At 31.3% G+C, this 67,085-nt stretch overlaps 7 protein-coding genes and 1 pseudogene across 14 annotated transcripts; 2 read left to right on the forward strand and 6 right to left on the reverse strand.

Moving 5' to 3' along the window:
- The first annotated feature begins 2,961 nt into the window (after positions 1–2,961).
- Positions 2,962–8,591, forward strand: LOC8267976 (RING finger and transmembrane domain-containing protein 2). Of its 3 annotated transcripts, none has more exons than XM_015726997.3 (9): positions 2,962–3,357; positions 3,459–4,182; positions 5,786–5,871; positions 6,000–6,168; positions 6,524–6,612; positions 6,857–7,021; positions 7,229–7,306; positions 7,964–8,067; positions 8,186–8,591. In XM_015726997.3, the coding sequence occupies exons 2-9, from the start codon at positions 3,501–3,503 to the stop codon at positions 8,289–8,291; spliced, it is 1,479 nt and encodes a 492-aa protein (XP_015582483.1). In that variant the 5' UTR covers positions 2,962–3,357; positions 3,459–3,500; the 3' UTR covers positions 8,292–8,591. The 3 variants fall into 3 exon arrangements, with proteins under 3 accessions (XP_015582483.1, XP_002531811.2, XP_015582485.1); XM_002531765.4 differs by having other exon boundaries at positions 5,795–5,871; XM_015726999.3 differs by having other exon boundaries at positions 3,518–4,182.
- Positions 8,592–10,385: 1,794 nt separating this feature from the next.
- LOC8267977 lies at positions 10,386–14,062 on the reverse strand. Of its 2 annotated transcripts, XM_002531766.4 has the most exons (6): positions 13,372–14,048; positions 12,767–12,934; positions 12,448–12,573; positions 12,003–12,203; positions 11,362–11,526; positions 10,386–11,088 (listed from the first exon to the last, which is right to left on the reverse strand). In XM_002531766.4, the coding sequence occupies exons 1-6, from the start codon at positions 13,594–13,596 to the stop codon at positions 10,636–10,638; spliced, it is 1,338 nt and encodes a 445-aa protein (XP_002531812.1). In that variant the 5' UTR covers positions 13,597–14,048; the 3' UTR covers positions 10,386–10,635. The 2 variants fall into 2 exon arrangements, with proteins under 2 accessions (XP_002531812.1, XP_048235920.1); XM_048379963.1 differs by lacking the exon at positions 11,362–11,526 and having other exon boundaries at positions 13,372–14,062.
- A 796-nt stretch (positions 14,063–14,858) lies between these two features.
- On the reverse strand, positions 14,859–20,159 carry LOC8267978 (bromodomain-containing protein DDB_G0270170). Of its 2 annotated transcripts, XM_015726983.3 has the most exons (11): positions 19,435–20,159; positions 19,021–19,300; positions 18,240–18,306; positions 18,086–18,145; positions 17,925–18,003; positions 17,741–17,783; positions 17,547–17,645; positions 17,333–17,401; positions 16,904–17,222; positions 16,087–16,220; positions 14,859–15,984 (listed from the first exon to the last, which is right to left on the reverse strand). In XM_015726983.3, exons 2-11 carry the CDS (start codon positions 19,288–19,290, stop codon positions 14,959–14,961), a joined length of 2,166 nt encoding a protein of 721 aa, XP_015582469.2. In that variant the 5' UTR covers positions 19,291–19,300; positions 19,435–20,159; the 3' UTR covers positions 14,859–14,958. The 2 variants fall into 2 exon arrangements, with proteins under 2 accessions (XP_015582469.2, XP_015582470.2); XM_015726984.3 differs by lacking the exon at positions 19,435–20,159 and having other exon boundaries at positions 18,405–19,156.
- An 8,522-nt stretch (positions 20,160–28,681) lies between these two features.
- LOC8267979 (E3 ubiquitin-protein ligase Praja-2) lies at positions 28,682–32,255 on the forward strand. Its single transcript, XM_002531768.4, has 2 exons — positions 28,682–29,213; positions 30,083–32,255. Exon 2 carries the CDS (start codon positions 30,083–30,085, stop codon positions 31,802–31,804), a length of 1,722 nt encoding a protein of 573 aa, XP_002531814.1. The 5' UTR covers positions 28,682–29,213; the 3' UTR covers positions 31,805–32,255.
- Positions 32,256–32,657: 402 nt separating this feature from the next.
- Positions 32,658–39,409, reverse strand: LOC8282610 (protein PIN-LIKES 6). The gene is made up of 11 exons (XM_002531769.4): positions 38,951–39,409; positions 38,302–38,568; positions 38,100–38,179; positions 37,862–37,986; positions 37,516–37,637; positions 36,878–37,063; positions 35,971–36,045; positions 34,407–34,507; positions 33,750–33,802; positions 33,362–33,550; positions 32,658–32,999 (listed from the first exon to the last, which is right to left on the reverse strand). Exons 2-11 carry the CDS (start codon positions 38,497–38,499, stop codon positions 32,878–32,880), a joined length of 1,251 nt encoding a protein of 416 aa, XP_002531815.1. The 5' UTR covers positions 38,500–38,568; positions 38,951–39,409; the 3' UTR covers positions 32,658–32,877.
- A 10,903-nt stretch (positions 39,410–50,312) lies between these two features.
- Positions 50,313–53,546, reverse strand: LOC8282611 (cytochrome P450 714C2-like). 2 transcript variants are annotated; one of them, XM_048379906.1, is made up of 5 exons: positions 53,129–53,546; positions 52,271–52,497; positions 51,657–51,907; positions 51,054–51,438; positions 50,313–50,982 (listed from the first exon to the last, which is right to left on the reverse strand). In XM_048379906.1, the coding sequence occupies exons 1-5, from the start codon at positions 53,427–53,429 to the stop codon at positions 50,530–50,532; spliced, it is 1,617 nt and encodes a 538-aa protein (XP_048235863.1). In that variant the 5' UTR covers positions 53,430–53,546; the 3' UTR covers positions 50,313–50,529. The 2 variants fall into 2 exon arrangements, with proteins under 2 accessions (XP_048235863.1, XP_025015327.2); XM_025159559.2 differs by having other exon boundaries at positions 50,313–50,976; positions 53,129–53,541.
- Positions 53,547–59,926: 6,380 nt separating this feature from the next.
- On the reverse strand, positions 59,927–62,284 carry LOC8271559 (annotated as a pseudogene).
- Positions 62,285–64,356: 2,072 nt separating this feature from the next.
- On the reverse strand, positions 64,357–65,668 carry LOC8271689. Of its 3 annotated transcripts, none has more exons than XM_025159562.2 (2): positions 65,105–65,668; positions 64,357–64,940 (listed from the first exon to the last, which is right to left on the reverse strand). In XM_025159562.2, the coding sequence occupies exons 1-2, from the start codon at positions 65,647–65,649 to the stop codon at positions 64,460–64,462; spliced, it is 1,026 nt and encodes a 341-aa protein (XP_025015330.1). In that variant the 5' UTR covers positions 65,650–65,668; the 3' UTR covers positions 64,357–64,459. The 3 variants fall into 3 exon arrangements, with proteins under 3 accessions (XP_025015330.1, XP_025015329.1, XP_002531818.1); XM_025159561.2 differs by having other exon boundaries at positions 64,357–64,943; XM_002531772.4 differs by having other exon boundaries at positions 64,357–64,949.
- Between the last annotated feature and the right edge of the window lie 1,417 nt (positions 65,669–67,085).

Here is a 67,085-nt window from a genome sequence, read left to right on the forward strand (position 1 = left end):
CTCGCTGGATTTTGTTGTTTAATGGCGTTTGCTATTATGCGCCGATTGTTGTTGGCGAATTTTAGAAGGTTATGGTTTCCAAAGACAAACGTGGAGGACCACTGCCCTTTTAATTTTTATGTGCCCCCCCCACCGTGTAGTGACGCACCCGCCGTCTATTCGCTGGCAACCAAAACTGAATATCTAAGATTGCCTTCTGTACAGGTCTGGCTTAGAACAACAGGAAAAAAAAAAAATATCTTGTGTAGGTATTATCATCAAATCACCACCGCTGCTGTATGAATGTAGTTCTTGAAATCACAACTTATCATTGAAATTAAGGGATTTTTCGGTTAATAGATTTGATGCATCCGATAGTTATTTTTTACTTAACAACTATATTAAAAAATTATTTAATAGATTTAATGCATCTAACGGCTAATCTCAATTGTAAAATTTATTTTAAATTGATATCATATAAATAATTTTTTATATTTTATAATAAATAATTAATATTTTAAGATTATTTTTAATAGTTAAATAATTATAATATTTAAAATTATAGATCTTTATTAATAGAATTTAAATTTAAATTTTTATTTTTAAAATAATTTTTATAAATATTTTTAATAATAAATACAATTGAACTAAAGAAATTATTATTATAAATTATTTTAATAATTTATATCATTAATAATATAATAAAATAAATTATATTTAATGATAAATTATACCTTCAATAGTTATTTAACATACTAACAACAATCACTGATATACTTTTATCAGACAATTTAATTTATCAGTAATCAACTACTAATTACTAGTTGTATTGATCAGCTGAACTAAACATGTCATAAATCTAGCTATTAGCCGTTGTTTCTTAAGTTTTTATCAAATGTTTTAATATAGGTGTTCAGTAAGAAACAACTATCAACTGTACGAGACCTTTAAACCAAACACCTTCTAAATAATAATAATTTCAAAAAAGTCTTAAAATAATAAAAAAATTATGAATAAATAATAAATTACCCCAAATGACATACATATATTATGGGAGTATTTCAAGAAAACTTTTTAAAAATCCCTTAAAATTAATAAAAAAATTATTTTTATTATATAAATCTTATTTTTAAATAATATTTTTATTTCGTTTAAATTTACGGTCCGGTTGTCTTTTTGTTATTTCTCGATTGTTCTTTAATTTTTTTCGGTTGTATTATTTAAAAATAATTTTAAAATAAAATAAAAACTGTAATTTAAAAAATTAAAATCTATTTTTTATTATAAATTTAATAGAAAATATAATTTTTTAGTTTATTTTTCCTATATTCAATTGATAATATCTATGCATAATGGTCCAACGATGGAATGCATGCTTCAATAAAAGGTTTACAGTTGTTCCCTATGAAGTGATGGCTTCGAGTTGGGTTTGGGCAAATGGGCTAATTGTTTGATACCCATCTTGAATTTGGACTAATAGTAATATCCACCCTCTGCCTAGATTGAAGATAATTAATTTTTCTCTGCGTCCAATACGTAATTAAAATTATTATTAAATATATTATTAAATCGAATTATCTTTTGTTTTTATATATACAAATTAAGAGAATCAATTCTATAAAATTATAAAAATTATTAATTGTAATATATAATTCTTCTATTTATAGATAAAAGAAAAAATAAATCAAAATAAGTTGATTGCAACTTAATAGAAGTCACTCATTGATCAGGTATTTTATCTTTACCCCATAATTTATTTTGTATCCTTATTGGATCGCTTTTCTAGGCCAGACTGGCATAATAATAGTGTAAGTAATCTATAAAAATTACATGCTCTTCTTACATCAAAAAATGTTTAATCCTTAATTAATAACCACTATTATATAGATAGTATGGTACTAATTATTTTACAAAATCAATAAAATAAATTCTATCCTTAATTGATAACCACTTTTATATAGATAGTAAGGTATTAGTTATTTTATAAAATCAATAAAAGAAATTTTATATTATCTTTAATGCAGATTTCATAGAATATTAAATATTTAAAATTTTACTATTTAGTTGGATTATCATAATACAATTTTATAATCATTGTATTCACACATAACAGTTTTCAATTCTTAATTTTGCTTTTATAATATTTTATTGTATTTAGAAAGATTATTTATTTTTCTTCAAATTCAAAATGTCTCACTTTTTTGGAATGCCAATTAGACCAGTTTGGGATAATTTGATTATTTCGTCCAAGATAACTTCTAAAACTTTCATCATTTTTGTCTTGTCCACATAATTTCTCTCTTGGTAGGCAAGTGATTAAAATTTTCATTTAGGATTACCGCTGTTTTAATTTTGAGATTTTAATACAAACAAAAAGAAAAGAATCGAATACATTCCTAATTCTAACATAATTAATTAATGATTCATATTCAATTCTAATTCTATTATATGATGTCATACAATTCTAATTATATAAGGAATTAATGAACGATTACATACACCTACTATAAAGTTTAAATAATTCAATATAAATTTTTATAAATGAAAACAAAATTTAAAAAAAAAATATGATATTTTTATTTTTAATTTATTAATACATTATATTTTTATCATCATTATAATATTTCATTAATAAGATTATTGTTAGTGAATTATTTGAAATGATTAGCATTATCTTATATACTAAATTAGTTATACATCAAAGTGTCTATATATATATATATATATATGTAAATATTTAAATTTTAGTGTAATTATAAGCTGTATATAATATAAATAAATATTAAATTATTTTTTATCTATATAAATTAATTTAAAATTTAATTATTTATTAAATTTACAAATATATAATAACACATAGTTTTTAAAAAAATCAATAGATGCACAAAAAAATGCTAAAAATTAAATTGTGGCATTAGAGAAAAACCCATTAGACATTTTTGTATGATAATAGTATATTTTAGACCACATACTTTTCGTATTTCCTCATTATTATCTCTCTACCCTTTCTCTCTCGCGCTCTATGCCATCATCGTAGAGCGAGAAAAAGAAAAAACAACAGAAAGAGAGGAAGGGGAAAGATAAATAATAAAATTTAAAGCCTAATGACAGTCCCCAATTTCTGATCATCACCATTTCTTTTCCAGTTGTATCACTATTTCTTTTCCTTACAACATCCATCGCTGGTTTTTTAATTCAAAAGCTAATCAAAATTGGCCAGAGTCAAAATACGACGCTTTCCCCATTGACTTTTTCTTCGTTCATCTATTATCGAGAGGGTTAGGTTTAGGGTTTCTCCAAATTTGAATATTTTACTCCTCCTTCATCTTTTTTTTTTTTTTTTCTTCTCAAGTCCTCAACGGAGTTTCGCCTTCGAAGGTATTATTGGATTTTTGATTGATCACTTCTTTTATTTGTTTATTTTGTTAAATTTCTTTTCTTTAGGGTTTTATTTTGGTTTTCTTTATGATGATTGGTAGGTTGTTGTTGTTGTTGATGATGATGATGATGATGATGATTATATGATGGTTATGGTTAGGGTTAGAGGTTCATCTGCTGCACAAATGGAAGCGTCCGGAGACGCATATAGAGGTTCTTCGTCTTCATCTTCATCTTCGAGTAGCAGTAGCAGTAGTAGTAACAATAATAATAATTTGAGGCGTTATGGAATGTTATCTGCTTCAAGTATAATCCAAGCACCGATTTCTGCTTTATTAGAATATTCGGGTCTCTTGAGAACAACCTCTTCTACCTTGAGCTCTAGGTCAACTCATCATCAAGAGACAGACCCTTTGGTTAATGATTCTACTGCTGCGTCAGCACTAGTGAATAGTGGGGAGGTTTCAATTAGGATAATTGGTGCAGGGGAACATGAAAGTGATCATGACAGGGATGGTGGATTGGTGATTGGTCAAAATGAGGTGGTGTCTGTGCAGCAGCAGCCAATTGCTGGCCTGGCCTCGGATGGAGAAAGTAGAAATGATCACAGCAATGGTGGTAGGGGGACAGGTGAAGGTGGTGGTGCTACTCAGCAGGCTTCTAATGTCAGTGGAGATGGGGAAGCTGCTGCTGATGGTAGTGGGGGTAATGGAAGGGATTCGTCTTATCAAAGATATGATATTCAACAAGCTGCTAGATGGATTGAGCAAGTCCTTCCCTTTTCTTTGCTTCTACTGGTTGTTTTCATTCGCCAGCATTTGCAAGGTACTATTTGTTTATCTCTTGTTTTAAAAGTAAAAAAGTTCTTAAAATTATATGTTTGTTGTCTTTTCATTTCTTGCTTCATTCTTGATTAGTGATTGCATTATAACAAAGTTTCTAGTGGCACTAACCTGTGATATCTTAATCTTCATAGTAATTCCATATGCTCTGGATATTAACAACATATGTTTTGTCCTTCTCCAGTGCCTGCCTTTTTTTTTTTTGTGTAAGATTATGTGTTTGAATATTGGTACCAGATTTTGGTTAAATTCCATTCTCTTATTAAATTTCTTATAAATTCCTGGGAATGTAAGTTCACCAAAGTCCTTTGCATGTCAAATTGGTGCCTTTTGGGATCAGTAGAATTAGCATCAATCAAATGAGAACTCATACAAATTGAATATGAGCGGTGAAAACATCAAGAAAGAGAGAGAGACAGGAGACAACCCCTCAGTCTAGAGATCACCAGAAAGTGCCATAGTGGTGGTCACATATTGAAAGAGATAAGGAAAGGGAAAGGGATTGGTTAAAAGGGGCAGCTCAAAGAATTTATAGTCATAATGCCTTTTTATAAGATATTTGCATTCCTAGTTAAGCCAAAGAGCCCTCAACCTGTTACCTCCCGTTGCAGGATTAAAAACTAAGCCTAAATGCTCAAAGCATTTTTGGATTTAGTTTTGTGTGAAGTGTTCAGTAGAAGATAAAACTAACATTTCCACGCCTTAACAGCTATTATATGTTTGTTTGGTGTCCTGTCTCAGTTGTCATTGAGAGACTTAAATCTATTTAACTAAGTCTTGATTCCAAAGCATTTAGTTTAGACTATATGATAGGATATGTTTTTGCCATTCTACCCCTATTTTGGTCTCCATATTCGAAGAGATATAGAGTTGTTAAGTCCTTTTTATATACCTGACCAAAATTATCTCTCAGAAGTTTTTTTGGTTAAAGGCTAGCAAAAGTCAATTTGAGAAATGTTTGGCATGTTATGCTCTAGTCATCAAAGCTCTAAAACAGTTTGAAACAAGTTTCTAACTGCTTCTTTTTTGGCATGCGTGTGTTGAGGCATTTAAATGGGTGCTTTCCAGTAAGCAAATTTTTAATTAATGCCGAATGAAAGTTTAATACAATGAGATTATGGTGATTTTTTTTTTTTTTTTTTGCCTTTTCTACTAATGATTTCCCTTGAGCCACATCTTATCAATAGAGGGTTGATTTAGGAGGTGTTGGTGTATAGAGATTTTGTTTTTCATATTTGGTACATAAGAAAGTAATAGTATGGAGGTTATGTTTACTGTTTGCTTTACCTCAGTTTTGATTGTCAATTGAATATTTTCCAAAATGTTTGTTTGTGTTAAACGATCCTTCAGGAATTGAAGGTGCTGTGTGCATTTTTATGTCGCCTTTATTTCTTTTTTCTCTTTTTTTTTTTTTTTTTAATTATTATGTAATATTACATGTAAGGATTTACAGGAAGTCTGATTTGGGATGCCATTGTTGTTTGGGCATGCTTGAAACTACCTGCCTTCCTTTCCTTCTCTTCTCTTTTCTTCTCTTTCATTAAGCACTATCTTCTTTAAATGGTAAATTTTTGTCTTTCTGTAAGGAATTACAGGTTTCTTTGTTACAATTTGGATTGCTGTTGTTATGTTCAAGTCAAATGATATTCTGCGGAAGCAAACAGCTCTAAAGGTACATAGTTTGTATTTAACTGATCAAGAGAAGTGTTATAGGGGTTATTTAGAATAGAATTCAGATGCTTTTTCTTTTTAGAGTGACTACAATGCTATATCTGAGCATTTCGATTTGTGTGGCTTCAGGGAGAGAGGAAAATCTCCATCTTGATTGGCATCTCTCTTGCATTCACGCTTCATGTGGTTGGTGTCTACTGGTGGTATCAGAATGATGATCTTTTGAACCCTTTAATCATGCTTCCTCCAAAGTCTATACCACCCTTTTGGCAAGCTATTTTTATCATCATGGTTAATGGTATGATGTTCTTTGCAAATTATTAATGTTGCTCCAATTAAGCATGCACTTTATATCGCAATGTAGTTGATTTTCTTATTTTAATTTTGTGGTGATGGTATTTTATGTCCTTGATTTATTTGTTAAGTGGTGCAGAGGACACACAAAAGTGTTCCTCCAAATGGAGGCACAAACAGCACCCTTTTTTTTGTCCTTTTGTTTTCTTCTGCAAAATGAGAATATTCCCCCTGTATTACATATGAACACTTATATGTTTTTTTATTTTTCCTTCTATAACCTATTTTGGACTTTAAGCCATCTATTTATTCTTTTTCTGTGCACTTTTATATGGTTTCTTCATATTGGTTCCTTCCAGATACCTTGGTCCGACAGGCGGCAATGGTCTTAAAATGTATTCTCTTAATGTATTACAAGAACAGTAGAGGCAGGAACTACCGTAAGCAGGTGAGAAAAACGGAACTAGCATCTAGAGTTCTATTTGTAATATGCCTAGTGCTAACATGGTTAGAAGGTGGAAGGAGGTAGCTCTGATTAGTAACCTCCTCCCCTCTTTTTCAATCAAAAAAAGTAAAGAACAAGAGGGCTGTCTTAATCAATTATTTTTGGCCTCACTCTATTCCAGAGACTTTAAGCTACTTTTGCTGGTTTTGTGTTCTTGTTGTTTGATTGCACCTGTCTTATTTTCCAGGGTCAGATGCTAACTTTGGTTGAATATCTGATGCTGTTATATCGTGCCTTATTGCCTACACCAGTTTGGTATCGTTTCTTTTTGAATAAAGAATACGGGAGCCTCTTTTCATCACTAATGACAGGACTGTACTTGACTTTCAAGCTGACTTCGGTGGTCGAAAAGGTAAGTTGTTTAGTGATTTTGTAATCTGTTTATTTCCCTTTTTCTTTTGTGAGCCTATATGAACTTCCCATGTTGAAGCTCTTTGGTGCTAGCTCTGGATTAGCATATGGCTCCATCGGCCTCCCCCAACCCCAAGAAAAAGGGGAATATAAAAAACTCGCATGCTTCCTTGTGTATGATGCTATTATTTTGGTTGGTAAATTGCAGGTGCAATCCTTCTTTTCTGCCTTGAAGGCATTATCACGCAAAGAGGTACATTATGGGGCTTATGCAACAACTGAGCAGGTAATGTTGATTACTTTTTCATTTGGCCTTTGGTGATGTAGATGAGTTGAAATAGTAGTGTGCTTGATTTTTAGAGCCCTATGCACATGTCATTGGTTATTACATGAAAGATAAAAGAAGGCTAAGAATATTGTTGACCAGTTATGCCTGGTTCAGGAAGGGGAAAGCATGCAGGAGAATGCTTTATTCTTGGAAGACGAGTTCATTCTCATTTCCTGACAGCTCCTTGCTATTAATTGATCTGTCTTGATAGAATAATGAACCATAATCACTTTGTAGAGCATTTAATAAATTCACATGCCATTTACTGAATATTTATACACATTGTTCATGGGCTTTAGTCAGTTTGATAATTTGAGTATAGAATAACTTCAATTGAGACTGGGAAGCAAGTAGAAGACTGGAAGGATTTTTGTTTTTGTTTTTAAAAATTTCCATACTTCTGTTATAATCTCCCTCATTTCTTGGGACTATGCAATAGGATGCCATGCAGAAAGTTGCTTGATAAGCTTATTTAATTTTAACCTCTTTGAACTTTGTGATACTCTTATCAACATATGTTATTGGCTCACTTTCTCACGCCATTTTGTTTGTGATTTTGGTGATTGCACGGGGAATTTACTCATGCATTTAAGGTTCTTGATTATGTAAATGTAGGTCAATGCAGCGGGGGATCTTTGTGCAATTTGCCAGGAGAAGATGCATGCCCCCATTCTACTACGTTGTAAGCACATATTTTGTGAAGATTGTGTATCAGAATGGTATGTTCATGCTGAACAACAATAAGTTGCAATTGATGGCTTCTTGTTGCATTTTCTATTTAGTTGGTTGGTTTCACATTGACTAGAAACAGTTAGCTGACTGACATTGTGATTCCAGGTTTGAGAGGGAAAGGACATGTCCCTTGTGCAGGGCTTTGGTGAAACCTGCAGATCTCAGATCATTTGGTGATGGGTCAACTACTTTATTCTTTCAGATATTCTGAATTATTCTACTGTAAAGATGGGAGTTTTTCTGCGAGCTCCAACCACTTACCCAAAGCTTGCCTTTTCTTGGTCTACGCAGTATATTTGACTCTTTTCTGGCTCTGCTTTGTTCATAAATTATCCAAGGAAATTGAGCTGATTCAAGTAGATTGGAACTGGATTAGATATTTTCCTTTGTTGTATGGAGAAAGAAAGGTTGAGTATATGTTATGGCCCTTAAAAACGGCTCCTCCAAGGACTAACAATATATGTCACTGTTCATTTACCATAAATGAAAGGCTTTTTACCACCTGTTTAAATTGTTTATGTATTTTTCCTCAAGGCTGCAATAACTGTATGTAATTATTGATCTTATTTGGATGCTTTATGATTAAATGCATATTTTCCGTTGGGCCAATTAAAATATTACCCATACATATATCTTAGATTAATCTATATATTATAATAATAATAATAATTTTTCTTATTTGTTTTTTTTTCAATCAATAGAACAAAAGCAGATTTTTATGTGTACTTCAGTAAAACAGTGGTAGTAACATGAGAGATCACAGGAGGATTGTGATTAATAGTATGATTAATTAATTAGCGTAATATTTAGTAATAAAAAAGTATTATTCTAAAATATTCACTATGTCTGCAACTAAAGTACATTTTAAAATTGCATCAGTAGCTGAATAAAACATAAAAATCCAAGGAAACAGATAATTTAGCTGTGATTTGCCTTCTTGCATTAGAAGCTGTTAGGATGTTTATGTATTCAGCCATACATTCTTGCTCTATCCCTCTTTCTTGATTTTAATTCCCAATTTCTTTCTTTCCTTTTCTCACCGCTCTCTCTTCTATCTATCCAATCACTTGTTATCATCCATTAACAACACATCTGTGCTAAGACCAATTGTGTCGTTGCAAAACAGAATTCCCACACCGAAATTCATTCTGGGATTTCAACTGTACGTCGCGGTTCCTTAGTTAATACTCAGTTTTTTTTTTCTTAATCATTGCAAAACTTTTAACAGTGTCTAGCCAACGGTCTCAGCCAAAGCTACTGCATTGCCTACACAAACACAAAAAACAACTGATTGTCCAAGTTCATCTGAAAGATCTGCTCAATTGGGTTCGTGGAAATAATTGGGATTCTTCGTAGTATTCTGAATAACGTATTCGTTGCCTGTAATTTTTAAGCAGTAGAAAGTGCCTTGAATTACTTATTTGTTGTCCTGTGTTCAATCTAATCACATGATTTTTGATGAGATGGGCTTCCACATTTATTCTTCTTATCAGATTCAATTCAAGTCTATTTTATTTATTCACATGAACCATTTTAATTTTTATACCGTTATTTATTTCAATTTTTATTCTTGCAAGTCACTATCTGATTGGTTAGAATTTTAGCACAGGGTTTGATAAAAGACATCCCAATATGATTATCCTTACAACTTCACAATTGTTAAATGTATCTCCCCTTCTTCAGCTCTACCAGATAGACATGTTGCGTCTGGATGCAGGTCTGAGATTACACCCTTTTGTTAACTGATTTTATTTCTTCTACTGTGCCATAGAAGAAGATACTTTTATCTCAATTAAAACATGGAGTATCTTTCATAGGAAAATGAAGAAACATGGTTCTATGCGTGATTTTTCCTTGGAGGTTTTGGAGAAACTTAAAACACGACCCTATGCATAATAATGGTTCCTAGAAGTTTTCTGGAATGTTAAAAGGCTGAGCCTTCCATGTCAAAAAGGAAACCAATCATACAATAGATTGTACCGGCTGGTTACTTTGTGCCTCTAATTCTGGACAACATGTTTAGTTGAATTTGCGTTTCTTGTATATTGGAACTCTGTACGGCTAGTTGTATAGCATGCCTGCAGTTCTTTATCAAGAAGATGAGAAACTACACAGACAATTTTGACTGTTTCAGAATACAATTTGGTGTTAGCAAAAGTATGGTATTAGAATTTATACAAACAACCACTTCAGCATATGAGTTACCATTTACTAAATAGAACAAGGTCAAGGAAAAGAAATGATGAAACATATAATCTCATATTCATTTAAAATTTCCACAAAGTTTTGGAAATAAAGCAACAGCTGACAAAATTAAATTTGTTAACTGAACAAGAAATCAGACTTTATTTGGTGGCAAATAAGAGCTGCATACACAATTACATACAAAAGAAAAAAAGATGCTTACCAAAAGTTAGAGCTTAAAAAAAAAAAAAAGACAAGAGGAGCATACCCATTCACACCCTTCTTCCAAATATAAAACAAAAATTAAATAAATTTAGAAACGAATATTTTCACAAAATCTTTTCTTGTTAATGAATGATGGACAACCTGAATTATGCCGGTGATGTGGTTGTTTTTGCATTTTCCTCCAGTATCGTAGTCCCTTTTGTATCTTCTTCTTTGTCAACCGAGATGGTTATTGCCTTTTCTTCCTCCAGTATGGCTGTAGCTGCACTTGGTGGGACATCACTTGTTGAGTCCAAACCTTCTTCTGGTGATTCAGGAACAGGAAATATCTCCTTGGTCACAAATGGGCTTGGTGATGCAGTAACCTCAGAAGGCGAGGGTGGAGAAATGGGAGAGGGTGGAGAAATAGAGAGCATTCTTGTAATCGGGTAAACTTCAGTTACTTCTTCACTGCATTCATCTAAATAAACAACATCTTGCATGGTGAGCTGGTGGTATTCAACTATTTCTCTCAAAAACCTGTTCTCCCGTGCGAATACAGAATTCTCATGTGCCAAACGAGCCTTCTCAGCCAAAAGCGTCTCCAGTTGAAGACGAATCTGTAATAAAAAAAGAAATAGCGTATAAACAGAAAAGTGTATAAAAAGAAATTAATTATGGCCACAATTATATAGCGCCAGTTAAAAAACCACTGGAGATGCATATATGTTCAAGCATCCTACAGAATAAACATAGCAGCACCTAAAAATAAATATCAGTACAATCAACTTAAAGTTATTAACTATGGTGCAAGAATGGGAAATCATAACAGCAATCCATCTCATATAAACATTGGCAATTAGAAAACAAGCTAACATGAAAAGATACAGTACCAAGTCATCATCTGCTAGATTTCCTCCCTTTTCACGACTCTCGCGCAGCATTTTATTCTCATCCTCTAATTGAGAACATCTTTGTTTTGCAAAAGCCAGATCTGCTTTAACTGTTTTCAGTTCCCGAAGGAGAAGTTTTGCCTTCGCAGCAGTTGCCATTGCAACCTGTGAACCAAAACAAAGGCCGTTCATGCATTTCACCAGCCAGGACATAGAAACAACGCTCATCACTTTTTTCCTTCATACTTCTGTCTTTTTTCTTTTTCATTCTTCTGTTTCTCCTTTTCATCTTATGTTAATGCTTTATAATTTATATAAAAAATTTTAAGATTCACATCCCAAGTTTAGCAATCAAATCAAATGTTCTAAACCTACTGCAAAGTTGGTAAATCTATACTCCCACAATAAACTCTGAGTCAATTAAAATAGCCCAGAAATGAAACAAAACAGTGTTCCATCTTTTCTCTCTCCATACACAGCATTGTAATCAGATCTAAACTGCATTTATATGCTTATGTTTTAGCACTAACGGCGATCTTCATAAATGTGTGTTTGTGTGTGTATTTTCCTTTTCAATTTAATGCATCTAAAACAATTGCCTCATGAACCAGTGACACACAATTACATAGTTGCCACCTTACGTCGCGAGATGCCTTCAATTGAGTTTCGTGGTTCATTTGATTCTGTTGCTGATTAGGCTGCATCACAGGTTGCTGCCATGAACTATTTTCACCAGAAACTTGATTCTGAGCCACAGGACTGCTTCCTTTTCGCCTAATTTGCAACCTACGTGTTTCTTGGATGATATCTGCAGTCTTATTTTCCACAATATTGCGACCTTCCTGGGGAGAAAAAGCAGCGGTATTGAAGGGAAAAAAAATTATATTCAAGTGTGAAAGCAAACCTAAATGCACAGTTTGTCAGTGATTTACTCATTTCTTGCTTGCCTTGAACTAACATATCTATTTACTGTATATAAATAAGAAATCAAATGATGGAATAAAATATTGTGTTTGAACAAGAAAGTAGATAGAAAAGAAACTCTAGATGCTTATCCTACAGAAATAATCTACATTGCCTAATTACCTCAAAAGCCTTTTCAAAGGTGTCACCAATCTGATTTAGAGAAGATGTGAGTTTATCTAAACCCTTCCGTAATGTAGGATTGTCCACTTTCTTAAATCCCTCAGATGTTTGGTTAGATTGCTGAGACTGTCATTGGGAAGAAAAACAAGGATGAACTAAAAACTAATAAAGTATTACAATGATTAGTTCACTAAAAGATGAATTAAAACGAATAGAGTATTTACAAACGGTTAGTTCACTAAGTGTGCTTCAATCTTTTATATCAATCGGGGTTTCATTACCCTTCCTTAAGAGTCTGTAGACATTATCAGAAACTTACTCGGACACCTACAGAGGCATCTTGCATTTGAAACCTGGATGTTGCAGGAGTTTCGAATTGTTGTGACATATTATCATCGTCAAGAATTGCTTTGGCTTTTCTAGCAAGAACACCCCAAAACCCTTTAGAATCACTTGTTGTTGATGAATCCTCATATGCATCAAAGACCTACATATTTTAGGCATCATATCAAAACTCACAAGTAAAGAAAACAGAACCATAAAATTTCAGTCATGTATACACAAAATCATAATAATCGAGTGTGTTTTTGAAAGCATTGGAAATGCAATGACTCAATTGAAATGAATTGTATTCTATTTAATCAGGTTCTCATGCTTGGAAAGATCAGAGATGCTATATTTCATTTCTCTCAACTTGATCAAACCAAAAGTGACATGATTATGCAAGAATTCAGTTCAATTCAATTGAGCTCTTGCAAAAAGATTCACACAAAACAATAATAATACACGAAAGACCAATTCATTAGAATCAAAGAATGCGATAGAACATCATAAAATATAAAAGGAAATGTCCTATGGTTATTAAATTTCCAAACAAAAAAAAAAGAAAATGAGATCCAAAATAAAATAAAATAAAATAGAGACCTTAGATCTCTGAGGTAGGGAATCAGCGGTGTAAGCAGAGGAAAGAGAAGATTCACGATGAGCAGCGGAGGCTCTAATGGCCTGAGCAGCAAGAGAGGAAGTTGAATTAAACGTGTGTGAAGATTTTAACATATTATTATTATTATTATTATCTTCTGGTTTGTGATGTATCTCTTCTTTGAAGGTCGATGCTCTTGTCATTCCCTGTCTTCTCCTGTACGCCATTTTCTTCTTCTTCTTCTTCTTCTTCTTCTTTCTGTCCTTTCGGTTCAATCAAATCGCCACCGATCAGAGACAAGAAAGTAGGTATCGCCACGACGCGGACCGATACAACGACGGCCACCGGGCCCGATGAAGAAAAAACGAAACGTAGAATTAAGGAAAGAAAAATAAATAAGGAGGAGGTCTGTTTTTGGAATCGTCTAACGAACTTTTCCTTTGTTTTATTTTTTTAATTATACTTAGAAACTGTATTGTATGAAAGAGAATTTTATTACCAAATAAGTCAAGGCTAAGGTGACGGCTCTTGCATGCTTTTTTTTTTAATGCAATTTTCACCGTTTGATTTATTTTTATTTTTTAATCTTCACTTCTTATTACGATCAAATGCTTTCTAGCAGTCCTATTGATTGGTGACTTCACATTCTTTCTTCTTTCACTAATTACTTTTGTTTTGCCCAACCAAAAGTTTTAAAGGAAAGCCACGCAACATCCATTTTCTTATTTTTACTTCTTTACTTTTTTATAAAACTGTAATTTCTTTTTCAGTAAAACACTGATTAAATTGAGTTGGAACTCACAGTGATGAAATTCCAATCTGCAATTCAGCAATAACTTATTGATAATCATTCACAATATCAAAGTTTTAATTGTTTTCTAAGGCCAATAGTAAAAATACATTTTATTTAATTTTTTTATTAAAGTCATATGAGGAAAAGAAATAATAAAATTATTATTTCTTCTTATTAAATTTCAAGAAGACATAAAAGAGGGAGGATATGGGTTTTAATAAGTCTAATTTTAAGGTAAGTGAGAAAGACAGGCTAAGATTTGAGCTGTTAGCCTAATTGCAAAAATGTATGTATAATTGAGTAATAAAGTGTATATTTTGTATTACGCCATCAATATTTTAAGCTAAAAACATTACATTATTTTATTTGAAGAATTTCAAAGAAAATAACGTGGAAAGGGGTTGTGTTTACAACTCAAGAATTGTTGGAAGTGGCCCATCAATCTTATTTTCCAACACATATATCAGTTATCAGACATGAAAGCTTTCATCTCTTTATCTTATAATTTAGTAGTCATCACCACTCAATAGGTCTCACCATGCCTACTCCTTTTATAAATCTTTTCTCAAGTTTTTAATTGGCATGTTACCCTTTTGTCATCTTTCTAATTCAACACAAACCTCTGTTTAGAAAAAGAAAAAAAGAAAAGAAAAAAAAAAAACAATATGAAAATTCACCAAAACATTTCCTTGCATCTTTCAGAACCCATGAGAAGCCCTTTCCTAATGCAATAGAATGGCAATATATTAACAAATCTTTTTGAAGACGAGTTTATATATTTTGTCATGTTGATTTCTTACAGCTGAAGCGCATAGTTATTTAGCTGAGTGTCTAAACAGGAATATGGATGGTTCTCGTGGTAAGTCTCACTCAGAAAAGGTCCTTGGCCACCTGAGGTCTGTTGCAAAAATCTATCCTGTCCAAAATAATTCATCTCATCAAGTCTTGTCTTTAAGAAAGGTAGATCAAACATGAACTGGGGAACTAGTGTCAATGTTTGGCTTGATTTCAATGTCCATCCAGTCTCTTGACTCGCACCTTGACCTCGAGTCGCTACCGCTTGGTCATGACCCCTCACATATGGTGAAGTAAGGTTATTTATGGAGCCTATAGTTTGATCACAACCTGATTTGCCATTGGCCGTTGTCTCTAGGGTCCATGAAGGTGACGAGAAGCTGTAATTGTTACTTAACTTGTGTTCTAAGACATTTGGCTGAGACTCCTTGGAAGCTGAATCCAGTAATTGCAGTTTATCATCTCTCTTGCTTTTGTCCACTTTCAGTTGTGCCGACTTCTTTTCATTATTTAACCCAGCCGCTGAAAACTTGAGATTCCTCCCATTCGTGATAGATGAGGGTGAACCAATTTGAATCATACTGTTCTGATTCTGTTGAAAATTGTCACTCCTAGAAACATCTCCAGCTTTCGTATCGCTGCTGCTCCAAGCTTCTTGTCTAATGGCACCAAAGACACTCCTATCGTAACCATGTGATACTACTTCCATTGAACTGCCACGAATTCCCATTCTGTCACCTGAAAAAGCTTTCTCCCCTTTATCAGCATCAAGCATGTCAATTTTGTAACCATTGATTAAATTCTGAGACTTTGTTTCTAAAGTAGTGGGCATCCACTGGCTAAAGCTGAATGTCCCATGGTTCTTGCGGTTTGGAACCGTAGGCCAGTTTGAACCTGAATTAAGATAATTAGCAGCTTCAGGTGACCATCCATTTAGCTTGCGTTTGGCAATCATTTGGGCTGTTGGTCCTAAGTCTTTAACAAACAACATTAAGCTTTGACGATAACTATTATCTTGCTGATCCATCTACAGAAATAAGAAAACCTTGGTCAGCTCTCAGCAGTAACAATAATTCTCACACAAGCATGGATGGAAACAAGAGCGGTTCTAGTGAGAAATATCACTCACATGCATTAGTAATTTTGAGTTACTATAAATTGTAGAAACAATTGAACTTCCGTTGAGGACAGACAAAGAAGAAGATCTATATGTAGAACGTCTGTCTGCTTCAGAAGAACTAGATCCTCTGCCATCTCCACCACCTGTGGACAAAGAATTAATGAAGATGAATAACGCAATTTCGTACTTATGAAAAGCATGCAAGCTCCGTTTTCTTTTCTCTGCTTCCCAATATTGAACGGCTTTATCCATTTATTCACTCAACCCAACTTGGACCTTTGATGTTCCAAGAGAAGAAATGCATTTCATTGCTGGCTCCTTCTACCTTAAGAAAACAGATACATCCTAATATATTTAAGAGTTGAAAAAATTCAAAACCAAAGCACAGCATCTACACAATGCAGAATCCTAGGCACTTGATGTTAGAAACCCTATTATGGTCTCCTATAAAGTCAATGGCAGAATCTGAAATCAAGCATTTTTCTAACGAAGCAGATCCAAACATGAGTTGGTTTCGCAAGGATGAAACTTTTACACCCAAGGTTAGCAAATCCCTTGGATTTAACGAATGTAGGTAATGCATGGTCCTGTCCTTGTGTTTAATGTTCTCTAATAAAGGATTTATATTGAATATATCAGAAAACTAAACAACCAGACCACACAAGCAGAACTCCCTCAAGCCATGAAGCTTTATTTACAATATGTCAAAAGGCAGCTCCTGAAATCCCTAGGTTATCTACAACAAATTTAGGTCAATCTTATGTTTATCCTACTTTTCCCCAGTGTATTTCAGTTTCAGAAAGTCAGACCCTATTTAACATCTTACCAAAAGGCACTTCCTCATCTCTTAGCTCCGATTGAGTAGTAAGACCACTGCCAGAGCACCTGGGTATTAGTCGCATTGCTGTTCTTAAATTTGTTATACTGCTTGCTGAACTGAGCACAGTTGTTCGTGATACATTAAGCATCCCAGTATTTGAGTTAGTGATGAGCTTAGAAGATGAGCTACAAGCTGAACTCTTAGCTTCACATTTGGGCCTTCTACTAGTTCGTCGTCTAGTCCCCGAAAACTCAAATTCAAAATTCTCAGGATCAGTTTTAAGAACATGAAAAACCTTCTTAGCTAGTTCATCAATGGCACGAGCCTGTACAAAAACGATGTATTATTCCATTGACAGTAAGAATAATTAATTATCTTCACAGAGAATTGTAGGAACAGTGCTTTAGAATTTTGACAGGAAATTGAAGATCATACCTGTCTGAAATATATTGTACTGGATGAATTAAAATGCATTGCATTTCTGGATATCAGAAATACGTCATGCTGCATGATAGTTGGCAAACATTTAGTCCGAATTGAAAAAATAGGTGCCTGCTTTTATTAAATGGCAAAGTATGTGGCTCAAACATCAACACTGACATACAAATTTACCTCAGGAACTGAAAACAGATTTGAGAAAGAAGCAAACCTCGAACTGTTCAAGACTATTATACATTCCTTCATGAAGTTTAGCTCTCATGGTCCCAAAATCCATAGGCTCCTTGATGATTTCATAATAATCCTCTACCTTATTCAATGACAAAAAAAAACTTCCAACATAATTAATAAGAAAGGAACACAAAATTAATGATAATGAGAAGCAGACCATTAAACGTACACTACCTCCTGGTTAACTGGTTCTGCAAATATTTCATGAGTATCTCTCCTAAAATGTAAAAATGATTAAAAGGATCAGCACAGAAAATAATGTTTCATCAGGAACTATTAATGTAAATGTTTTTTCTTTTATGCTACAGAACTTCCAGATTATTTTAAGTTATATCAATGCTTTTGAAAGAATAGCCACCTCTGCAGTACGTCAAGTATAAGCTCTAGTATGCGTTTTTTCGGAATCCATGAAACACGTTGCCCAGCAGGTGGTTGATCTGATATACAAGTAGCTAGTCACAAATAAATAATAAACTAAAGATCCAAAAAACACAATTTTAACAAGGATACAGATGCAACCTGGATTGATAACTTGATCCTTGTATTTTTGGTGTTCTTTACTCTGCACAATTGGTTGATCTGATCCAGTAGGGAAACAAATTATCATGTCAGTTTAAGTGAAATTCTAAAGCAGTGATTTACAATGACATCTTGCATGTTGCAAAAGGTAGACCAGTAGTTATCTGAAGATCTTCAGGGCTCACTTGTCTGCCATCCTGCTCATCACTTGACTTGGGATCCTGAAACCAAACTCACAGAAACAATGAAAATCATCTGCATGAATCCTAGGAGCTGGAGGGAACATATAAAGCAAGTGAACTAAATCACGAAGAAGTACCAACTGATGATTAGCGCTGTCTAGGAACAAGTAACACATTCTGAAATTTTGTTCCTTGAATCATTAAAGCCTTCTTATCATCATAAGCATGCCAGGCTTTTTGAACTACAGTACACAGATCATACAAACTAACTACCTAGTAAATCTAGAAAAACTAGAATGAACAGAAACTTAAAAAGATGAAGGTAAAAAGGAACTGCTGAAAGAGCTATAATGCATTGAAATTCAAAACTAGGTATAAAAGAATGTAATAGAGTCAACGTCCAGGGTCCTGCTCGACTGATGTCTCCCAAGTAATACCACAACGACAAAATGCAACTGAACAATCACATTCTTTCTACTTTAAATGCCCTCTTTAAACCACTCAACAACCAAAGATCCCAAGATGAGAGTACACTAGGCATAGCCAACTCAATCATTACAATGAACAGGAAAAGAGCAAAAACTGTACACTACATATATCGACAATTACTTCCGCAAACAAACAACTGAAAATTTATTAAGCCAATCATGAAAAGTCAAAGTGAAGAAAAAAGAAAAGGTATGCATATAATTTAGTTAATTAAAAAAGCAAAAAAGCAAAAATAAAAATAAAAATAAAAATAAAAATAAAGACCTCTTGAGCATTGACAAACGCAGCCACATCTTGAAGAGGTCTAAGTTTTCTCTTCTTCTTGCCTCTGGTCCTAGAAGCTGGGCCCGCACCGGTACTCAAACAGGGGCGTTTCTTGAGGTGATCCTTGCCATGTAAAGTAGTATTAGTATTATTGCTGCACCTACTTTGAGCAACAGTAATAAACCTCGATGGCTGAGCTTTCTTAATATTTGCATCCAAAGCAGATATTCGAGGGCTCCTTCTGTGTCCTTCTCTCCATATGTTCCGCATTTGTACTTATCTAACAACAAACAAACAAAACAACAAAACCCACATTCTCATTCTCCATTATTGAAATAATTCCAAAGTCCAAACCTTGGTTTCACATACCCATAACCCCCTTCAAAAAAAAAAAAAAAACTAACAGAAACCCACCTGGACATTCACAAGATTTTCAGTTAAAAAAACATCAAACGCAAGTTTCTTATACACCAAATGAATATAAAAATCAGAAAATGGAAGGTGATTGTTGAGCTTGTAATAAAGAAGAAAGGAAATGGCAAATGTGGGTACAGTACAGCTAGCAATGGGTATAATTTTTCTTCCTTTTTTCTGTTTATGAGAGATTATGAGAGTTACAGGAAAAGGAAAATGCATTAAAAAAAAAAACACCAATTTGATTCCTCTGCTGTTTTGGCGAGTCCTCTGTTTTGATCAGAGGCTTGAAATACTGTTTTAAGAAGTGAAAATGGGGAAAAAAATGGAAAGTTGTAAAAAGCGTGAGGTATGATTAATAACGAACATAAATGGGATAATCTTTGGACAGTAAAGGCACAGATAATTAAGCAGAGAAACTAAAATTATTTAAAAGAAATAAAATTGGAGGATTGTAGTTTATAATTTAGGAAGGTTTCAATTCTGGACAGTGTGTGTAAGAGTAAGACAGATCACAAGCCGACAAGAAACGAATCCGCTATAGGGACCATTCTCTTCACACTTTTTTCTTTTCTTATTAAAAGTTTTAACTAATTAATCAATTTGTCTTTTTAGCTAATTTCCTTATATAATAATGTGTATATGTACTGAACCAATATTTAGGCCCAAACATTACCGTTTTGGTCCGTCGGATCATAATAACATTTTACTGCAGGCACTTTGGGCTTCTGCAAATCAGTAAAATATGCAATAGATTTAAGAATTGATAAAAAGATGTAACAGATTTAAGAAGAATTTTCACAGTGCATCATTGTGTTTTCAATTTTTTTTTTTTTTACAAAAGAATTTTACGGCTATTTTTTTAAAATAATTATTTTTAAAATTTTATCACAAAAAAAACTGAAAGTATATACCTGAATTTTTTAAAAAAATTTATGTTGTTGTAACTTTAGATTTATTTTATATCTTTTATAATTTTTTTTTGAATTTCATCAAAAAAATAATACTAAAAATATATTTAAAAGATATTGAAAATTTATTTATTTTAACTTGTATTATTATGAATTTATCTTTTAAAATTTCGTCTAAAATACTAAAAATATACGTATAGAATACCAATAGGATATGATTTTTAACTTATATTAATGTCAAATCAGTCAAATAAAATATATTTATCATTTTTATTTTATATTTTTATATTTGATATTTCATGAATTGAATGATATTACATATTTTTTTATAGCAACTAGTATATTTTGATGATATAAAAATTATGTTTCAAAAGATATATCATAATATATAAAAAAATATCAAAAATACAGTTTAAAATATGTGAAGGATATAATTAAAATAAATTTTAAAAATATGCTTAAAGGTAACAAAAATATACAAAAAAATTAATAAAATATTAAAAAATACTATAATATAGTTAAAAAAACCATATAAATAAATTAAAACAAATGTAAACAAATTGAAAAAAAAATCATAAAGAAAGGACCATAAAAACAAAAATTTCAACGCCTATAATCATGTAAAAGTCCCTAGATTCAATAATAGGAAAAAAATCTAAATGAGTTAAACTTATTCTTTTATAGATATTATTAAAACTTATTATTTTTATTCTGATATAAATATAGAATAGAAAAGTATAATATTATATTAAATATATAAAATAATAGATAATTAAAATTTTTTAATATAAAAAATATTTAGTTAATATAGAACAAAGGAGAATGTGAAGAAGAAAATTTCATTCATCTTTTTTTAAGAAAGCTAAAATATACTTCTCAATTTTTATAAAAAATGAGCTTTAAGTACCCATTAAATTAAATTATAAACAAAAACTTATTCTTTTCTATATACTATGAGATTTTAATTTTTGCTCTATTAATAATATTTCTAAATTAAATATCAAACATTATAATTGTTAATAACATTCTATTCGAGAGTTGTTTGAATTGTCAGATTTAAAATATAAGATTCTATAAAATCTATAGATTTAATTTAAGTTCATTATCTAGTAAGCAAAAAAATATATAAATCTTAAAAAATTTATCATTTTTTAGAATTTATAATTTTTAGCCTAGTAAGTTGTCACGACCCCACCCGTGGGCCCGTGACCAGCACTAGGGAATGGGTAGGCTTAAGGCCACCGAAACCCGTAGTAAGCCTGACACTCACTGATTTAAACAAATCTCATCTCAAATTAATATTATTAAAGCCACAATTTATCTTAAAGTACATTCTACATAAATACTTGATGCGCGGGAAAAACTAGGCGAGACCTGAAACTCAGAAAATTTACAACTGATACATCTACTATTACTACTGCGGAGAATCTAAGATTTACCAATTTACATACCAAATCAAATACATCACCCGATGATGAAGGAGTTCTTGAATAAGAGTCGCGAGAGGACTAACACGAATCTAAAAAACAGTAAAAAATGAGACTGTCAGTCTCGAGAGTGAGTTAAAATCAAATAATCTGGGGACTATTGCATTCTTCTCAGAAAACATAGATTATTCAAATCAATATATCAACCATGCACGTAAATACAATCCATATTATAATCATACCATAATAAATAAATAAATGAATAAATAAAAATATATTTTTACTTTTACGGGACGAGTGGTTCAGTAGAACCCTAACCCCAAATTCTAACAGCCATTTTGGCTCTCTTAATCCAATAAGACTGGCGCCCCGAGAGCAATGCTCGACCAGAGACCTTACCTCCAATCTGGTCACTTAAGTATCCAAATAAGAAATCTAGTAGCCATTCGGCTCTCTTAATCCAATAAGACTGGCGCCCCGAGAGCAATGCTCGACTAGGGACCTTACCTCCAGTCTGGTCACTTAAGTATCCAAATAAGCCGGCGCCCCGAGAGCAATGCTCGACCAGGGACCTTACTTCCGGCAATTTACACAAATCAGCCCAGAGAGCCATGCTCGACCAGGGCAAACCCATAAAAATCTGATTACATGTCCATGATCATTACCGGTGCACATGCGGTCCTGATGTAACCCATCAGGCGGCATGTTCTACAAGCCACATTTCCCAAATCGAACTCATCACATATAATAAATATCATTGTATAATGAAATCATTCAACCATATCAAAATAACAATTAACAATTAAGAGTAAGACATCAGGCAACTCATGTGGAGAACTGATTATATTTGGTATTATTATAACATTACTATAATAATACTTATATTATCTTCATTAATTAATAATCCAAAGAAATTATTTACATTCGCGATACTAATAACCAAATTAAGCATAAACTTCCAAAATAGCATATTAAAATCAAACTTAGCAATAGTGCAATGATTAAATGACTTTAACTCGCGAATTGGGGCGACCTCCTAGCTCGCTCCGGTGCCTCGGTTGGAGCGAAGTCGAACAGACAGATCATCTAATCACGGAAAATAATTTATCAAAACGCTGAAACAATCGATCATTAATCCTAGGTCTAGACTCTAGATCGCTCTAAGAATCTCGACTCGGAGAATTCTCAGAAATCCGTGAGAACCTCCCTACAATACGAACATTACCCCCCGTAAAAGCGGGTCCAGGACTGCCGGAAAAACACTCCAAATATCCAACAATTTAAACAACGGAGTCGGGTCCCCAATTTCACTATTTCCGACTCACACAACACAAAATCACGAGGGCAGACAATTATTTTTGACTCACAATAGCATCAAATACTCAATATAATCCAATAGACACAATTAAACCAAGAATTTCCAAAATTAACGGGCCAAAGATAATTACTGAGACGCTCGATCGCTCGGTCGACTCGCCTCCGGCCGCCGGAGCTCGATCGACGATCCGAACACACCATCGGACTCTGACGCTGATGGCGATCCCGCTTCGATTTTCCGATCTGACATCCGATCATCCGGAGAGATTTGCGGACGATCTCGGCCATCGATTTGCAAACGAAGCCCGATCGCCACAAAACCGGTGCCAATGCGAAGCTTGAGATGAGAAAAGTCGGGATACATCCTCCGATCATCCATCCTCCGCCGGAGCTCATTGGAAAAGTCGAAAATGCGGCCGCCCCCTACTTTCTCTCCACCGGATCTTCCGTCTCCCGGCCACCACAGCGCTTGTCGCCAAAGAGAGCCTTTGCCGAGAGGAGCCGATCGCCACTCGACTCGGCCAACACCGCCGGAACGGCGCCACGCGATTCCGGAACGGCCGCTCTTTCTTGCTTGCTGCTCTGCGCCGACCGGCCGACGCCATGACCCTCCTTCTTCACGACGCCCACTTTCTCTCTCTCTTTTCTTCTCTTCTTCCCCGATTTTCTTTCCTTCAATATCGACATTTGACCCCTGAACTTTTTCTTATTACAATTTGGTCCCTCAACTTTCTTAATTACTTACAATTTCATCCTACAGAATTCCAATTTAACCCCCAAACTTTCCTTTAGCCTTTCAATTAAGCCCTTAACTAATTAATTTGGGCCAAATCCGAATTATTGAAAATACATAATTACAAAAATACCCCGGACCGACATATTTATTTACAAAAATACCAAGCTCACAAATTTCCATTAAAACTCCATAAAAATAACATTATACTTTCAATCCTTATTCCAAAATAAATTTCCAATTTAGTCCTGACACACAATTAAATTAAATAATCAATTTCCAACTTAAAATTTAATACTACTAATCAATTATAATACCAATTTTCTCAAAATTCTTTTATAAAAACATCCTTTATAATTTCTTCCAAAATTTTTCAATATATAATTTTACTTATATAAATATACATTTGGGAAAATTTTGAATAACCAAAATATAATCATTTCTCAAATAATTTACTTGAATAATTACTCCTTAAAAATCAAACTAATTGGATATGGAAAATGACTCATTTATTTATCTAACATGAACATTCAAAATTTGTATTTAAATAATTCCAATTAAACCGAATAAAAATAAAGCTAAAATTAACTTAAATAAAAACTCATTATTAAATATATAAAAATTTTGGGTGTTACATAAGTGAAGAAATTTAAAATTATTTTAAAGAAATAACAAGTTGCTATGAACTATAGTAATATTTAATTCAAACGATAAAATCTCCAAAAGTCATAGATTTTTGGACAGTAAGTTTTGGTTAAATTCACATATTCTATAATCTCAAATCAGATCTTGTGTAATTTTAATTTTCATTGCAATTTAGAATGTAAACTTGTCTAAATTGTCTTTAATGCTATTTGGTTTATTAAGTTTTTAGTTTGTTTTAGTTTTATTTTATTTAGCTTCTTAATTTTTATTTTATTTTATTAAATATCTATATTTTTATTTTTTACTTTAATTAAAGAACCAATATGATTTTTAATTAAAACAAAAAAATATAGACACTTAATAGAACAAATAAAAATATCATCAAATATAAATATTGTAATACCCGAAAATTTTATTTAATAATTATTTTATTAATAATAATCAATAAATGAGTTTTTATTTAAATTAATTTTACTTTATTTTTTATTTGGTTTAATTTGAAATGATTTAATAAAAATTTTAATGTTAGACAATTAAAGGAGTTATTTTTCTATACCCAATTAGTTTGATTTTTAAGGAGTTCATTAAGTAAATTATTTGAGAAATAAATTATATTTTTGGTCATTCCAAATTTTTCTCAAATGTATATATATATATAAATAAAATTATATATTGGAAGAATTTGTAAATGATGTTTTTATAAAAGAAATTTCTTGGAGAAATTGGTATTTTAATTAGCTAGTGGTATTTAATTTTAAGTTGGAAAATATTTAGCAAATTGATTATTTAAATTAATTGTGTGTTAGGACTAAATTGGAAATTTATTTTGGGATGAGGATTAAAAGTATAATTTTATTATTATAGGGGGGTTTAATGAAAATTTAGAAGTTTGGTATTTTTATAAATAAATATGTCGGCAGGGGTATATATGTAATTATATATTTTTAATAATTCTAATTTGGCCCAAATTAAATGGTTAGGGGCTTAATTGAAAGGCTAAAAAGAAGTTTGGGGGTTAATTAGAAATTTTAAATGGTGAAGTTGTACTAATTAAAAAAGTTAAGGGACCAAAAGGTAAGAAAGAAAACTTCAGGGACTAAATGTCGATATGGAGAAAAAAAAAAGAGGAATCGGGGAGAGAGAGAGAGGGAGACCGGAGGAAGGAGAAGTTGGGGTGCGTCGTCGGTGGCCGACCACTGAGGTCCGCGAGGCGGCTGACGTTGCACACACAGTGGAAAGTGCGAGGAAGAGGCAGCGACTTCCGGGTGCTTTTCCGGCCGTTTCCGGCAGCCTTGTAGACTGATCTTGGTGGCGATCGACTCCTCTCGGAGAGAGCTTCCTTTTAGCGGTGGCGGCGTCGATTTTGGTGGCCGGAGGAGAGAGTTCCGGCGAGGTGATGGTAGCAGCGTTTTTCAGCTTTTCCGGTGAGCTTCGGCGGTGGATGGACGATCGAATGACGTATTCCGACTCTCCTCAGCTCAAGCTTCGCAATGGCACCGGTTTTGTTGCGATCAGACTTCGTTTGCAAATCGACAGTCGAGATTGTCCGTAAATCGCTCTGGATGATTGGGGGTCGGATCAAAAAATCGGAAGTGGGGATCGTTATCAGCGCGTCGTTTCGAGTCCGATGGTGAGTTTGGATCGTCGATTGAATTCCGGCGGCTGGAAGCGAGTCAACCGAGCGATAAAGTGTCTCGGTAATTTTCTCTGGCCGTTGATTTAAGAATTCTTTGATTTAATTTATGCTTATTGATTTGTGTTGAGTATTAGATGATATTTGTGAGTCAAAAATAATAGTTTGTCGGACTACCTGCCGTAGTCGTGATTTTTGTGCTGTGTGGCGGAGTCGGAAAATTAGTGAAGTATTGGGGACCCGACTCCCGTTGTATTAAATTGTTGATTATTTGAAGTATTTTTCTTGCGGGTCTTGGATCCGTTTTACGAAGGGTAAATGTCCGTATTGTAGGGGAGGCTCTGCCCAATTTTCAGTAGAATTTACCTGAGTCGAGATTCTTAGACAGTCAGTCTTAGAAATCTAGACCTAGGATTAATGGTCAATTGTTTTAGCGTTTTGATAAATTGTTTTCCGTGATTAGATAATCCGTTTATTCGGCTCGCTCCAATCGAGGCACCAGAGCAGAGCTAGGAGGTCGCCAGAGCTATGAGTTAAAGTAATATATCTGCTTACGTGTATCATGCATAAATTTTTGATTTGTTATCTTGATTATTTTATTGCAAGTTCAAATTATTTATTTATATATCATTTCTATTATTATTGATTTTATTATTGCATGATGACATGGGATGGAACGACAGTAGAACATATTGGTTTGATGAGTGTACCAGTATAAATCCGTGAATGATGGAAAATGGGTAAAATGGTAAATTTAATAGAAAAGTTTAGGACTTGCCCTGGTCCAGCATCGCTCTCTGGGCTTAGTAGAGTGTGTTTGCCGGAGGTAAGGTCTCTGATCGAGCTTGCTCTTTGGGCGTCGGCTTAGTTGGAAATCAAGGGTTCAGGCTGGAGGTAAGGACCCTGATCGAGCTTGCTCTCTGGGCGCCATACCTGTTGGATTAAGAGAACTGAAAGGCTAAGACAAGTGACTAGATTGGAGGTAAGGTCCATGATCGAGCTTCGCTCTCTGGGCGCCAGTCTTGTTGGAATGAGATTAGTCGGGATATTAGAGTTGAGATTAGTCGAGATGTCAGTAATGAGATTGATCGAGATGTTATGTTAGGATTAGGGTTCTATTGAAGTACTCCGTCCTGTTGTGTGTGAAAATTATTTTATTCAAGCATGACATGACACGTATGTTTTTTTTATGTTTATTTCAAATTAAATAAATGTATTATCGAAGTATATGCAAATGTTTTTGGATATATGATTTTAACTCACTCTTGAAATTGAGAGTCTCAATTTTACTGTTTTTCAGTTCCGTGACTGTTAGTCTTCCCGCGAATCTTATCTAGTAACCCGATTCCTTTATCATCGGGTGATGTATTTGATTTGGTATGTAAATTCTTAGATTCTCCACAATAGAAATAGTAGATATATCAGTTGAAATTTTCTGTAGTTTCGAGTCTCGCCTAATTCTTCTGGCATACCGAATCAGTTATATAAAATTTAACTGTTAAGATAATTGCGGCATCAGTAAAATGACATTGAGATTTATTTAAGTCAGTGAGTGTCAGGCTTACTACGGGATTCGGTGGCCTTACGCCTACTCATTCCCTAGTGCCGATCACGAGCCCTCAGATAGAGTCGTCGTGACAAATGTAATAAATCTTTATTTCATATAAAAATAAAAATACAAGAGTTTAATAAAATAAAATAAAAATTTAGAGAGTTAATAAACTAAAATTAAAAAATTTAAAGACTTAAAAATGCCATTTACTACATATACATATATTATATAATAAGCTTAAATCTAAAAAATTTCAAACATATTTTATATTTAATATATAATTATTCTATATTACTTAATTTTCTACATATATACATTACATTAGTATGTAATTTCTATATTGTTTGAGTCACAGATATTAAAAATGATACAATATAATCTATATATAAGCTAATATCTTCTTTTCTTATTAAATATAATTCTAATCCTAAAACTGTATCCAAAAAAGTTTATAGCTAAATCTCATACAAATAATTAATATTGAATTGATATAATTGCTCTTTCTCATTGAATCTGTTTTAATTGCGCAATTGAAAAGTTTACCTACTATTAATAACTCTATATTTTAACTCATATTAAACTTTAAGTTTATACACATTTCTTTCCTTTGTAATTCGAAAAGAAAATCTTAAATCTAATTGTATGCCTAGAAAAATTATTATTTTTTATATTATATTTTATTATTCTAAAATAAATTTTTATACTTTCAATTTGTCATTTTTTTTATCTAACTTTATTCTTTGTCTCACTAAAATCGCTTTAAATTTGAACTATTTCTGTATTTAAATTCAGATATATTGAATTTAAAATTTAGATATCAAAATTCATTATTTTAAATTTATGTATTTAAGTGGCTAATTTGATTTTATAAAATTATGTGATTATAAGGTATTTGTTCTAAATCCAAATTCATAATAACAAAAGTATGCCAGTAACAATTTTTGTTAAAGAAAAAGCGAGCACCCGATTCCAAAATCTGGCCCACGCCCACTATGCCATCATTGTTGAAGCGCGTCCGAAAGACCAAAGAAACATCAATATATTTATGAAAGGGCACACAAAAAGACGCTTCGTTGAGTGTACGCTGGACCAATTTAGCAACGCGCAGGGAAGCGCGTGATATCATCGTAACCATCTATCGTAGTCTAGATAAAAGAAAAAGCATTTCGGTCGTCGTGAGCGATGCTATATCCGATAAGGCCATACTGTAATTATTATGTAATTTTCTCACGACTTTGCATACCATTGACGAAGATAACTGATTTCTACATTCTTTTATAATGATACCTGCTGCTGACTGAGACCTGAAATACGATTCTCTCTCTTATAAAAAGGCATTTTCTCAACAACCTCATTTTCTGCTGTTATTATTATGGCTGTTGAGATTTCAAGTCTTTTTTTGGGTTGATTGATCGATTTCTTTAGTTGGGTTTATTGCTTAATGTTTGTTGATTTTATCTGGTTTATTTCTATGGGTCCATATAAAGCTTGAACCTTTTGTTTGTTGACGAGTTGGGATTCGTAAAGATCGAAGCTTTTTCCTGATCACAGTGATTTTCTGGTAATTTTTTTGAATCCCTTCGACTTGTTTGCTTTCTGTCATTTTTAAATGTTGTTTGCTGCTATTTGTTTTATGCAATTGGGATTGAGCCTGAAATCTTCTTTGTAACAAGTTAAGCTGGGAAGAGAACTACCAATTGAGTACTATATATGTGATTTGCTTTAGTTTCATGATAGGGATCTTGGGCCACTGTTGGGCATTTTCTGAATGACGTTTAGTACTCGGTTGCCTGGGTCGTTTAGCAACATGGATTTTCATTTTTAGAATGTTCGAATGCAATTGATAGCAACTGGCATTAATTAAGTATTGGATTGAGGATGATCGAATTCTGTAATTACTCTAAAATGTAATATTTCTAGTTTATTTTGTGGAGACTGGTAGCTAATTTTCTTGCTTTTTTTATAATTGATCTGTTTAGTCATAAATATGATTGAAGGCAAATTTATTCTGGTTGTGAAGATTAATAGGTTAACAGTAGCATCAAGCAATCTAGTTTGCTTGATTGGTGCTTTTCCGTGTTTTATCTCGGCATATCCTTTTGAACAATATATCAAATAGTTGTTAGGTTTGCGCGGTGGAGATGTTTGTAGAAGGATTTTCTCTTCCTGGTTGATCCTTTCTTACTGTGTGAAATTTTGTGGAAGTATTTGAGGAGATTGGAAAGCTCTTGCTCTTGTACATTAAGGCTGTTTAGGTTACACTCATTATATTTTATGAATCAAGCTTTTAGTTCTTTAGGAAAATAAAAAGTTTAAAATGGTGGGATTGGAATTGGAATACCCTGGCCAGTAAATATATTTCTGCATCCATGTTATCTTGCACTATTCTGATTTCTTATTTCTTCCTAATTTTCTGCTCTCTATTTTCAGATGGATACATACTCAGAAAGAACCTCACAAGATGTGCCCTTGTCCACTTCTCGTGGTCATGTGGATGGTGGTTTAGTAGTTGAAAATTCTGTTCATCCAGCAGCATGTGTGCTTTGCAGAAGAACTTTTTCACCTGATAATAATGATCTTGAAGCTATCAGTATTTGTGGGGACTGTAAGTTCTTGCTTCTCGAAGATCTGGGGGACTCCACACATGATTCTCTTCGAAGGAGGCGACGTAGAGGAGGAAGAACTAGGTACAACAGTTTTGAGTCTCTCGATAATCTTTTTTCACAACAGTTGTTGCATATGATTAATCTGGTGAGGCAAAACCAGTCCACTGTGCCTGGGCATGAAATTCAATCAGTAGATGGAGATGCTTCTGTTAGGCTGCTGCACCATACAAGCTCCCTTACAACCCCAACTGGTTCTAGAAGATGGCGGAGGGTTCTCTCAGATACTGAAAGTGAGGGTTTTGATAATTTTGATTCTCCTTATGGGGAGAATGAAACAACTCCAAGTGCCAGTTGGTACAGGCACGGTGACAGTGATGCCATTTCATTTAGTGCATATGGAGGGGACTCTGATGTATCTGTAGATGGACATAGTTTCCTAGATACAGATATGTTCTTCCAACCTGAAGAGGGAAGCAATCTTGACAGTGATACTGATATTGATCCAATGCATGCTGGTCTCAACCAGTGGAATTCTGATGATGAAGAAGAGGAAGAAGAAGAATTGGAAGAAGATGACGGTGAATGGGAAGAAGCTGATATTGAGGAAGACACAAATGAACTTGGAGGAGCAGGTCCTCAGCTTCAAAATCTTTTATTTTCAAGTCCAAATGAGAGTAATCATTCTATTAATCGGCGTCAAAGGTTTGATTCTCCTGAATTTGAGAGCCTGATTCGCTGGAGAATCAGGCCAGGTAGGCAAACATATAACAGGGACATCTTTGCTAACTTGGAAGAACCAGAATTACCACAATATGTAGGGAATTCTAGGGATTACCTTGATGCAAGAGGCTTTGAAGAATTGCTTGAACATCTTGCTGAGACAGACAGCTCCAGAAGAGGAGCACCTCCTGCCGCTGTGTCCTTTGTAAATAGCCTCCCTCTTGTGATCGTTAATGAGGAACATGAGAAGCATGATGGTTTAGCCTGTGCAATCTGTAAGGATGTTTTATCCATTGGCACCGAAGTTAACCAACTTCCTTGTTTTCATCTATACCACCCTTCTTGTATTCTGCCGTGGCTGAGTGCCCGAAATTCCTGCCCACTGTGTAGGTTTGAGCTACCAACTGATGATAAAGACTATGAGGAAGGTAAGCGGAGCAATAGCAATAGAATGGGGATACATGAAATTCAGCAGCAGGATGTGAGTGAGGACAGTTCCTCTGATGACTCAGATGGAGCTGAAGCGCATGAAGCTCATGAATTTGACCAAGGTGGAATAGATCAAAGGGAAGTTCTTGATGTGGATCCTGCTGTAAATACCTCTGGAAGAGAAGGAAGTGGAAGGAGATGGTTTTTTCTTGCTGCTGCCCCAATTGTCGGTCTAGTGGGTATTGTCCTTGTGTACTGGTTAGGAAGTCCTCAAAGAAGAGGGCCGACCCATCATTGCGACGTTCCCCAGAGAGGGTTGCATCAAATTCGTGCTCCTGGCTCTTCTGCACCCAGCCAAAGGGGTAACAGAAGCAGGAGATGGTGGTCTTTTTTCTAAGTAATTCCATGCTTGACTGACAGCAGGACTAATCCAGAAGATCTGGTCAGCAAACAGGTGGACATGCAAAGAGTTATAGTAATCATCTTATCATATTAGGTGCTTGTTCTTGGAGTAGCGATTGGAACTAGTTATATCAGAAGTGTGGGAGTTGAATTCACACGGTTCTGGTTCTGGATTTTGCTGTGATAGTCCAAGCTTTTTGTGCTCCTGCGAATTCCTGTGTCAGTAACTGTAATAAAAGTAAAATTAGAATTGGAGAGCCACTATAATGGTGCACCTGCTTGTGTTTTTTGGAATTCTATTTCCCCCCGTTTTGATAGGACGGATAGGGGCTTGGGGTGAGTGATGGCAGTGAATTCTTAAATGATCTGCATCCCATTTATCAATTTTGCTGGCTTGTATTCTGTATTGGTGAAATGATGAAAATATAGGTAGACATTTTTTGCAAGTTGTAGATATTGCTATTGTATTTATTTTGTATATGGTTAACTGGCAATATGATTGCATGACGGTTACTCAGTTTCTGCCTTTGCAGCCCTATCTTTCCTTGGCTATATGAGCATGTATCCAAATCACAATTCCACTTGTTCACATTTACTATTACTAACAGTTGCACAATTTGATTTACTAAACTGAGTTGCACAAATTAACTTCTAAAGCTCTGCTTGGTGTTGCAGTAAAAATCTGTGTTTACGATAAAGTAAAAGTGTTGTGAGCTACTTATGAGTTCAGTTAACTGGAAATCAGTTTTTTAATCACGATTCTTTAGTAAAACCAAAAAGATAAAAGTAAAAGTGTTGGTTTTTTTTCTCACCCAACATGTCAAGAAAATCATAGGAATGGAGAGGAATAAATAATGATGCGGCGACTTGCATATATATATGCAAATATATACATAAATAAGTAACAATGGGCTGTGAAAAATTTCTAGAATGTCTAATGACTGCCAATTGCCAAGCTCAAGCTCTCCCTTTTCAAGAAGCTTTTGAATTTTTACACCAACCTATTTGGCTATTAACACTGACAGTGAAACCAATAACAATGAGGAGGATAGCTCTCTCTCTTTGATTTTAAAACAGTATGTTGAGATAAAGAACAATCCATCCAGCCATCGAGAAAACAGCAAAAATATGAACCCAGAACAGTACTGCAGCAGCCTCTCTTCCACAACCTCTCAGATTGGCCACCGCACCTGAGAATTAGTAAAACAAGTTATCCAGCAACTCTATCCTTTCCCTTTGTATAACACTGCTACATAGTTTAACTCGGAAATTTACACAAAAGCCCAGAAATAACAATACCAATAACTGATTACAAATGAATCACGTTGCTGGTCGTGATTCAAAGGGAAGCTTCAATTCTTACCCCAGTTAAATTTAATTCCAACTCTTTTATGTGCCATAAAACATACAAATTATAACTACTACTATGATTGCCTCCCATGAATGGTTTCAGAAAGAAGAAAAAAAAGTTATGATTTATTTACTGATAGCTTTTAACAAATTTAATTTCAAGATACAAAGATATGTCTGGGAAAATGGAAGAGGATCTCACCTGCAAGGACAGATGTAGGCATTGAATGCTGAAGAAGTAGAACAAAACGAAACATCTTATCACCGGCAGGGAGGAAGCCAAGTTTATCAGCCAACATAACAATGCCAAGTCCAGCAGGAGGAACCAAGAGTAACCGGGCAAAAATAATAGCAGCAGTTGTCCGTAAACCAAGTTTTGAAGTTCCTGGTCCTGCGAGCGAAACCAAGAGCTATCAGTCTAAATTTATTGAGATGTCATTAGAAAAATAAAAGACTGCAAAAAAGTTATAGATTTCTTTATTCAAAGCATTCACTTCTTAACTCAATGGCAAGGCCAAGTAATTTACATATAGCCAATAAGACCACAACTGCAAAATAGTGGGGAGAAATCAAAAGGAAGTTTCACTTACCATCCACAAGGTTGCCTCCCAATGCCAATAAAATACATGGAATCATGGCCTCCCTGGTGATAACACGTAATGAGAGTAAAGATCAAAACTTAAAAGATCGAGTTAAAACTGTATAGAAAATAACAAACTTCGCAAGATCAAAACCTAAGAAATTAACTTACATAGGAACAGTTTCATCATGCACCAGAAAGGAATCTGGCTTATATTTGAACAATATATGTGTCCATGTAGAATGTCCAAAAAGTATTTTAAGCTTTTCATAGATCTTGAAAGATTAAAGACCATTACTTTTCATAGACATTCAAAACTCAGGGATATAAGAAGACATACTACCACGTAATCACATTTTAGAATTGCGCAAAGCAGAACATCAAGCATGCCCGCCGTTTGAAACTTAGGATCACGCTATGAATGCAGTACATGTGCTTCTAATATATCAAGCATTTTAAACCAAATAGGAACTTAAATTAAAACAATTCCGAGCAATATTTTAATTAACTATTACTTCCATCATACTATGTCAATATCTGCAAACAAATACTTGACATGCTCTAATGTACTCAAAAAATCAGGAAAAAATAAAAATACAAACACATTAGCAAGGTCGAGAACCGGAAAAAGTAAGCAACAATTCTGTACATGTGTGGCAAAGCATACCCAAGGATGTTGCAGCTGTCGGTAAAAAAGTAAAGTGGAGCATCAGTTGTAAAGATCAATCGCTTAAAAAATGGTACTGCACCGAGGAACATGGCCAAAATCTGCAATCAAAATTTCTTTAATAAATGAATTGATCTCAACTACAAAACATCTAGAATCTGGCTAGCATAACTCCTGAAACTCAAACTGTTCAATAGGACATGATAAATGGGCTTGGGTAGAAATCATTTCCAAAAGCTAGCTCAAAGGAAGAGCGTGCCCAATCCACTTATATACAATCGCAGACAAAAGGCCAACTCCGATACAATAATAAATGGGCTTGGGTAGAACTCATTCCCAAAAGCTAGCTCAAAGAAAGAGGGTGTACAATCCACTTATATACACTGTAACAGCTCAGTATCCAAGCGATGTGGGATGAATACAACTTCTAACAGGACAAAATTGAGAAGTTTTCATAGAAAGGTGACATCACTCTAGTCTTAAAACTATCAGGACGTAGACAACAAGGAAGATAGCATAGTTATTAAAGGCGCAAGGCGGAGGCGCACACCTGACAGACACAAGGTGCAAAAAAAAAACAATTAAAACTCAAAACACATAATTCATGACAAAAACACATAAAAGTAAACAATAAAGGTTGCTAAATCCAAAACATATAAGGTTCCCAATCCTAGTAATACTAAACTAAAGCAACAATACTTAAAACACTTATCCATTATCAAAGCACAATTAATCGTCATAAAGCTCAATATTTGCCTTCACTATTACCATTGTCATAATCAAATTCCAATTGATCACTTCCAATTTCCTCTTCTCCTTCATATTTTTCCATCATCTTTTTCAAAATCAATTTCACCCTCATCTTAAGTACTAAAGGAGGGTCAACTCTCATATGAGGAGATGCCTTTGTCTTTTTCATTTGCCAAGGCCTAACACTTGAGGAAGACGATATGACATTTTTGCCTCTTTTTCTTTTAATTTGCTTTTGTTATTTTTCTTTTAATCTTTATTTTGTAATTTTTGAGCGAATTCGGTGTAGTAGGGCTAATCATAAGCATTTTTAAACTTAAATTAAATGACCAGATTTTTCCACCACTTTTAGATCAGATAATCAATTCGTTACACGGGCGTGCCTTGAGAGCGCCTCACTTGCAAGCAAGGTGCACCAATGTGCGCCTTTGTGACATTGCCCACCTTTGGCTGGCTAAAGCACAAGGGCATGCGCCTGGTCCGCCTTGCATCTCAAGCACCGCTTTACAGCTATGGAAGATAGGCATTAAACCTAATCACATTTAAGTGAGTGCCTTCGGGCCATATAAGCTGATATTGAATATACAACTCACAGCTTCAACTCAAATTTCGGGCAAACAAGACACCACATCAACATTTCCAGAAGCATCCTCAATATCAGAGAAGAAATAAGTCAAACATTTGATGTCCTAAATCCTATATTAAGATTTCATAGTAACAATTGAGAGTTCATAAACAAAAAGAGTTTAATATCAAGAGTATATTTGGTGCTTTATGCTAAAAACAAGCAAGTCCTTTGCAAACGAAAACTTACAGAAGCAATAATCGGTGGTTGAAGGATTTGCTTGAGCTTCAACTTCTCATATAAGTACATTAGTATTTCTTTGAACTGCAAAAGAATAAAAAAGAATATAAAAAAAAAAAAAAAAGCTGAAGTCTATGGGTGAGAAAATACTAACATGATAGAGCACCAACATTAAGTGAACAAATTTTAACCATCAGAAAAGGTACTAATTTTGGTTCTGCAGTGACTTTGTTTTAATTGACTCTTGTAAATACTGGAAAAGAATTGCTGCAGAGTTGAGACCAGACTATGATATTCATCAGAGTAACATCATTTAATCATACAACAACGCAAACAACAGTAAACACCACCAATTATGCATACTGAAGTTGATTCCGATCTAGAAGTGTGATAACTATACCAACATTAACCCAATCGTCAGAAAAGGTTTTAGTTTTGCTTCTCCAGTGAATAGTTTTAATTGAATCTTGTAAATACTGGAAAAATATTGCTGCAGAGTTGAGACCAAACTGTGATGTTCATCGGAGTAACACCATTTAGTCATACAATGACTCAAACAACAGTAAATACCACCAATGATGCATACTGAAGTTGATTTCAGTCTAGAAGTCTGATCACCATGTTTTCTTAATAGTAAATAAATAAGTTCTTCTGTACACAGATGAGATAAAAACATTCCACCCTAGAACCAGCACAGAAGTTACCACGAAATGACCACATATACGCATATGCATATGCTGTGGAACCACGAGTATACTGTATATATATATACACGGAGTATGTGAAATCTTAAATTAAATTTTTTGGTTTCTTCTTTAACAAATGCACTACACAATTGGCATCTGTAAAGCAGTCAAGTGGATAGACACGTAGAGTTAAACGATGCATATATTCTGTACACATAATTAATTCTCACCTTCCCTTGCTTTGAAGCATCAGAATCTGTTGGTAGATCCTCATGGGTAAGCAGTGGAACTTGCTCTGGAGTACCATCTTTTGGAGTGTCCTTGATAGGAAGATTTCCATCCTCAATGTCAAAGGTACCTTCAGGAGGAGGTGCCAACATATGAAATACATATGTGTATAGGATGATTGCACCAACCTGGCATGCATAAACCAAGACTTATCCGCTCAATACTTAGCACTTAATTACATGTAAGCGTACTTCAGACAGCAATCCAATTCTATTCTACCAATTACATATCTCTTTCTGAAAGAAAACTCTGATTTTTTTTATATATATTTACAGTATACCATATGGAAGCACAGCATATAAGACTAAAGAGTTTAGGTGCCTTCATTTCATCTTTTAGGTATATTGTGTAAGAGAATTTAGCAAAATAAAAGAATATTGAATTAGAATTAGAAGAAACCCTAAACAGATTTCAGAGGAGAAACCAAAACTATCTGTTATTAAGTTATTAGAAGTATATATATGCTTATTTATCAGAGGAGATGACTCCATGTAAGCCCTAACAAAAGTAAGATATAGTTTCCAAGTTCAATTGCAATGCACAAGCAATAACAATTCAATAGAAGATGTAGAAGGCTCACCCATTGGCCAAATGAGATATAAGCAGTCCCGTCTGTGCTGCATGTTTCTGAGTCACCAAAAGGGTTGGATGTATCTCTACATAAAGCTGCAATAAGTACAAGTGGCACATTTCCAATGTTTCCTGCATTCAATTTTAATGCCATCATAAATCAAAGAGCTTTGAATTGTGTAAGCACCACCACATCAGAGGCACAAAATAAAGGATATTGAGTGCTCGGTATATGTAAAAATTGAAATGCCTACTGCATATTATTTAATAAACAGCAGAGCATTACATGAACCGATCATCACAAGAAAATAAATGTGGAAATATTTGATATCGAAATTCCAGGTGGAGTAGCTCACCTATTCCAATTTGAACGATAGTAAGCTTGAAAAACGGGTATGGGGGCCTAACAACATAAGCAACAACTAAACCTATTATTGAACCTGATATGGAGCCCAGAACAACATTCACGGGTATAAACCACCTGCAGTACAATAGTATTCTCTTACTCTCAAGATTTATAACCATTTGACTGAAATAGAAAGAAAAAAAAGTAGCAGGAGAATTTATTTAAAAAAAAAAAAATCTAATAGTTACCACTCCATCATTTTCCTTAAAGTAACAGCTTGCCCAAGTTGGGAGAATATCAAACATGGAAGCAAAAGGGAAAACACCAACTGCATAACAAGGTTAAAGACAATCATTATTACCAAAAACAAAGAGGGAGAGAGATTAAAGAAAAAGGAACTTCACTTTTTTTTAACAGAAAGGAGCTAAATTATTTGATTAAATGATTTACCCCATTTAGTAATTTTCTTCCATTGGCAGGCAAGATGTTAACATACTTAGAGGCCATAAGAAACCCCAAAAAGCACATGGTAAAAACTTTGGCTATAGGTAAAACAGCAATTCTGATAGTCCCAATTAATGACTGTCCTGCTACTTGATTGTCCATGGATACTACTGCTGATAAAAACCTTTCCATGGTGTGCGCCATCTTTAACTACAAACAACCCTAATTTTTCACGCATTCAACCAAGTCCGCATCAACAGCAGACAATCCTCACTGCCCAGAAAAAGAACTGATCAATTCATCATTAATTATTAAAAAAAGGGTCATGATTATTTCAGGAGCAGAGAAAGTTGTACTGGAAATTAAAAGAAAATTACCAAAAAAAACTGTAAACTTAACACAGTAGATCCCAAAAGCCTTTTAACTTGTTAAACTAAAAAAAAATATTTAAAAACTCTTCCTCGATCAGAATTCTTATCTTTATTTATCTGTACAATTCAATATATATAAAAGAAAACAGAAATCTCTCCGAATTGTAAACGGTTTAGTATTAAGATTAAAACAACAATCCAAAAAAGAATAGAACTAGAATATAGAAGAAACGCAAACGACAACAAACAAAAAAAAATTCCATAAACAATGAGCATAAATCAACCTAAATTGAGGAATGATCAAAAGCAAAGACAACCGGACCGGCACCAAATTCACGGGAACTTTCTTGAAAAAAAAAATTGATAGTTCCAGATGAGAACGACCTCTCCAAAAAAAAAAAAAAGAAGAAGTATTTGATTAAAGAAAGAGGCAGAATGATTGTTTATGGGAAAATGGAAATGGAAGAAGCGTTTGGAACGATTCGTTTCACTCTTCTTTCTTCTGCTGCTGCTTCTTCTTTTTTTCTCTCTTCTCTCTCCCGCTTCCCACGGTTTCTGTTAGCTGTTAAGAATCCTTATTTCAGTTACTTTCTTATCGTAATAAATAAACAGAGTAATTTTAAATCTTTAATTTAATTCATTTACTATTATCTTTTTAGTTTTTAAAAAGTAAATCGTTGTTTGCTTTTTTTTTTTTTTGTTTGTTTTTCTTTCTGCGTAATTAAGCTGAGATGGGCATCTACTCGAAGCTGCTTGATGTGTCTCTGTTTTATATATGTAGCGGTTGATGCTGCTTGCTTGAATGATTATCGCAGGGCGCGTGGCTTCACTTGCTTCTTCTACTTGCCAAAAGTTGATTATTATTATTATGGTCATTTGTGATTTATAAGAAAAAGAATAATACAGATTTTTAACGGTCCAAATTAACGCGGACCTTCACCCACTTTCTTAGGAATTTTCCTTTGCCTTCTTTTTGGATTTAAAGGATATGTTCTAAAAATGAGGCACGCCCTTTTAAGAATGTTACTTTTCTGTCCCAAATTATAGTTGCAGATTAAAAATATAAACTCTTAATTAATATCGTTAATTATTTATTTAATATATATTCATAAAAACTGCAATACTGAAGTCTAAAGTCTAAAGTTACTTACATATGGTTATTAAACTAATAACTAAAAAAATAAAAGTGGAAATTCGAAAACATAGCAAAAAAGAAAAACTATTTTTTGAGATGCAGAGAATATAATGTCAAGATCCAATAATCGTAAGACATTGATAATCATCCCTTGCCAAATAAGTTAATTTAAGTTTAATGATATTAGTTGAGGATAGTGAAGAGATTCAAACTACAAATTTTTTAAGAGATTATTAATTCGTAGAGGTTCAATTTAAAAGTAATTGCATGTTCCAAATAAATTTAAATTCAAGTCTTGCTTTTTCTAAAAAAGTATTTAAATTTTTCTTTTATTATCTCTAACCGGTAAAAATAATATATATTTATAAATATTAATAGATGAAAAAAAATTAACTCAAAAACTTTCTAATTTTTTATAATTAAAAATATCAATTAAACTATTTTTTATTAATTTTTATCAAAGAATTACTCTTTCATTAATTAAAAATATATATAGAAAAATCCCTCAATAATAATGCTTTATATAAAAATAATATCTATATAATAATAAAAAATTACAATATCAATTTGAATCAATTATAAATAAAAATAAATATTTGATTGCAGTAAGTTATAAATATTTTAAGTCTCATTTTAAAAAAATATTTTTTATATAGTAATATTTATACATATAATTTTAAAAAATATATGTTATGTTAAGAGGGTTGAAAGAAAATATAGTTACAAGTTGAGAGTTTTACTAGCTAATGGTGCTTATTCTATCAGCACTAACTAACTATGTCCAAGACTTGCACAATTTTGAAAGTTTATACAACTCTGAAATAGATTAGAATAATTGCAACTTAACTGATATAAACAATTTCTTTTAACATTATTTCAATACAATGCTCACTTGCTCTTCTTATATGTATGGCTTGCAAAACACTTGAATCGGTTGAAATTTGGAGCTATTTGACCTTAAATAAAAGTTATGGGCTAATCTAGTGAAAAACTTTCAACTTGAAACCGTCGACCCTTGACATAATCTGAAAGGACAATTTTTCTTTTCAATGTTCTAAGCGCTTCAAAGGGCAAATTGACCCTTTTCCCAGCAGTTTCAATTCAAGCATGCTAATGTATTTGGCCCAAAATATTTGAAGATATCTTCAAATATGATAATCATGGTTTGCTTGCACTGTTCTTCTTTTGTCCGTTGGTAATGTGATATCTAATGGTTGATGGGACTGAATAAAAAGATAATTGAACTTTTCCGTAATGGCGATTTTTCGTTTCTTTCTTTCTCTTTTTTCCCTCAATCTTACATAATTGGACCTTTTTTCTTTTATTGAGAAAGGATTCACTTTTAATATAAAAAGGAAAAACCACAACATCAGTTAATTTAATTAAAGATTAGTCCAACCGCTTATCAAAGACATGCGAAGAGCGACAGATGTAAGCTAAGAGAGCCGAGAACGAAAAAGAAAGAAAGAAAGCGGAACTTGCCAGTTCCAACAAAGAAAAAGAAAGGACTTTAGTTGACCTGAATAGGAACAGCAGCCGCGAACGAAGCTTTGTTGGCCTACCTTCCAGTCCACAGCTACCCCATTCTTTTTGGATTTATGGTTGGGTTCCCTCTCCCTCAGGCTCAAACCAGGTGGTGTAGGTAGATGCCCGATTCATCCTGTTCTGCAAATTACAGTTAAATATTACAAGTCCTGTTCTGCCAATTCTCTCTATCAAATACAGAAGATGTATATGAATAATAAATTCCTCTCTAATATGGTAAAATGTTAGAATTCGTAATGCCATATCATACGAAGAATAAAAAAAACTTATGTTTATTAAGAATATTTAGACCACGTTTTGATTATATTTTTTTGCCGAATTCTAAAATTGTTGTAATGAATGACGAAGCTCCTCCTTTCAAATTAAAATATTATAATTACGGTATTATATAAATTTATAAAATTAATTTTATTTTAATTTTAGTAATTTATTAAAATAATTAAATATTAAATTAGTTAGCTATGTGTAGTATTTAGTTATTAATTAAGTAAAAATATTGTACTTATTTTTAAAATCTAATCAATAATACTTAATAACTATAGAATTATTTAATAATTATGATTTGTATAAGCAATTATGAATATTTAGATTTATTGATAATTTAAATTAATAAAATAACATAAATAATTCAAATACTATTAATTATTTATTTATTTGTTTATAATTAGTAAGATATTATATTGGTGCTTTAATAAAATTTTAAAAAATGTAAACAAATTTTCATCAGAAAATAAAAAATTAAATTAAGACTTATGTGAATAACAAATCAAACAAATGCAATAAAAATTAATTATACACACAAATTGGCAGGCAAAGGAAAAGAAAAAGGAAATAAAAAAGACAAACTAAGGTTGTAAAAGCGATTGATAGTAAATTGATAATCACATGGTGTGCTCTTCCCAAATCCCAAAGTCTGGTAGGACTATCAAAAGCGGCCGTTATCAAGATTCTAATTTATCCTTCGCCCGACTTTTTTTGGTCAGTTTAAATATGTAATTTTACTTCTAAATTAATAAATTTAATTATTAAAAATTATAAAATAAAAAAAAATTCATAAGCATATTTGAAAACAAAATTTAATAATATATAAAATATAAAATAAAATATTATTCGAAACGCAGACTGCCCCAGTGCATTTTTTGCGTTTTCTAGCAAAGAGTGTTAGCAAAATAGTAATCTGCTTTTACACAGGCGACCCACCATAATTCATACAAACATGTGGTTGGACCATATAAAATAATCATTATTGTCATGAAATTATATTCATATGGATGGTTCGTCATCAGATGTTAATAATGGTTGCAAATGCATATAATATAGTAATAAGATTGGATGTGATGTGTCATGATGGATGCAAAGACACCGTTGTTTTTTTTCACCTATTTTAAAATTTCTATCATTATTTTACTGTATTTTCTATGTCGAAGTAATGGGGTAGATTCCATGTGTATATGGGACTTGTGTGCCTTTTTTAATGTCAATCATTAGACTTGAAGCGTTGTCGCTGGATGATTGATTTTGAAATTTTATGCAACTAATGATAATCAATAGTATTAATAAATAACACAGAGATGGAATTTAAACTAATAGTAAAATATAATTACTGAGATTAATAGAATAATAATATAAAAACATTAGACGCATTCCCCTCCACATAAGAAAATCAGAGTGTAATAATTAGAGAACTTCAGAATCAGTGCATATATTTTAAAAATTCAGATGAAGACAGACGTGAAAAAAAAGATTGAGGCTTTACGTAGGATGGTTGGTGTTTGATCATACTATTATTTCTGTTTTTTATTATATAATTTAGATCAACACGGTTAGCGCTGTAACAATTATTAATAATGAATTTTAAGTATATTAATTAAGTTAGCATATTTTGTTTCATAATATTTCTGAAACAAAAGAAAATTTTGAGACATTTTATATATTATAATTATTTAAGTTATAATTTTTTTATATTATAATTAATTTTTTATTATGAGAATGACATTTGACATATCATTTCACTGTTGTTATTGTATGATCTTTTTTATGCTTTCTTTTTCATAATTATTTTAATATATAGCAACGTTCTATTTTTATTAGGGATAAACATAAAAATAAATACCTTATATTTTTATTGTTTTATAATTTTCAGTATGTAATATTTCTTATAGATAAAAACATGTATGTAGTTATAAATTGTGAGAAAAAAAGTATTATGCTACTAAAAATCTCGATTTATAAGAATTTTTTTTTTATCTTAACTCTGATTAACCATCATTGTTATATTGCACATGTTTGATAATGTGAGTTTAAAGTTTAATAATTCCTAATTTTATTAATTGACTATTAAATTGTTGTTTAAAAATCAATAGTCTGATGAGATTGATTTAACGGTCAAATAATAACGTTTTGAGTTGTTAAACTCTAAATTCATATTACCAAACATAATAAATATGATAATGGCTAATCGGAGCAAAGATGGTTAAATCTTTATCAGTCGATATTTTTTAACAGTAAAATATTCTTATTAGGATTTTCAACTATATATCTATTTTTGTATGAAAACACCATGTATATTGAACATTATCAAATGTTAAAACCACAACGTTCCTTTTTTTTTTTTTTACTTATATCCCTTTTTATTATAAAAAGCGTGCTACTTGTTTTAAGATTTCCACAAATTGAATAAGATACTAATAAAAATAATCATACATTTTCATTATATAAGTTGTTAGCGCAACATTATAATGTATGGACTTTAATAAAAAAAATTTGTGGTTTAATATATTTTGATTTTAAAATTTGTAGTTTGTTTTTTGTCATTTTAATATTTTATAAATATGACTGTTAGTAAATAACAACTAATAATTGCACGACAATGTTAAGAGATTATAATATGGCATACAATAGTCACTATTCTTCCAATTATGATGTCAGCATTTGCTAACAGTACTGTATAATTTTATTTACTAACAGTTATATTCGCATAGTACTAAAGTAACAAATGTATATCTTAAAATAAAAATACGTTAATTTATAAAGTAATTTAATGAATTTCTTTAAAAATTTAAAATACAATTTAGAAAGTAATTAATTTAGTATGATATATGATTAGATTTCTTTCAACATAAATATTAAATATAAAAATTAATAAAATAAAATTATTTTACAATCATAAGTGTTTGCATAAATAAATCGTGAGTGTTTCATATTAATTAGACAAGTATCCACTCTATGGGTAGCTTATTTTAATAATATTAAAGATATAATTTTATTATGAAAATGCTATATCTTATATATAATATGTGAAAATAAATTTATATATATTGTTATAAACTATTCGATAATATAAAATTACATTCTATATTTAATAATAAAATATTATTATAGCATCATTTTAAAATATCAAATAAAAATAATATATTATTTATATAGAGACTAAATTATATATAATTATTAATTAAAATAATTTTAGCTAATTATTTTTTATTTAAATACTTTACTAAATAAGTAATTTGAGATCTATAAAAATGTAGAATAATAAAATATAAATACAAAAGAAGCGGATATAAAACAATAATATGATGATATCGGCAAACATCGGCATCAGATGGATTGATGGTTGTGTAGCTTTCTGGTGAAACAAGTTTATGTGCAATGGAAACTTAATACTAATAGCTTTGTAACACATCCAAACTGAAAGGGACACGTTGCTTTCGATAGTATAATTATTACTTACTTAATTACGTAATGTTCACTGTACATATCTACAAAAGAGGACGGCGAAACAGACACCGCAGGATCAAATCTCTTATTTTATCTTATTTCTTTCTTCTGTTAATGATAATAGTTCTCTGGAAATCGGAGAAGAACTACTTTTCTATTGTAGGTAGTTCAACTACCCACTAGATATGTCTAATGGAAATTGCATTTTACTTTACCTAATAAAAGCATTTTAATGTTTCTTTATATGTATATAATTTTTTTTTATTTTAAAGAGTTAATATTATAAAATAATATTTTAATATTTTATTTTTTAAATATAAAATAAAGAGATAATTCGACTTTCTATATATTATTCTATATTTAAAAAATATATTATAAATTTCCATGATTGATCTAATTGATATTTATAATTCTTATTTAGTTTATTGATAAAATTAAAAAAAAATAGAAATTAAAACTATTAATGCTTATAGAAGTAAAAATAAAATATATAATAAAACATAAGAGTTTATTGGATCTAAATAAAATATTTTACTCTTTATGTGTAAATGCTTTCTAAATAAAAAGCGTCTTTAGAGATGTTACGAGAGTCATTCTTTCCGGATGATATGCTTCTTTAATTCTTTTGTCACTCTTTAATTAATAAATTTAATTTAATTTATAGATAATATGACAAATTGAATCTATCTAAATTTTTATTAACAAACTAATATAATATAATTACAAGAGTTAGACCAAGTTTGTTGCTTTTGAATTTAATATTTAGAACTAGTCTAACTAATTTAGAGCATTTATAGCATTACAAATTGTTTTAATGCAGCTGTATAATATTTTTTTTTAAATTAATAATATATATATATATATATATATATAATATTAAAACTAAAAAATAATCATAATTTAACATAATTACTAAAGAATGACATTTATCATATATTATAAATATTAATTAATAAAAAATATTTAAGATTTATATTTATTTATACTTTTTATTTTTTTATTTTCAAGTATTTAATTTTTATTTATTAGTTATAGAAAAAAAATTATATAATTTAATATAATTTGATAATTTTTATCTAGAGACGGCGATAAAGAAAAAATGAGAAATCTTATGGTAATAAAAAGGTAATGAAACTATTTAAGTTTTTCTTAAATCGCATTAATTTATTTCTTTTTTCTTTATGCTTATGACTCCAATTTTATTTTATTTTATATTATTGAAATTTATTTAATAATGAATAATTAATTTTATTTTTTCATACATATTTTATATTGTCATAAAATTAAAATTTAAGTATGAAATTATTATTTCTTTTTATATTTTATAGATTCTCATATTATATATATTAGTTTCAATATTCATATCAAAAAACTTTTGAGTTTGGTAAATAAAACCGTAATTGTCAAAATAGACTGGAACCAACTTAAAACTAGAAGCCAATCAAGAGTGGCTTTCTTTCAGTTAGAACTGGAACTATTAATTCCAATTTCAATTCGTAAAAAAACATTCATTTTTAATTAATTTGTTATTATCCAAAAATTAGTTGGATCAAACTGGAATCAGAGTCACGACGTCTACTTTTATATATACTATAATAGTTATTATTATATTTATATTGATATAAAAATTAATATCAATAGGAAATATATAACATACATGCTTTATTAATTATTTAATTTATTTTAGAAATCAAAAATTTGGATTATAATATATAATTATTATATAAACTATAATAAATTTAGCCATAAAATATGAATATAATACTAATTCATAAATAAAAAATATATAATCAGATAACGAAATAACATATTAATTATAATAAATTAGTTTTCTAATTAGATAATAATTCTAATTCTAGAAAATAACATCTTAAATTATGTTTTTAATATTATATTTAATAATAACTTAATTTTTTTAATTATATAATAAATTTTAATTCTAAAAATAATAATATCAAATTATATTAATAGTATTTATTCATATAGGACTAAAATTAATTAGTAAATATTTATAAAATAATTGTTGTATTATTACACTAATAAAATTTTAAAATTTTAAAAAAAACTAAAGATAATTAGTATGCTATTATTTTTAAAATATTATATATTAAATTATATTTATCAACTTAATATTATAATTAAAATAATATTACGTAATGTATGAATAAATAACTGATTTTTATTAAATTTCATATAAAATACGAAGTACACCAATAACTCAAATCATTAGCAAGAGAAAACGGGGAGGCACTTGGGAAACAGCACAGCTAGCATTGTATTGAATTTCATACTTTGTTAAGTTATAAGTGATCTTATTTGAGTACAATGAATATGTTTATTATATAATAATATTTGGTTCGTACAAACAAAAAACTAGCCGTTAACTCCTCAATCGAATTGAAAAGTAGGTTCACGCAGATCACAGCAAGCAAAGCTCATGAATCCTCGTACGTTGGCCCAGGCATTAATAAGAGGAAGGTAGCTGTGGTGTATTGTATTCCACACAAGAAGCGAACTGAAAGAATCCACAACCCCCGATTTTAAACATAGAGAAACAACACAGAAACTGCATCATTAATTGCACATATAATTTACATTCTTTTTATACGTATAGACAATAGCAGGAAGCTTCCTCTTTCTTTTTCCATGACTATGTGTCTGTATCTGCTTGTGGCTCAACATCTTTTCAATCTTCGTGTTCATGTGCGATAGATCTGTCTCCATACGTACACGTCCTCCCCAAGCTTTCTCTGCCTCATTCTTCATCTGTACTGTACTCTGTTTTTTCTACTCTTTCTTCATTCTTCTGCCATACGTACTCCGTTGAATTCTGCCGGGACCCTAGCTTACCCTCATCCTTCATGTCTAAATTTTAATTTAAAACTTTTATATAAATTCATTTTCATTTTCTATTTATAGTTTTATTTTCAAATTCAAAATGTTTATTGTTTTAAAACACTTTTATAGCTTTCTAGTTGTGAATTATTTCTTTTGTCTTAAGCAGTAAAATAGTCGAACATCATATTTAATTTTGAAAACTAAACAACACAAAATGTTAACAAACATATTGTTACTTTTGAAATTGACAAATTCATTACTTCCAGTTTTCTTTTCACACGTAAAAATTAGAATTCGATTCTAATCTATTTGTTGGTACGCACATATCATTGAAGTTTTATCCAATTAAATAATTTTATAAAATTGATGCTTTTTGTGGCCTCTGAATCTGAATAGAAGCGTGGGTAATTTCAATTATTTTGATATTAACTGATGGAAAGAAATATCATTATTAAGCAGAGCTCAAATATTTATTAGAATAAACTGAAAATTAAGAGTATTTTAGATATTACAAAAATAGAATTCAGATATTTATTAGTTTAAATTAAAAATTAAATATTAAAGTGACTGGTTGATTAAAATTTAGGTACCCAAAATTTGTTAATTTGTTGTGATAGAATATTTTATGCTGGAACCTTAATGTACTCATGTTTGTCCAATTTGTTAAACTGAAGGACCAATGCCAGTGTATTGAGAGAATCTATAGGAATCGATTTATCACTGAAGATTATAAAATAATTAATTTTTTAGCAGTTAGAATAAAAGAAAAAAAGAAACTCATAGAACAGTATTTGAAATTATTATTTCTTTTAATTAAATATATATTTATGCTTTGATTTTGAATTTATATCCATTAATAATATAATATTTTAATTTTTAATTTAATTTAATAGACACTTAAATTTTAATTTTTTTATTTTTTAATATTTATATATTTTTTATTTTTAATTCAATTCAATTCAATATATATCTAAATTTTATTAAACTGAATGTATTAAATAATAATATCTATCAATAAAATTATTAAAATATGATAAAAAAATAAATTTAGATGTTTATTGAATTTAAATTTTTAATTAATTAAAATTTATAATAGTAAATTATGTATTTGGTATTTTTCTTAATGTAATTGTATTAATTGAAGATAGTACCCACTTACAGTCATAAGGTTCATGAGTGTGACGTTGTTAGCTGTGCTTTCCAAGATGACACCTTGAATAATACCTGTCAAAAACAATTAATAAATTGTTGAAAATCACTACATCTTTTTCGAGTTTTTCTTTTTAAAAAAAACAAAAAAAACAAAAACAAAAACAAAGACAAAGTCGATATACAATATTTGAAAAATAAATAAATTTATTTATTTATGATTAAATACATATTTAAAAATCTGAATTTTGATCACTTAATTATTTTAACATTTCAATTTTAATTTAATATAATAATATTTCAATTTGTATTTTTTATAATATTTGAATACTTTTTAAAATGTGATTTATCATGCATAAATGTTTTAATATTATCATTAAATAAAGTACGAATGCCTATTAGATTAAAAAAATTAAAAATACTTAAAAAATTATAAAAATAAAAGTAAATTAAATGTTAAGGTGTTAAAAGTGACTAAATAATTAAAATTTAGGTATTTAAATATGTATTATACTTTTATTTATTATTAATATTATATTTTTTAAGTTTTCAATTTAAACCCAAAAAAATTAAAAAACAAGAAAAATAAAATTGTACGCCAATTTAGACACCATGAAATGGTAGCAAAGTAGTTGTAGATAATTGATAGGAGATATTTATGAATTTTAGGCCATTATTATGAAGGAGGCAAATATTTCTTTACCAGGTTTTGTACATAGGCAATTGGATTGAGGCCTGTCTGAACTGGGTCTACTCCATGCTTCAACCATTTATTAATCCATTTTACTGTATAAGTATTTGGTTTAAAGTTATAGCTCATTTAATTTTAATCAATTAAAATTTTATCAATTTTTTTAAATTCTTTTTATTAACTCATTGTTAACTTGATTTATTTTTTATTTGAACAATATTTTTTATTAAAAATAACTAATAACAATTTAATTTATTTTAAATTAGTTTTCTTACAATTTAGAATAAATAATTATCCTTCTAAAGTTATAACTAATAAGTAAATAGTTATGATAATGATATTTAACATATTTGAACTTTACATTAGTGGAATTTGTATTATAATATCGACATTTAAAATAACTTTTCTACCATTATGTTTAATAATGGATACAATTAGGTTGAATAAAGTTAATTATAGCATTTTTTTTTTTTTATAATTTGGTGTATAAATGGTACATATACCAAGCCAAGAATTTTTCTTAAAATACAAATGCCAATATATATATATATATATCACTAGGACACAAATATAATTTTCTTGATTATAAGCCAGAGTTTTTATTGTAATCTAATTAAGGCTCAAAATAGAGCTACAGAAATACATTCAGCCTATCCAAAACTGAACACTAGAAATACTAATTGATAATTAACTTACCCATACTCCCCAACAACTTTCTCTGAAGACAAAGAAACTGAAGGACCAAAGGCGCTTGTTAACAATAAAAAACGACGGCAGATTTGCTAGGATTAAATATTATTTGGTCCTGACAGGACCGACTTTGCAAGTAGTCTAATGCCCTGTTTGGGTGAGAGTGCAATCTTGTAGACAGGTATGTGGTGGTACTCTGGAGAGAGTGAAAAACTGAAGTTGGTTAGAATTAGAGAGAGTATTATTTTCAGTTCCAACATGGCAAAGGTCTTCCCAATGCACAGTCGACTGCCAAAACCAAAAGGAATATATGACTGTGGGTACTTGCAAGCTTCGGTTATCCCTTGCGCAAACCTCTCCGGCCTGAACTCATTAGCATCCTCACCCCAATTGTCAGGATCGCGGTGCAATGCCGTAACCGATATCCAAATGTTGGTGCCTCTTGGGATCATTAAATCACCCACAGTGATGTCAGAAAGAGCTTCTCTTGATGTTATAACGGCTGGATTGTAGAGTCGAAGGCTTTCGTGAATCACCATCGGCAGCTGCATCTGGAATGGATTACTTAATGTGGTTTTCTTGACTAAAGAAACAAAAGAAAAAATTAAAATTCAAATAGTACCATTTTTAACTGATACAATTTATCCAAGTCAAGCAAGGAATCATGGAGCCTATCACCACATATCTCGACAATCTCAGCTCGGACACGTTCTTGCCACTCAGGATGTAATGCGAGAAGCATCAAGCACCAGGAAGCTGAAAGAGCGGTGGTCTCATGGCCAGCAAAGTAGATGTTCTTGCAGTTATCCACTATAAAGCGCTCTGCATCACGAGGATGTTGGATTTCTTTACTATCAGCAACACTCTGAAGTAGGGCATCCAGTAAGTCCTCAGGTTTGCTAGTCCTTTGGCTTTTTCCTCGGCGAGCCTTGACAACTTTCAGTATCTGTGTTTTTACCTCTTTCTGTAATCTCCATATTTCCCTGTTGCTCTTTGTAGGAAGAAACCTGCAAAATTTCAGCCAAATTTTTGAAGGACATCATGAAATTAATAAGTTTAAAAAAATGTCATAAAGCGATAGACATTTGACTATTAATTGAGTTACTGATATAAGAAAGATCGACCATTAAAAAATGCAAAGAAAAGTTAGCTACACTGAATGTATTATCCTCAATTCACTTTCCAGGCTTGACAGGAAAAACTGAGAAGTGGACAAAATGTAAACCTGAAATTTTTAAGCCCGAAGCGTTGTATAATCGGTTTGGAAGTAGCTTCTTGAAGGGCTTCCAATGTTGCAAATATCTGCTTGCCTTGGGAGTACGAGCTGCCAAAACAAGCTTTTGAGATAATGTCACCGGCTAGGCTCTTCAAATCCCTATCAATAGTAATATCTGCAACTCCTTCCTTACTCTCAACTTCGTTTTGCCATGTCCTTATCATCGCTAAGGTACATTCCTCCATCAGTCCCGACATGCGCTACAATAGAAAAAACGATGCTCATTCACATGTCTGAGTTCTCATACTAAGGGAAATTTTCATGGCCCCTTAATTAGAGATCTCCAATGAGAAAAAATATTTGAACCTAATTAGCTATTTGATTTTTACACTTAAGAGGCTCAGCTCAATCCTAGACTCCCGGGGATATTCGGGTCCAATTTTTTAATCAAAACCAATGGAAAGCCAACATAAACAACGATAAAAGATAAGTATGATGATTCTCAATTTTTACCTTTGCTCGAGCCTATAGGAAAAGAAAGAAATCCATGTCCAACCTCAGTTCTTAATAATACTGCCGAGTCACATACCTGTACCAATGAATAAATATCTAGAAATATGTACCTTAATTTTGTGCAAGAAAAACTCAGGAGCAATGAGCTTCTTCTGGTGCGCCCAGTAAGGTCCGTTGGCCCTTATGATGCCGTTGCCAACCATGGGCTCAATGGAGTTGGAGAGATGGGTAGATCTACCTAAATCCAAGGATGTGTTCAGATTCAATGCCTTCATCAACTCCGGTTCCCCCACATATAAATGTTGCTTGCTCCATGTCGTATATGTGTATACTCGTCCTTTATCAAGGCTCAGGGTCAGTCATTTTTCTTTTCTTTTCGCAGTGATGAATGAATAACATATATTACTAGTATCATAATATTGAATATATGTCAGTTACTCCACGTCTAAGTACTGCAGGGATCATATTCCAATATTAAGAGAGAAAACATATAAGGTCTCTATTTCTTGACTTAAATGGAAAAAAAATAAAGGGGGCAATTAGTACTTTTTTAGGACACCAAATGTATACTTTCAAAAACTTTAGTACTAATATGTAATTTTTTTTTAAAAAGGAAAAAAAAAGAAAAGAAAAAGGGAGCAAGTACCCCTCTTCTCTTCAACATGGCTTCCCCAAATGCGTCTAAGGTGTCACTCATATATCCGCTATGGATATACACAGATAATATAGGTAAGTCTTACCGTAATATTACTGAGTAAAATAAGATTCACTATTGGAAGTTAAAGAAAAACATGCACTCTTACTTTTTACATTTCAGATACTAATTTATGGAGCCTGCAGCATACTAGGACTCTCTTAAAATGTTCACTTGATGTGCTCAAAGAACATAATCGTTAGCTTTTATAAAAGAAAACCAATGATACATAAAGAGAGAAAGATATAGGAATTGGGGTTGGTTTGTGCAGTACCATACTGTTGTGCCCATTGATGGAAGTGGGGGAAAATGGAATAAGCCCAAGCATTGTGGGACGACGAAGCAGGTTGAACATGTGAAGTTTGGGTAGTTTTAGCTACCATTGCTTGGATCTTTTGCATTTCCTGTACATTTCCATACAAGAAACAAGGTCTTGGCCCTCCAATTCCTTGTTTCAAGAGAACAGACCGAATCCTTCTAGGTTTCAGCCAAATTGCATCACACACTCGTATCAGTAGGATGCAAAATCCAACTATTGCTACTGACCAAAACGTTTCTGCATGATAACCTTCCATTTCCTTTTCTCTAAGTATCTTTCTCTCTTGCTCTATGCAACTTTTATACGCCTTCTTATGTACCGCAGGTCTATGATTTTGTACAGTACGTGTCTCTCTGTGCAAAATGAGAATCGCTATAGTATGCCAAATGTACTCTTGTGAAAGTTGAATTCTGAAAGATTTATATCAGGATCAGTATATATCACCTTTTTAGGACTTGCATATGGATTCATTTTTATTAGCGTTGACATATGTATGTAAAAGGGAAAGTCCACTGATATCAACAAGATGCTTTTAGATATGTCCATAATAAATGCTCTCTTGGTAGTGTACGGTTCCCTGTGCAAATTGTTAATAAGTTGAATTATGAATTGTTATGGACTATAATATTCCACGCGCCCTATCCTATTCTGTCGTGTTCGTGGGTTTTGTAATTTTTTTAAGAGTTTTCTTAATGTCATTATTTTGTTAACCAATAACAGACTATTATGTATATATGCAACTAAAAATAGGCCAGTACTAATGTATAAATGTCTTATATTTTATTTTAAATGATTGATATATAATTTAAAATTAATAAAAATGTGTAAAACATGTGATATATACACCTAGATTAAGTAAAATATTTTCTATATAATCATTAGTTGAATTTAAACCTGTTAAAATTTTGGATCGGGCCAGATTCGGACCGGGCTTGGTGAGGTTGGAGTTTTCAAGTCTAGACTTGAGCCTGGCTATACAGCCCTAAACTTTTGACCAAGCCGGGCCCGTCATAAAAAAAAATAATACTAGAATTCCATTACTATCAGCGACACTGTCAAGTAAAGCATCTAGTAAGTCCTTAGATTTTCTAGACTTGTATCTTTCTTTCGGCGAGCCTCGACTATCTTCAATATATGGGCATCCACCTCTTTTTGTAGTCTCCATATCTCCCTGTTGCTCTTTATAGGAAGAAACCTACAAATTTTAGCCACATTCTTTATACATTTCTTGACTGGAGAAAGCAATGAGAAGGCTTAAGCCCTTTTAACATTAAAGAGAAGGTAGAAATAATAAAATTCAAGCTAAAGAGGCCTACCAGAGAAATTAAACCTTTTTAGTGGTTTTCAAGAGGTGCACAAGATCTACCTGAAGTTTATAAGCTCCAATTGTGCAATTTGTTTGATCAAAGCTTCTTGGAGGACTCCTAGTGTGTAAAAATCTGGTTGCCTTGAGAGTAAGAGCTGCCAAAACATGCTTTTAAGATAATATCAGCTGATAGGCTCTTCATATCCTTATCCATAGTAATATCTGCAACTTTCAACTTGACTCTGCCATGTTTTTATCATGGCTAAAGTAGATTCCTCCATTAGCCCCAACAAGTGCTACATTTTAGAAGTATTGCTCATAATCAAACTTATTGACATTCTTAAAAGCATTTCTATATGGAACATAAAAACAAGTTAGAGATAGAGTGAGTATAGTATGTAACTTAAGCTTGTGGGGGTAAAACTCAGGAGCAATGAGCTTCTTCTGATGATCCCAATTAGGTCCATTAGCCCTTATGATGCTGTTTCCAACGATGGGCTCGATAGGATCAGAAAGATATGTGGATCTACCTAAATCCAAAAATTTGTGGATACATAGTGCCTTCATTAACTCTGGTTTGGTTACATATAAATGATGGCTGTTCCGTGTGGAATACATGTATATTTGTCCTGTATTAAGGTTTCAGGGATAGCGCTTTCTTTTTATTTGCTTTTCCTTTAGCAATCATACGAAACAAAAGAAGAAACTAATTTTAATTTTATCTTAACATTCCATGTCCTACATACCATACTGTTTCTCCCATAGCTGGAGGTGGGGAAAGATAGAGCAAACCCAAGCATTATGGGAAAGAGCAGGTTGAAGATGGGATTTCTGAGTAGTACTCTTCATTACCATTTCTTGAATCTCTTGCATTTCTTGAATGTTTCCATATAAGAAACGAGGTCTTGGCCCTCCAATTCCTTGTTTCAGGAAAACCAACCGAATCCTTCTAGGTTTCAGCCATATAGTATCACTCACTCTTAGCAACAGAATACAAAAGCCAGCTAGTATTACTAACCAAACCACTTCTGCTAGAAAATCTTCCATCTCTTTTGTTACACTCTTGCTCTACATGCTATTGATATATGGTTTCTTCTTAGTTCTCTGTCTTTGGTTTCTGGCTTATTCTTGTACATGTCATCCATGCACAGCTAAGGAAAAATGCCATATGTACCAAGTTGTTGAAATATAGCTGCATATCTGAACTATGTTTGTCACGTCCCAATCTCAAAATCATAGCCAACTTAACTAAACTACTGCACTTTCGTATTTTACATAACCATCGTTCTTGCTAATATATATATACATGAAAACTCCAAAATCACTTAATCTACATATATTCACATAATCCTAACTCCAAAATATATTAAACAAACATAAACTATTAAAGTAATGTTAGCATGACCTTTATATTTACACACAGAAAAGAGTTAGATCATACGTCTCCAAATGTCTCATTTCCGCTAACTAAAAGTTTAAAATTTGAAAAAATGAGTACGGAAATACTCAGTAAATGAACTTAACATTAACGAAAAGAATAATTATAATATTAACCAATAAATCTTTCCTCATGTTCTCTTGCAATATATATTTCCAAAATAATTGTAATAAATAGAATTTAAGAATTCATTTCTTAAATCATATTATAGTATGAAAATGCTTATATTTAATCAGGTACACATTTGGGATATTAATAATGTAGGCCATCTTGGGGTTAATCTATCTAATGTGTTAATCCACCAAAAAGTCATATCATAGCATAGACGATAACCTGTCTAGTATGTTACTTAGCCTAGTCTTTATATCATACATGCATGTAGAACTACCTCTAAAAGGTAACCACTAGGTATAAACCCTAAAGGCATCATGTGTATCCCAGCGATGTTCTAAAGAGAATATATCATATATCACATTTCGACACTACATCATCATCAATTCATTATCAATAACAAGAGTGTTCACTACAAAAATTGATATTTTGCACATAAAAACACACATAAATACATTTTAATAATTTACTTATAAGAGAACTTTAAGAATTTACGGGCAATCCCGTAACTGAGTTATAGTTTGGCCTAAAATTTACCACAATTTTAACAACATATTAAACTAATTTTAGATAAAAAAATGAGATTAAATTACCTAGTATAAGGGCCTCAAACAAGACTAAATATGCTGATGTCCTGCAGCAAGTTTAACTTGAACAACATACATAAATTAGTCCATAGGCCAGGTTTTACACATCAGAAAATTATGTTATTTTATACATATATAGTAGACATACAAGGCTACAACATATCCAAAATCCAGGGCAAAAGGAGATCTCTAACCCCTTCAAAAGGAACAATCTTTAAACAAAAAATCGAAAAGATTAGTTGTATATTATTTTATGGAAATTTTAGTTTATTTTAATAATTATGAGAAATTTTAACTAAAATATTAAATATGTAAAACAGATAGATAAATATTTATACTTTTATCCCCTCAAAGTATAATTAATTTTTTAAATTTTAAAATAGTTCAATTACATTTCTAAAATTTGAAATTAAAATAATTATATTTATCAAAGTGAAAGAGAAACTATTATTTATGATTTTTTAACTAGATCTCATATCATTACATGGTGAGATTGATAGAATTAATTCTAATGATGTAATTGTTTGATTTTTTAGATTTTAAGAGTGTAATTGAACTACTTTAAAATTTACAAATTTAATTACACTTTGGCTAAAAAGTTTAGGAGCTTATTTTTTTTCTATTAAATATTATTAGTTACTAATTCTAATCCTAATTCAAATACTATTTAAAACCATATAAACAATTAAATATTATTTTTTTAATCAAAATATATAGTGCAAATTCATTTTTATGGTCGAAATAATCATTTTAAACACTACATATATATGTCTTTCATCCTTCTTTACTTTTTATTTTACAATTTACATCAATAATACTATCTCTCTAAATTAAATAGTAATTTTTATTATGTGAATAATAATAATTCTGATTATTAATATTCAATATTTCTTTTATTATATGGGTAATAATTTAATATTTATTTTTTTAAGATTCATGTGCATCACATATGAATAAAAAAATTAAATACATATTGTACCAATAATGTATTATTTATGTAATTAGATATGAAATTATTTGCTAATTAGTTATGACTTAATTTATTAAAGCATATTGGTAAACCAATTGGTCGCTCCTCTAGTTGAAGTATCGGGCTCATCCAACATTCCACGTTCTCGAACGGATCCCATTCAATATCTTTCCTACGATGACTCCCCTCTAAGGTACCTGGCTTCTCAAATAGACGAAATCTCTATATAAAAGTTTTGTCATATATCAATATCGATTGAACCAATCTTACCAGCTGCCAATTTTGGATGGTGGTGCTCTATTGCGTTTTTAGATAAAAAATAATTTTATATAAATTATAAAAAATTAACAATAGTAAAATAAAACATAATAAAAGAGAATTCGTTTATATTTTACGGACAATAAATTCAACTATTTTTATTTTGTTAAGATATGAAATTAATATTAAATTAGATAATTCCTATAATTATAATTCCATATAAGCTAATAAGTTCTTTTAAGAGATAAAGACTAGGTGGCACATGTATTAAACAATAAATATTATTTGAACTCTAAATATTTTAACAAACTTATTTATTATTAGCTTTACAAAAGGGAAAATATTTTTATTAATAATAAATAGGTTCTTCTATTTACAAAAAAATAATATAAGATCTAAACAAATGGATTATAATTTTAAAAAAAAGTGTACTTTTTAATATTAAAAGTGTTTATGATTCTGAATTTAATAAGTTTCTTTATTGTAATTAAATCTAATAATTTAGTTTAACAGATTTATATATATATATATATATGTAAATAATTAAATGTAAAGAACTATGCTAAACATCTTTATGAATTTAAATTTTAATAATAGACATATTTTATATATATATGAAATTGAAAAATAGTAATAAACCTACTAAAAAATCTTTACATTTTAGTTATTATGACGGATTAAATCTTAATTTATTAATTGTTTTAATTGATAATTAATATTTATAATTATTTATTATTTACTAAATTATATTAATTAAAGTGTTTGTAGGATAAAGAACATTTAAACTAAAATTTTAATTCATGGGGGATTTTATTAAATTAACTAATAAAAAGAAAAATAATAATAAATAATTAAAGTTTGATTAAATATATAAATTTTTGTCTAAAAAATGTATAAGAAATCCTATTAAATATATGTTTTTTTTATGAGATTAGTAATTTCATAATAAATATCTAGCATAAAAAATGAATAATAACAATATTATTATTAAATATATGAATTTTTGTCTAGATAATTATATAAAAGATCATATTAAATAGATTTAATTGCTAAAAAAATTTAAACTTTGCATTTGTTATCAAATCTAGCACATAATTTTTAATCTTCATTAATTTTAATTTTAGCATTTAATAAAATTATCTATCTTGACGTGAATTCTAACAATAATAAAAAAAAAATGAGTCAACATTAGAGTTATTGATTCGTTCTATTACTAAAATATTATTATTTAAGTACGTAAATTAGTTTTTTTCTTAACTTTGAAGTCATATTAATTTTATGTGCTTAAATGATAATATTTTAATAGAGAGGGTGCTGACTCAATTTTTTTTTTATTATTATTATCGGAGTTCACGCCACGTCAACAAATTCTTTTGATATTTTCATTGAAAGTTAAAATTGAAATCAGTGTTAAAATTTGATGCAAAAATTGAATTTGAACAGTACATGCTAGATTTAATAACAAATACAAAATATAGAATTTTTTTGACAAAAAGTTAGTATATATATATGAAGACAAAGAGATACATATCAATTAGATGCTTTGATTTTTGTTTCAATTATGAATATTTTGTGTAATTGAATTAATAATTTAGATTTTACGTTCTTGAGAAAAGAAAAATACTGATCAAGTAGGTGACTTGTAGTGCTCGAAAATTAAACACTTATAAGGTTAGTTTGATAGTAAGTTTAGTTTTTTTTTTTTTTTTTTTTTTTTAAAAAGAAATTAATTTCAAAGCTAAGTGTCAAGTTTCAAAATTAAGAAACATGGTGGTTATTAAAAACAAAACTTATTATTCTATATCTCTGCCCTAACAAATAGTTGAGGGCTAAGAAAATTGATAGCTTTATTCTCTCTAAAACCTATTCAAGTTCCTAAATGTCAGTAATGCAAACTCAAGTAACTAAGACATGGGTTAATTTAAACTTTTAAACTGGCATGGAAAATAAAGATGTAAGAATCTACTTTAGATATAAGTAAGAATATATATATGTTAATATTTAATAATTGATACATATGTTAATATGTTTAATTATTGATTAATTTGAGATATAGGGAACAATATACTTCTGGAGTAAGACATTGGAAATGAAAGATAAGATTAGATATATAATTATGCACTTAAAACAGAATTATTCATTCCCCTAGTTTGGTCCGTCCTCCTTTTTCACTTTCCTGGCAAGGAGTTTGATACCATGTTCCAGCACTAGTAACATTCTATAGACAGTGGCGATAGAGAAAAAGAGAAGTCGGATAGAATTAGAGAGAGTAATATTTTGAGTTCTAGCATAGCAAATGTCTGGCCTAGGCACACTCGACTCCCCAAACCGAAAGGAATGTAGGATTGTGGATGTTTGCAAGCTTCAATAGTCCCGCCTGCAAACCTCTCCGGTTTAAATTCATTGGCGTCGGGACCCCAATTTTCCGGATCGCGATGCAATGCCGGTATCAATACCCAAATGTATGTTCCTTTTGGCACTGTCAAGTCTGCCATCTTCATGTCATCAAAAGCTTCTCTTCCTGCTATTACTGCTGGACCATAGAGTCGCAGGCTTTCTTGAATGACCATGTTCAGCTGTATATGTCAACAAGATGAAAGGATGATAGCATTATAACTACTGTAATGAGTAATTAAAAGGGTAGCAGGCTTCAAAGATTCATCGTGTTTTAATCATTTTGGCGGTCATTATATTACCATAGCTGTAATGACTTGTTCTATTTATCAAAACTTGTAATGGTTAGTGCAAATTTCAGAGACAGTAGACAGTCATTTCAATTCAATAATGGGAATATGCATAACTCGAAGTACCGTTTTTAATTGACGAAGTTTGTCCAAATCCAACAAGGAATCTTGGATTCTGTCACCACATATCTCGACAATCTCAGCTCGAACACGATCTTGCGATTCAGGATGTAATGAAAGCAGCAACAGAGTCCAGGATGCTGAAAGAGCAGTGGTCTCTTGACCTGCAAAGTAAATGTTTTTGCAATTGTCTACTATAAAGCGATCTGTATAATGAGTATGCTCAAGTTCTTCAATATCAGCAGCACTTTCAAGAATTGCTTCTAAGAAGTCGTTTTCAGATTTTCTAGGCCTTTGTCTTTCTTCGCGCCGGGCATTGACTACTTCGAGTATTAAGGTCTCTATCTCTTTCTGCAAACTCCATATTTCCCTATTGCTCTTTGTAGGAAGAAATCTACAACATTCAGCAAAATTGTTTAAAGGGTACTTTCTGGTAAATTAATGACAAAATACAGTGAAACAGTTTACCTCTTTTATGTATGCTTCTGAAGAGGAAATTTACCTGAAGTTTGGGAATCCAAAAAGTATGCTCGTATTGGACATAGCTCCCTGGAGGGCATCCAATTTTGCAAAAATCTGTTTGCCTTGGGAGTAAGAGCTGCCAAAACAAGCTTTGGATATAATATCTGCGGACGCGCTCTTCAAATCTTTATCAACATTGATATCCGCAACTCCTCCCATCCTCTCAACTTGGCTCCGCCAATTGCTAATCATTGCCATGGTAGATTCCTCCATTAAACCCAACATGTGCTACATTTCAAATAATAATATTGATAAAGAAACCCCGACATTTTGATTATGGAAAATATGCTTAGTTACCCAACACTCATAAATCACGAGTCACAAGTGACAAGAGGACCGGCTATGATATGTACCTTGACCTTGTGGAGGAAGAACTCAGGAGCAATAAGCTTCCTCTGTTGAGCCCAGTGAGGTCCATTAGCGCTTATGATACCATTGCCTAGCAGAGGCCCAGTGGTCTTGGAGAGATAGTTAGGTCTTCCCAAATCCAGGGATTTGTGGAGGTTCAGCGCCTTCATTAACTCAGGTTTTCCCACATATGAATGCTGCTTGTTCGCTGTCGAGTACATGAAAATTGGGCCTGTATCAAGAATAACAGCTACCCCCTTACTCTTTTTCTTCTTCATTTTAAATGCAAAACACATATAACATGAAATTTGTATCTCTGAGATTGTGGAGAACATACCGTACTCATTGGCTCATCGGTGGAGGTAGGGGAAGATGGCGGAAACCCAAGATGGCAATTGGGTATTATGAGAATGGGATTGTATCTTTTCCATATCTTGAATATTCCCATACAAGAAAGAAGGTGTTGGTCCTCTGATTCCTTGTTTCAAGAGCATCGATCGAATCCTCCTCGGTTTCCTCCACATCTCATCAACAACTCTTATAAACACAATACATAACACCACTGCTACAACAATACCTTCCATCTCTTTTATTTCACTGCTCTCACTTCACTCTCTGCACAAGTTTAGTCTAATATATGCGTCTGTATATATATACATATATATAGAGAGTGAGAGAGAGAGAGGAATTCTGTTTAGTGCAATTAACCGTTTTGTTTCTGTGTCATATAATTGTAAGAGATTCAGTGAGTGGGCTAATAATTTAAATCTAATATTATACGGAGGAAATGGGTTGTAAGGCAGTCTTATCTGATACGAGATATTTTTGTTGCTTTTCTGAAGTTGATGTAAGACATTATTATTATTTTAAGTCTCTTTTTCATTTGCTCTATAACTTGGACGGCTAGAATCATTTTCTAAAGATAAAATTGCATAAATGGTGTCTGACATTTTCCATTTTTGCTAGTCTGGTGTTCTAATTTTTCCTTTTATTTAATCAAGTTTACTGTTTTTGACCATCTTGCCTATACATACTCCTAACTCAAGCAAAAACGGGATCAATAAGTGTCAAATTGAATGGGACTCATTTAATTGAAAAAAATATATATGTATTAAAAACCAAATAACTAAAAATCGAAAAAATCAGATAACATTTATATAATCTGACCCATTCATTATAAAATTATAAACATTTTAACTCTTTATAATTTAATAAATCTTAAAACTGCTATTCGTTTTATATATATATAACTGGCGGTTTATACTCTTGCAGTGGGTTTAGCTGGGTGAGTAGCACTTACTGGTTGGACTTCACTGAGAATAGAAATGTCCAAAGCCTATCAAATTCATCTAAAGTCTAAAATCTAATACCCATCTTTTTAGCCCAAAGCTCGTAGCCAGAACTCATGATTCATTCGTGACTCATATAATGCCAAAGTCCAGGCTCCATGAGCAAATGGGATTTTTCCAATTTGACATGTGGAAAATCAGAGTCGGTCCGAGGTGGAAAGCGAGTATATATGTGATTAGTCGATCAAGAGTTGAGATAAATATTTGTGAAATGTTTACTATTTTCTGTCTATAAATAGAAGACACCAATAATTCATATTATCAAAAGCTTGAAAGGTCCTTAGGTTTTTCCTGTTTATACTTTGCTTATAAACACCTTTTCTTTTCTTAATTTCAATTCCTCAACTTTGTTGAGCTTTGCCATTTATTAAATTCAATTCATTACCTTTTATTTTCGATTTCTTAACTTACTAATCATCTTGTTTCTTAATTTAGCCAATATACTAACCTATTTAGCTTATTGGACCAATCATTTCACTTTTATTCAATGAATCTGTAGTAGAATGAAATTTTAAAAAATTATCTAAACGCATATAAAATCAAACGATAAATGTCTCTTATAGTTTAATTAAAATATTGAATTCAGGTCTTGAGTATACAGTTGTTACTTGTAAAAGTATTGTCCGATAAACTTTATATTACTCTAAACTACTAGATAAAAAAAAAAAAAAAAAGACCTAAAAATCTTTTAACTTGCTTAGGTCATTTCATATAATCTTTTAGTTGAATCGCCCAAATTTAAATACCTCATTCTTGAGGCATGACTATAATCACCTAAATTTAATTTCACACCTGAATGACCAAATATTATATAAAAATTAAATATATTCTTTTTATGGAATTATTTTCTAATACTCATATATATATATCCTTCTTACAGAATTATTTTCTTATATTTATAAATGTACCATTTTTATGAGGTTATTTTCTAATATTAATAAATATACCCCTCTAGTAGGGTTATTTTCTCATATTCATAAATATATTCCTCTTATGGAATTATTTTTTTATATTCATAAATATATATTTTTATGGAGTTATTTTTTTATGCTCATAAATATACCTATAAATGTAATCCTTTAATGAATTTTTTTTTTTACATGATATCCATAGCTCAAAACATGATTTTTCGGCTCAAATTCCATTACATAAAACCAATTGTATCGAAAAAAGTGATCCTGGATCTTAATTGGGTCAGTCTTTAAACGTTATTTAACTCTCTTTTTTTCCTTAGAAATATAAATCAATTCGACTTTATTATTTTATGAAAATATCCTTTAAAATGAAATGGATAAATCCCTTTAACATTGTTTTTTTTTTTTTTTCAGGTCCAAACTGAAACTGTATTTAAGTTAATCTTGAGCACACTGCCATTAATTTCTTTATTTTTCTTTTGATAAGTTTAAGGAGTGTGTTGATGCATTTAAGAATTACCTAGGTGGGTAAAGTACTTCAATACAAGAATGAAAATTAATTAAGATAAAAAATAATTCAAGAAAATTAATTGGGAGGACGAAGCCACCATGTTATAATTCTCATAAAGCTTTACTTCACTTCAATGGAAAGAAAAGTTTCTGAAAAACCAAATATAAATCAAATATTTGGGCCCAATGATCTCTTACAATGAGCAATAGCTGCCTGAATGGAGTTTTCTGTAGCAGACATCTTATTACTCTCGCTCATAGATCGTAGGTGAATTGGGGAAGACTTGGTAGAAACAGGGCAACTTTTTGTTCTTCTATCTCTACGACCAAGGCTGGTAATACTCATGGCTTCCAGCACATACTCTTTAATCGCATCCAAGTTCAGCTCCAACATTCTTGATTTCTCTCCGTTTCCTTGCTTTCGTTCTGCTGCTGCTGATCCCTTGTCTATTGGGTTAATTAGGTTCCGATAATTCGTCCTGAAAGTCTCTTCAGGTTTCTTGCCTTTGTGTCTTCCAGAGTTTGTCTGAGAGGCTTTCAGAAATGAGGCTAGCAATGTTTTTAATTTCGAGACTCGCAATTTCACGAAGAAATTCATCAACATGCCAGTACTACTCATTGTTGTTGTTGCTATCTTTGGTACATTCTTTCTGCTATTGCTTCAAAACAAAAAAAAAATTAACAAAAGAATTATTATTTTCCTTAATTATTATCTTTTTTTTAAGAAAAAAAGGTCTTTTGTTTACTGGAACGCCTAAATTGACTAAAAGAGGGGGGGGGAAATTCAAAGAAGAGCGGTGGCACGTGCAAATACCTGGCAGGTACGAGGTTCAAGCGGGCGGTGTCGGCTGAACTATCACCGACATCAATCTCCGGCGAGTATATCCTGAAACTAGAACTGAACGTCTTATGAACCTTGCTTTTAATAGTCTTCTCCTGTTTTGTACAATCAGAAGGCTGCTTTGACTCCGCCTCTGTATTCCGTTGACTCTCGGTGAATGAAGAGGTGAAAGTAAACGAAGAAGACGATGATGAAGCAGAGGAAGCCACAGACTCGCATAATTCTGCCGTGTTTGTTTCTTGATCTGGTAATGGGATGCTTGATGAAAATGATATCCGAAGCTCCATTGCCTCCTCCTCATCATTATCGTATTTATTTTTCTGGTGAATATTTGCGGGTTCAAGAGCTATTTCGATATAAGAATCACGACCACCGCCCCCATCATCATCACTATTGTCATCAATATCTTCGTTATCAGAGAAGAATACAAAAGAGGAAGAGGAATTGAAGTCGTAGCTGCTAAATGAGAAACTTTCTTCAAGCTCTGGGTTTCGATCTTCCACGATTCTGCTTTCCATGTTACTATACTAATTATGTTACTACACCTTTATATATATATATATAGTATACGAAATTTGTTAAATAATTGATAAGTATTTACTAATGTTAAATAATTTTAGAAGTTAAAAAGTTGGGATAATTAATATTTCTTAAATTTTACAAGTTGCTTTCAATATCTATTTTATTATAGTAATATTTTTTTAATGTTTTTATAAAAATAACTACCCCTCTATATCCAAAATTGAAACAGATAAAAAATTAAGTTTTAAAAAATAAAATTATAATTATAATTTAGTACTTAAATTCTATCAAATATAAAATTTATTTTTTATATATATGTTAGAATAAAATTATTAAATTTAGTGGGAATTAATTTTAGTATTTGATAAAATTAATTAATCATCATTTCTATTTACTTTAATTTTTAGTCCTATTTAATTTTAAGAATTTAAATATTTTAAAAATATTTATACTTAAAAGCAACTTTATCAAATTAATATATAATTTAATTTGAATTATTAAAATAAAATATATATTTATGGTTAGAAATATTTATTTATATTATTATTTTGATGAATATTAAAATTAAGCTATACTAAAAATGAAAACTTAACTTGAATTTGGACAATTTAAATACTTAATAAGAAGTTTAAAAAATAAATTATAATTCTATTTTTCAATTTAATTTTTTGATTACATTGGCTTTATATATAAGAGTTAGTAGTTAATTTTCTAAGAACATGAAAGGAATACTTAGTGTAAGAAAATCGACACGAAAAACAATTCGTATAGTAAGATAATAATTAGAAAGTAAAAATAATTATTTCTAAAATGTAAAACATTTATATATATATATATATATATATATATATATATATATATATTATTTATGTATTTCTTGGAATATATATATATATGCAGGTATTTTTAATTTATAATATTAGCGTAATACCATACATAAGACAAAATTATGATTACAGATCATACATATCATATCAAAAGTTGGTAAAATTTTTGAAGATTTGGGTTGCATGTGCATAGTGCGATAATAAAGCTAAAAGGCAAAAATTGATGATTCAAAAGGGAGAAATGAATCAATAAGGAAAGGAAAGTAAAGGACCTACTACTCATTCTATTAACAGCATATCTATATTTGATGATCCTATAATCTTAATTGTCATAAGCTTTAATTCATCAAAGCTTATATAATTTGGATGGTACGTTTTATAAATTATAACTGGATAAATAAATAAAAGCAATTGTACATTCATGCCTTTTTTTAAGAAGTAATTAAATTTATAATCTAATCAGAAGTGACACGGGGATGATGATTCAATGTGATTTCAAAAGAGAAATGAATCAAGAAAGATGGACAGTGTTTCTTCAATTCCCAATGCCGTTGATAAAATAGTGGCCGTGGGATCATTTGACACTTAGCCTTGTAGCGGCGTCT

The sequence above is a fragment of the Ricinus communis genome, chromosome 10 (assembly GCF_019578655.1).
Source record: "Ricinus communis isolate WT05 ecotype wild-type chromosome 10, ASM1957865v1, whole genome shotgun sequence".
In the NCBI taxonomy this organism is placed as follows: domain Eukaryota; kingdom Viridiplantae; phylum Streptophyta; class Magnoliopsida; order Malpighiales; family Euphorbiaceae; genus Ricinus; species Ricinus communis.

Excerpts from the sequence above, each read along its gene's own strand:
- LOC8271689 (XM_002531772.4), bottom strand. The coding sequence starts at position 65,649 with ATGGAAAGCAGAATCGTGGAAGATCGAAACCCAGAGCTTGAAGAAAGT. Across the intron at positions 64,950-65,104 it reads TTGAACCTCGTACCTGCCAG|CAATAGCAGAAAGAATGTAC; the intron begins GTATTTGCACGT and ends TTTGTTTTGAAG.
- LOC8267977 (XM_002531766.4), bottom strand. The coding sequence starts at position 13,596 with ATGGCGTACAGGAGAAGACAGGGAATGACAAGAGCATCGACCTTCAAA. Across the intron at positions 12,935-13,371 it reads CCCTACCTCAGAGATCTAAG|GTCTTTGATGCATATGAGGA; the intron begins GTCTCTATTTTA and ends TAAAATATGTAG. Across the intron at positions 11,527-12,002 it reads AATTGAAGGCATCTCGCGAC|GTTGCAATGGCAACTGCTGC; the intron begins GTAAGGTGGCAA and ends TTTGGTTCACAG.
- LOC8282610 (XM_002531769.4), bottom strand. The coding sequence starts at position 38,499 with ATGGCGCACACCATGGAAAGGTTTTTATCAGCAGTAGTATCCATGGAC. Across the intron at positions 38,180-38,301 it reads GAAGAAAATTACTAAATGGG|TTGGTGTTTTCCCTTTTGCT; the intron begins GTAAATCATTTA and ends CTTGTTATGCAG. Across the intron at positions 33,803-34,406 it reads GACAGCTGCAACATCCTTGG|GGAGGCCATGATTCCATGTA; the intron begins GTATGCTTTGCC and ends TGTTATCACCAG.
- LOC8267979 (XM_002531768.4), top strand. The coding sequence starts at position 30,083 with ATGGATACATACTCAGAAAGAACCTCACAAGATGTGCCCTTGTCCACT.
- LOC8267976 (XM_015726997.3), top strand. The coding sequence starts at position 3,501 with ATGATGGTTATGGTTAGGGTTAGAGGTTCATCTGCTGCACAAATGGAA. Across the intron at positions 6,613-6,856 it reads GCAGGAACTACCGTAAGCAG|GGTCAGATGCTAACTTTGGT; the intron begins GTGAGAAAAACG and ends CTTATTTTCCAG. Across the intron at positions 7,022-7,228 it reads TGACTTCGGTGGTCGAAAAG|GTGCAATCCTTCTTTTCTGC; the intron begins GTAAGTTGTTTA and ends GGTAAATTGCAG.
- LOC8267978 (XM_015726983.3), bottom strand. The coding sequence starts at position 19,290 with ATGCGGAACATATGGAGAGAAGGACACAGAAGGAGCCCTCGAATATCT. Across the intron at positions 18,307-19,020 it reads CGTTTGTCAATGCTCAAGAG|GATCCCAAGTCAAGTGATGA; the intron begins GTCTTTATTTTT and ends GTTTGGTTTCAG. Across the intron at positions 17,784-17,924 it reads ATACTTGACGTACTGCAGAG|GAGAGATACTCATGAAATAT; the intron begins GTGGCTATTCTT and ends TTTACATTTTAG.
- LOC8282611 (XM_048379906.1), bottom strand. The coding sequence starts at position 53,429 with ATGGAAGGTTATCATGCAGAAACGTTTTGGTCAGTAGCAATAGTTGGA. Across the intron at positions 52,498-53,128 it reads TCAATGGGCACAACAGTATG|GACGAGTATACACATATACG; the intron begins GTACTGCACAAA and ends GCCTTGATAAAG. Across the intron at positions 51,439-51,656 it reads TTCGGGCTTAAAAATTTCAG|GTTTCTTCCTACAAAGAGCA; the intron begins GTTTACATTTTG and ends GAAATTTTGCAG.